Source organism: Pleurodeles waltl, chromosome 12 (genome assembly GCF_031143425.1).
Source record: "Pleurodeles waltl isolate 20211129_DDA chromosome 12, aPleWal1.hap1.20221129, whole genome shotgun sequence".
Classification (NCBI taxonomy): Eukaryota; Metazoa; Chordata; class Amphibia; order Caudata; family Salamandridae; genus Pleurodeles; species Pleurodeles waltl.
In genome coordinates, this window is record NC_090451.1 from 466,824,175 (window position 1) to 466,896,263 (window position 72,089).

Genomic DNA, 72,089 nt, shown 5'->3' on the forward strand with positions numbered 1-72,089 from the left:
CACGCTGATATGGGTAGCACCAGAGGTGCCCTTTGTTAAAACCAGGGTTTGAATGGACTGGGAGGGGCAGTATGTCCTCCTAGAGGGCCAATTAAATGGCTAGCATCAATACATGGTCCTAAAACTGCTCAGGGGACTTTCCCAAATGAGCTGACCCCGTCCTTGGTACAAGATCCTGAGGCTCCTGGTGTTTGGGGGGAGACTTCAATTGTATACAGGATACCATACTGGATCGTTTGATCCCTCCCCTCCGGAACAGCCCCGACCTACAAGCCACCAAACACTTTCAACATTGGTCTCATTCTATGCGCTTACATGATGTCTTGCTGTTGAATCACCTATAGGCCAGGGAATTCTGTTACCACACATCGGGACACCAAGTACACGAGAGACTAGATTATGTTTTCTGTGACTCACTTATCTGGCCTCGTATACATGGTTCTGAATATCTAGGCAGAACCCTATCCTATCATAATCCCCTTAAAGTTACTTTCCGGTGGGGCAAATCTAAACCACCCATCCCATTGTGGAAGCTACAAGTGGAAGATCTAAATGGCGCAGCATATAAAGTAGCGATAGGTGCTAACATCTCTGGATATTTTAAGGAAATCTCAGGCTCTGTAGGCGACCTAAGGGTGGAATGGGATGCAATGAAAGTAGTTATGCGTGGCCATTGTATGGCCACCTCCTGGGGGGGGGTGCAATCTACCCTTACACGCAGTATATTTTTCCTTGAAAATAATATTTGTAAGCTTGAGAAGGAAGCCATACACGACCCCTCCACATGCCCAATGTTGATGGCCCAACAGTGTCAATATCAGGAAGAGCTGCGGCACCTTGGTTAGAAAAATGCTAAATAAACACTCACATCTCCTGAGTAGTGAACCAGTTATTGGGAGCAAGATTGCTGTGAAACCACAGATATCTTTAAGAGGGGCAAAATCCTTAAGGGATATTTTGGCTTCTCAATGATATTAGAAGTAAACACAATGGCCTTCATTACGTGGCTGGCGGTAAGACCACCATATCACAAGTTGTGGGGTTTGGCAGAAGCCAAACCTCCACAATGCCACCTGGCCCACCAAGGCAGTTGAACCAACACAACTGGCGTGAGCAACTGCCGGTTGGATTACAAGCTGCTGGCTGCCAGCGGTAATGCACCTGGGGTCAGGAATACCCATTCCTGACACTGGCACATGCACTCCCATACGTCCACACACATGCAGACACCCCCACCATTCTACACACTTACAAACACCCCGCCTCTTCAGGCATGCATGCATTCAAATAAAAACACCCCTCGGCATAAGCATACATTCTCACAGTCACCCCCACTCACTTGCGTACATGCAGACACACACTCCCACTCACTCACATACATGCAGACACACACTCCCACTTACTAACATATGTGCAGACACCCCACCATTCACACGCACATACATGCACACAAACAATCACGTTCAATCGCATACATGCAAACATTCACCACCCCTCTGCATATTTCCACTCATACTACACCCCCCTCCGCATACTCCCACTCACACACCCACCCACATACAAAGACACCCTCCAACCCAATTGGACAATCAACTTACCTTTTCTAGCGAGCTTGTTGTCCGGGAGGTGATGGGTCCTGGCGGTTTTGCATCGCCAGCACCACCACACCAGCAAGATTTATCCAAGCCATATTACAGTTCATAATATGGCGGTCGGAGTCTTTCTGGCACGGCGGTGCTGATGATGCAACCCCCTCTTCAGAGTCGTACATCCGCCTATAAATGGGTGGAAGTCCTCCAGTGACTCCTAATATGCTAGTCAGCAGACCGCCAGCACTGGCGGTCTATTGGCTGCAGCAGCTTCGGTGGTCTTACAAAAAGACCGCTGAAGTCATAATGGGGCCCAATGTCTGGTTCAAACCTCAAATTGGCTTCTAACTGTAATAAATATAAGGCCTTTAGAAATGGAAGTAACTTGACCTCAATGATAAGTTCTCAGGGATCTGAGTTAAAGGTTAACAAACATTTGACGTGTAAAACTGAGTATTCTGTTTAAATGCTGAAATGTGAATGTAATCGTATGTACATTGATAGTACTATATTAAAAGTGCTTAAACACATTTTTGCAGCATTTAAGGGCAATCAAGAATAGAGATAATGTCTATCCAGTAGCGAGGCATTTTTGGAAGGAACATGAGGAAGATGTAAACAAATTTAAATGCTCAGTGTTGGACACTATCCCAAGAATTCCTAGAGGTGATAACAAAATAAACCTTTAAGGAAGTTGGAGGTAAGGGATATCCTTAGATTAGACACATTAGAAATGAAAGGGTTGATTGTAGACAATGAAGTACATATATTCAAATAATACTGATTTCCTGCTTTTTAACTGTTTGTTTCCATGCTAGTTTGTGATATTTGATTTTATCCTTGTTGATTATTATTTATTTTTTTCAGTTTATTTCAGGACTAATACCATGGTTAGTGAGAACTCGATAAAAAAAGAAAAAAATGAATGTAAAAAATGGACAGAAAGATGAAAGGGAGTAGATAAGTAGACAACATTTATAAAGACAATGATTCCAACCCACTTGGGCAAGATTGTGGAAGTAGAAACATTTACCTTCTTCTTATTAAGTCTCTTATTATGAGTTAAATAATGGATTGGCATGATTAGTATTGCTAAGTATGAATATTTATTTGAATTGATTTATATGGTAAATATGTTTTTCTCTTTTGGAAAAGACATGCTTAAGATGGCTGCCACAAAAATCATGAATGTCCTGATTTGGTTGGACCTTTTTCAATTTTGATTGATGCTTTTTTGTTTATATTGCTGAGGAAGTGGAATTGTTCAGACTGTAACCATGACAAAGGTCCCATTGGGATTGAAACATTGGTTTCACCCAACCTAATAAAGAGTTTTGAATGAGCATTGGAACTGGGAGTGCCACTACTCTTGAGACTGAAGGGAGTTGTGGAGATTATAGGCGTGTGTTCAGGCTGCATGCTGTCACTGCTGACGGAACTGACATATATATATACATATACATATATATATATAGTTAACCCCTTCGCTGCCAGGCCTTTTCCCCCTCCTGTGCCAGGCCTTTTTTTGCCTATTTGGGGCAGTTCGCGCTTAGGCCCTCATAACTTTTTGTCCACATAAGCTAACCAAGCCAAATTTGCGTCCTTTTTTTCCAACATCCTAGGGATTCTAGAGGTACCCAGCCTTTGTGTGTTCCCTTGAAGGAGGCCAAGAAATTGGCCAAAATACAGTGATAATTTCATATATTTTTTTTAAAATGGAAAAAGTGGCTGCAGAAGAAGGCTTGTGGATTTCCCCCTGAAAATGGCATCAACAAAGGGTTTGTAGTGCTAAACTCAGCAGCTTCCTAGCTTTCAGGAACAGGCAGACTTGAATCAGAAAACCCAATTTTTCAACACAATTTTGGCATTTTACTGGGGCATACCCCATTTTTGCAATTTTTTGTGCTTCTAGCCTCCTTCCAGTCAGTGACAGGAATGGGCATGAAACCAATGCTGGATCCCAGAAACCTAACCATTTCTGAAAAGTAGACAAAATTCTGAATTCAGCAAGGGGTCATTTGTGTAGATCCTACAAGGGTTTCTTACAGAAAATAACAGCTGAAAAAGAAAAATATTGAAATTGAGGTGAAAAAAACATCAATTTTTCTCTACGTTTTACTCTGTAACTTTTCCCTGCAATGTCAGATTATGGAAAGCAATATACCGATACGTCTGCTGGACACCTCTGGTTGCGGGGATATATAGGGCTTGTAGGTTCATCAAGAACCCAAGGAACCCAGAGCCAATAAATGAGCTGCACCCTGCAGTGCGTTTTCATTCTATACCGGGTATACAGCAATTCATTTGCTAAAATATAAAGAGTAAAAAATTGCTATCAAGAAAACCTTTGCATTTCCAAAAAGGGCACAAGATAAGGTGCTGAGGAGCAGTGATTATTTGCACATCTCTGAATTCCGGGGTGACCATACAAGCATGTGAATTATAGGGAATTTCTCAAATAGATGTCTTTTTTACACACTCTCTCATATTTGGAAGGAAAAAATGTAGAGAAAGACAAGGGGCAATAGCACTTGTTTTGCTAATCTATGTTCCCCCAAGTCTCCCGATAAAAATGATACCTCACTTGTGTGGGTAGGCCTAGCGCCAGCGACAGGAAACACCCCAAAGCGCAACGTGGACACATCCTAAATTTTTGAAAAAAACAGAGGTGTTTTTTGCGAAGTGCCTACCTGTAGATTTTGGCCTGTAGCTCAGCTGGCACCTAGTGAAACCTACCAAACCTGTGCATTTCTGAAAACTAGAGACCTAGGGGAATCCAAGGAGTGGTGACTTGCGGGGCTCGGACCAGGTTCTGTTACCCAGAATCCTTTGCAAACCTCAAAATTTGGCTAAAAAAACACATGTTCCTCACATTTCTGTGGCAGAAAGTTCTGGAATCTGAGAGGAGCTACAAATTTCCTTCCACCCAGCGTTCCCCCACGTCTCCCGATAAAAATGATACCTCACTTGTGTGGGTAGGCCTAGCGCCCACGACAGGAAACGCCCCAAAGCGCAACGTGTACACAACCAAATTTTTGAAAAAAACAGAGGTGTTTTTTGCAAAGTGCCTACCTGTAGATTTTGGCCTGTAGCTCAGCCGCCACCTAGGGAAACCTACCAAACCTGTGCATTTCTGAAAACTAGAGACCTAGGGGAATCCAAGATGGGGTGACTTGTGTGGCTGGGACCAGGTTCTGTTACCCAGAATCCTTTGCAAACCTCAAAATTTGGCTAAAAAAACACATGTTCCTCACATTTCTGTGGCAGAAAGTTCTGGAATCTGAGAGGAGCCACACATTTCCTTCCACCCAGCGTTCCCCCACGTCTCCCGATAAAAATGATACCTCACTTGTGTGGGTAGGCCTAGCGCCCGCGACAGGAAACGCCCCCAAAGCGCAACGTGGACACATCACAGAAAACAAACCTGTTTTTAGCAAAGTGCCTACCTGTAGATTTTGGCCTGTAGCTCAGCCGCCACCTAAGGAAACCTACCAAACCTGTTCATTTCTGAAAACTAGAGACCTAGGGGAATCCAAGATGGGGTGACTTGTGTGGCTGGGACCAGGTTCTGTTACCCAGAATCCTTTGCAAACCTCAAAATGTGGCTAAAAAAACACATGTTCCTCACATTTCTGTGGCAGAAAGTTCTGGAATCTGAGAGGAGCCACAAATTTCCTTCCACCCAGCGTTCCCCCACGTCTCCCGATAAAAATGATACCTCACTTGTGTGGGTAGGCCTAGCGCCCACGACAGGAAACGCCCCAAAGCGCAACGTGTACACAACCAAATTTTTGAAGGAAAACAGAGGTGTTTTTTGCAAAGTGCCTACCTGTAGATTTTGGCCTGTAGCTCAGCCGCCACCTAGGGAAACCTACCAAACCTGTGCATTTCTGAAAACTAGAGACCTGGGGGAATCCAAGATGGGGTGACTTGTGTGTCTGGGACCAGGTTCTGTTACCCAGAATCCTTTGCAAACCTCAAAATGTGGCTAAAAAAACACATGTTCCTCACATTTCTGTGGCAGAAAGTTCTGGAATCTGAGAGGAGCCACAAATTTCCTTCCACCCAGCGTTCCCCCACGTCTCCCGATAAAAATGATACCTCACTTGTGTGGGTAGGCCTAGCGCCCGCGACAGGAAACGCCCCAAAGCGCAACGTGGACATATCACAGAAAATAGATCTGTTTTTAGCAAAGTGCCTACCTGTGGATTTTGGCCTGTAGCTCAGCCGCCACCTAGGGAAACCTACCAAACCTGTGCATTTCTGAAAACTAGAGACCTAGGGGAATCCAAGATAGGGTGACTTGTGTGGCTGGGACCAGGTTCTGTTACCCAGAATCCTTTGCAAACCTCAAAATGTGGCTAAAAAAACACATGTTCCTCACATTTCTGTGGCAGAAAGTTCTGGAATCTGAGAGGAGCCACATATTTCCTTCCACCCAGCGTTCCCCTAAGTCTCTCCATAAAAATGGTACCTCACTTGTGTGGGTAGGCCTAGCGCCCACGAAAGGAAATGGCCCAAAACACAACATGACACAACATAGTTTTTCACAGAAAACAGAGGTGTTTTTTGCAAAGTGCCTACATGTGGATTTTGGCCTCTAGCTCAGCCGGCCCCAGGGGGGAGGGGGAATGCCCTAAAATAAATTTGACCCCCCACCCCCCCAAACTCCCCCTGCCCAGGTGCGACCATTGCTTACGGGGTCGCTACCCCTGCGTGACATTGGTGCCAAAAAACAAATTCCCGGTGCCTAGTGGTTTCTGCCCCCTTGGGGGCAGATTGACCTAAAATCGACCAATCTGCCCCCAAAGGGGGCAGAAATGCTCTAAATACAGTTTGCCCCCCAAGGAAGCGACCCTTGTCTGATGGGTCGCTCCCCATCTCTAAAAAAACAAACAAACAAAAAACAAAAAAAAATATTTGCCCTTGCGCCTAGAGGTTTCTGCCCCCAGGGGGGGGCAGAAATGGCCTAAAATAAATTTCCCCCCCAAACCCCCCCCACCCCCCCACCTCGGAGCCACCCTTGCCTACTGGGTCGCTCCCCCTGCGTGACATTGGCGCCAAAAAACGAATCCCCGGTGCCTAGTGGTTGCAGATTGACCTAAAATCGACCAATCTGCCCCCAAGGGGGGCAGAAATGGTCTAAACACAGTTTGCCCCCCAGGGGAGCGACCCTTGTCTGATGGGTCGCTCCCCATCTCTAAAAAAACAAACAAACTAAAAAAAAAACACTAAAAAAAAATTTGCCCTGGCAACAAAAGGTTTCTGCCCCCGGGGGGGCAGAAATGGCCTAAAATAAATTTGCCCCCCGAACACCCCCCCCCCGTTCCCCCCCCCCCGGAGCGACCCTTGCCTACGGGGTCGCTCCCCCTGCGTGACATTGGCGCCAAAAAACCAATCCCCGGTGCCTAGTGGTTTCTGCCCCCTTGAGGCAGATTGACCTAAAATCGACCAATCTGCCCCCAAGGGGGGCAGAAATGGTCTAAACACAGTTTGCCCCCCAGGGGAGCGACCCTTGTCTGATGGGTCGCTCCCATCTCTAAAAAAACAAACAAACTAAAAAAAAAACACTAAAAAAAAATTTGCCCTGGCAACAAGAGGTTTCTGCCCCCAGGGGGGGCAGAAATGGCCTAAAATAAATTTGCCCCCCGAACACCCCCCCGATCCCCCCCCCCCGAGCGACCCTTGCCTACGGGGTTGCTCCCCCTGCGTGACATTGGCGCCAAAAAACAAATCCCCGGTGCCTAGTGGTTTCTGCCCCCTTGGGGCAGATTGACCTAAAATCGACCAATCTGCCCCCAAGGGGGGCAGAAATGGTCTAAACACAATTTGCCCCCCAGGGGAGCGACCCTTGCCTGATGGGTCGCTCCCCATCTCTAAAAAAAAACAAACAAACAAAAAAAAAACACAAAAAAAAAAATTGCTCTGGCAACAAGAGGTTTCTGCCCCCAGGGGGGGCAGAAATGGCCTAAAATAAATTTGCCCCCTGAACCCCCCCCCCGTCTCCCCCCCCCGGAGCGACCATTGCCTACGGGGTCGCTCCCCCTGCTTGACATTGGCGCCAAAAAACAAATCCCGGTGCCTAGTGGTTTCTGCCCCCTTGGGGCAGATTGACCTAAAATCAACCAATCTGCCCCCAAGGGGGGCAGAAATGGTCTAAACACAGTTTTCCCCCCAGGGGAGCGACCCTTGTCTGATGGGTCGCTCCCCATCTCTAAAAAAACAAACAAACGAAAAAAAAAACACAAAAAAAAAATTGCCCTGGCAACAAGAGGTTTCTGCCCCCCCTGGGGGCAGATCGGCCTAATAATAGGCCGATCTGCCCCCAGGGGGGGCAGAAATGGCCTAAAATAAATTTGCCCCCCGAACACCCCCCCGTTCCCCCCCCCCGGAGCGACCCTTGCCTACGGGGTCACTCCCCCTGCGTGACATTGGTGCCAAAAAACAAATCCCCGGTGCCTAGTGGTTTCTGCCCCCTTGGGGCAGATTGACCTAAAATCGACCAATCTGCCCCCAAAGGGGGCAGAAATGGTCTAAACACTATTTGCCCCCCAGGGGAGCGACCCTTGCCTGATGGGTCGCTCCCCATCTCTAAAAAAAACAAACAAAAACAAACAAAAAAAAATTTGCCCTGGCGCCTACAGGTTTCTGCCCCCCGTGGGGGCAGATCGGCCTAATAATAGGCCGATCTGCCCCCAGGGGGGGCAGAAATGGCCTAAAATAAATTTGCCACCGAACACCCACCCCCCCCACCCCCCGGAGCGACCCTTGCCTACGGGGTCGCTCCCCTTGCGTGACATTGGCGCCAAAAAACAAATCCCCGGTGCCTAGTGGTTTCTGCCCCCTTGGGGCAGATTGACCTAAAATCGACCAATCTGCCCCCAAGGGGGGCAGAAATGGTCTAAATACAATTTGCCCCCCAGGGGAGCGACCCTTGCCTGATGGGTTGCTGCCCATCTCTAAAACAAAAAAAAACAAAACAAAAAAAAACACAAAAAAAACATTTGCCCTGGCGCCTAGAGGTTTCTGCCCCCCCTGGGGGTAGATCGGCCTAATACCAATAGGGCGATCTGCCCCCAGGGGGGGCAGAGATGGCCTAAAATAATTTGCCCCCCCCACCCCCCCGGGGAGCGACCCTTGACTACAAGGTCCCTCCCCTTGTGTGACGGCGCAAAAAAAAGATCCCTGGTGCCTAGTGGTTTCTGCCCCCCTTGGGGGCAGATTGACCTAAAATCGGCCGATCTGCCCCCAAAGCGGGCAGAAATGGCCTAAATACATTTTGCCCCTCCAGGGGAGCGACCCTTGTCCAAGGGGGTCGCTCCCCATCTGTAAAACAGAAAAACAAAAAAATCCCTGGTGCCTAGTGGTTTCTGCCCCCCTTGGGGGCAGATCAGCCGAATCAAAATAGGCTGATCTACCCCCCCCAGGGGGGCAGAAATGGCCTAAAATAATCCCCCCCCCCCAGGGAGCGACCCTTGCCTAAGGGGTCGCTCCCCTTGCGTGAAATTCACGCAAAAAAAAAAAACTCCCTGGTGTCTAATGGTTTCTGCCCCCCTTGGGGGCAGATTGGCCTCATCAAAATAGGCCAATCTGCCCCCAAGGGGGGCAGAAATGGCCTAAATATAATTTGCCCCCTAGGGGAGCGACCCTTGCCTAAGGGGTCGCTCCCCACCTAAAAAAAAAAAGAAAACATAACAAAAAGAAAAAAAAAAAAAAAGATCCCTGGTGCCTAGAGGTTTCTGCCCCCCCTGGGGGCAGATCGGCCTAATAATAGGCCGATCTGTCCCCAGGGGGGGCAGAAAAGGCCTTCCCAAAAAAATGCCCCCCCTGGGAGCGACCCTTGCCAAAGGGGTCGCTCCCGTTGCGTGAAATTCGCGCGCGAAAACAAACTCCCTGGTGTCTAATGGTTTCTGCCCCCCTTGGGGGCAGATTGGCCTCATCAAAATAGGCCAATCTGCCCCCAAGGGGGGCAGAAATGGCCTAAATATATATTGCCCCATAGGGGAGCGACCCTTGCCTATGGGATCGCTCCCCACCTAAAAAAAAAAGAAATCATCACAAAAAACAAAAAAAACAAAAGGTCCCTGGTGCCTAGAGGTTTCTGCCCCCCCCGGGGGCAGATCGGCCTAATAATAGGCCAATCTGCCCCCAGGGGGGGCAGAAAAGGCCTTCCTAAAAAAATGCCCCACCGGAAGCGACCCTTGCCCAAGGGGTCGCTCCCTTTTGCCAATTTCACTGAAAAAAAAAAAAAAATCCCTGGTGTCTAGTGGGGTTTCAAAAGCCGAATTGCAAGCAATACGGCTTTTGAAACCTGTGAGAGACTTCAAAGGGAAGGAAATACATTTCCTTCCCTTTGAAGCCTCTCGGGGCCTCCCCCATGGGATTGAAAAAGAAATGCAAAAGCATTTCTTTTTCAATCGCGCTGGAAGCTCTGCTTCCAGTGCGATGGGGGAGACCCTGTGATTAATCAGCGCGCGCTCGCGCGCTGACGTCACAGGGGGGGTTGGGGGGGGGTCGGGGGTGGGAGGGGAAGGGCTTCCCCTTCCATCCCTGACTTGGGGGGGTGGGGGGGAACCCCACAGAGGGAACGAGAGCGCTCCCTCTGGGCTCTGTGCACAGGACGTAATGGTTACGTCCTGGGCACAGCAGCACTGTGCCTCAGGACGTAACCATAACGTCCTGGGCACAGAAGGGGTTAAGAAGCTCTCGGGTGGGCCAGGTCCCAGGGGCATTTTGACATAAAGTAGGGGGGAACATGGCCCCTGGAGTCCTGGGGGCCGCCACCTCCCCACTAATTTGATGAAATATAATGCAGGGGGGCTGCATAGTCCCCACGTAGCCCCAGGGCTTGCCACCACCCTGGTGCTATTTTACACTGGAGGGGAGACACACAGCCCCCTTCGAGGAGCCATAGATGGCCGGCTCCTATTATGTCCCAGAATGCCTAGCTTCTTTCTTTGGCTTGGTTGCATCTTAGACAGCTCCTACCAAGTCAGAGAAAACACCTCTCTTTCTGAAAGTACAAGGAAACAGATGAAACCGTTGCTCCTTCAAGCAGGGAACGTCTATTTAAAGCAGCTTCTTGCTTGTGGGTGCAGTGTTGGCTCCTGCAGGGTGTGGGGAGCTGGCTAAGACTGCGAGGGCCTTGAGGGTCCCCCGCGGTCTTGTCACTCTCTTTCTCTCTCTCTCTTCCATCCCATAATTGGATGGAAGAGAGAGACCATCATTTCAATTGTCTCTCCATACTATGACTTCACAGAGTCAGATTAGAAAGTGTTTGGTAAAAATGTTATAGTTACCTTTGGATGCAGAGCAGAACCAAGTCACTTCTGGCCTAATGGGTTAGATCTTGTGCTGTCACTCAGCAGGCTGAAGGTTCAACTCCTAGTATCGCTTGATAGTGTGTTTGTTTATTCACTTGTGTATCAACTGTTAAATCTTCCAAGTGATGGAACACTTGCGTTTCTTTCCTAGCACATGCATGGGTTGAAGGTCATATGGATGTCTGGAAACAGAAGGGGAAGGAGTCAAATGTGGTGTAATGATTAAGGTCACAGATCCTCACATGAAAGTTGAAGGCTCTGCCCCAGATGTGTCCTTGGTCTTTTCCCTTCTTTAATGTATTTTAAACTTCAAAAGTTGAAGGTTCATACTGAAAGGTGATATCACTCGTTTTAAATGAAAAATACAGTTTTCTTTTTAATTTGTCCTAAACTATCTCATTCTACATATATCATTCATCAAAGCCTAAAAACCTTTGCTCCCTCTCTCTCTCTCTCTCTCTCTCTCAAATTCTCTCTGTCAATCTGTTTCTCTTAATTTCTCTTCCTCTCTCTCAGTCTCTCACTTTCTGTCCCTCTCTCTCTCTCTCTCTCTCTCTCTCTCTCTCTTCCATTCCAAAATAGTACGGGATAGAGAGATAGATAGATTATTTTGCAATAGTCTTGCCTTACAATTACTTAAAAGAGTCAGACTAGCAAGATGTTTGGTGGGAATGTTTTAGTTGCGTTTGATAGAGAGCAGAAAAGAGTCGCTTCTGGCCTAACGGTCAAGGTCTTGTGCTGTTACTCAGTAGGCTGAAGGTTCAAATACTAGTGTTGACTGGCAGTGTGTCTGTTTATTTTCTAGGGATTTCATTGTAAAACATTCCTAGTGATGAAACATTGAAGTCTTTTTTTTCCCCTCAAACTCTGCAGCTTGAATGTCATAGCTAAGTCTGGACACTACATACTAAAGAGTTTCCTCTACCTATTGGTTAAGGTCTCAGATGTGCATGTTAAGGGTTCTAGTCCGTGGTCCTTTTCTGCTTCAGTTTCTTTTCAACTATAAATATTTAACTTATGCACTGAAAGATGATCTCACTCTTTTTAAATGACCGAAACATTTTTCATTTTTTTAGGCTTTAATATATCACATACTTAGAATGAAATATGTGTGTTTGATTTAAAAGAAAAAAATGTATTTGTTATTTAAAAAAAGCTCTAGTATTTTTTTTTTTTTTTTTTAAAGGGAAATGAGTCCAGTTGGTCTCAAACCCCGAAAGCTCAGTGTGAAAGTCTGCGACCTTCACATTGAGGTGTGGGTTTCTGATTTATTTTTTTAAACATTTGGAAGCCAATTATGGGCTATCTGGGACCGTGAGGGAGCCCTCAAGGGTTCCCCCACATCCATATATATTTTTTTTTTTTTTTTTTATTATTTCTACAAAAAAGCCCTGTATGGGCTATCTGGCACTGGGGGGGGTGGGGGGTGAGACCTTAAGGCTTCCCTTGCAGTGCTAATGCTTCAGTAAGCGGGGAGCTGCTTTAGAGAAAGTGTGGCAGAGAATATATGTAAGTATGTGGATGATGTACTGAGAGAGTTCATGGTTAGTCTCCCTTCATATCTGAGAGATGCAAAGGATTTCCTAGGTAAAAATACTTGTGTACCGTTGGAGGTGGATTTCTGTCTCATGACACTTGATATGAGCTCTCTGTAATCGATCATTGATCATAAAACAGAAATCTCTGCCTGTAAAAAATTTTTGAAAGCAACATCTATCAGTTTTTTTGCCACACCACTATGATGGAAGAGATGATGAGATATTGTTTGGCCAACAACATCTTTCTCTTTAATAGACAGATTTGGGGGGCAACGATGGAGACTTGTTCTGCCCACAGCTCTGCAAAGGTGTTCCTTGACTGGTGGGAGGCTCTTCAATGAAGAACTATGAGTAATGATTTAGAACAAATGGTATTATGGCTCAGATACATTGATGACCTGTTCACCATTAGTAAATGGCAGGAAGAAAGAGATAGCAAGTTTCTTAAACAACTGAATACCAATTGCCTTAATTTATCCTTTTCTCAGACCATCAGTAAAAAGAGAATAGAATTTTTGGATGTGATAAAGACTTATCTATATATTGAACCTACAGCTGGTAACAGGCTTCTTAATGCTCAGAGTGGACATCCTGAGAAGCTCAAGTGAAAAATTCCTTACTTTGAACTCCTTAGGGCCAAAAAGAACTGTAGTAGAGAAGAATCCTTTTTGTCTGAACAGAACACTGTAGTGACTCATTTCAAAGAATGAGGATACCCCCTATGGGCTCTCCATAAAGTCATAAAAAGGGTGTCTCAGCTTAAGAGACAAACTATCCTGATTTAAAATAAAACTAGTAAAAGGAGGAACAGGCCAAAAGAGTTATGTTGACTTAAAGTGCTAACTCTAAAGACATTAGGAATATCATATCTTGATAAAACATTGGAGCACCCTTAGGAGTGATTCTGTCATTGGCAAGGATGTAGGAGATAGACCACTGATTACCTTTCGAAGATCTAGGACCCTTAGGGATTCCTTAACACAGAATGATATAACACTCCGGTAAGGGATTAAAGAAAATGGCTTACATGGCCTTTACCCTTGTGGCAAACGTAAAGCCTGCAAGACCAGTAGGCCTGTCAAGGAGTATGAGATCTGTAGAGGAAAAACATGGAAGATAAAACAAATTCTTGCTTGTAGTTCTTAATTTGTAATTTATATCTTAGTATGTCCCTGTTCCTTAAGATATATAGGTAGTGGCTTGTGTATGGTGAAGAAAAAGATTATGTAACATCTTAGAACGATTGAACATGGTGATGCTAAACATCTGGTCACTAAACACTTCCAGGAGAAACAAGCAGGAGATTGGTCACTACTGAGGTTGTACAGAATCCCAAAGGGGGCATTCGTACACTGAGACTCAGACAGAGGGAGTCAGAAATGATTATTTGACGAAAACTGTGTACACCTGAATAACAGTTAAGACTGGAGAATAATCTAGTCTTTGAAGAACTACCTCCGCATGCTGATATATGTCTTTTACACAATTCCATTTTTTGTAGGGGGTGGGGAATATTTAGGCTTTCTTTCTTCATGTGAACTGTTGACTTAGGACATTTTTTAATCCTGTCTTATTTTGTGTACTTATGTTTTACAGGAGGAAAGGAAGGGATACCCCAAGCTACATTGGAATCTTGGGAGGAGTCCCCCTACCATTTCTTCAAAATGTATAGGGTCAACACATTTCATCTGATAAGAGTTTGTTTGGTTACACTGGAGAGTATGGGTTTGGGTGTTTCCCCTTTTTTTAAAATGCACCTTTTGGAGCTGCTGTAGTTCTGTATATTTTTGTCAATGGATGCCCTTGTGACAACAGGCCTTGAACTTGGAACTGTCGAGATTTGTCCACTGACGTATTGAATTTTAAACTTTTTAATATTGTATGATGAGTTTGTATTGGGGATACCACATTACAGTTTGCCTCATTCATTATAGATACTTATAGGTTGTGTGAGATCATGGAATTATACCAATACATTTTTTCATTTTTTCATTTTTTCATTCTCTCATTTTGTATTATGCCTGAAATTTTCTTCAACGAGAGGCATGGGAAGATATTCCGTGTTGAATTAATATTACATCATTAATATCAGTTTGGATTCGCCCACTGGGGCTGAATTGGGAAGTTTTTGCTATCGCTGTTCAAAATCCTTTTGGAAAAACGAATGGGGAAAACGTGTCTTGTGGCCACCCTTTTTTCTCGGCCCCCGCATGATGGGTCACCCTAAAAACTTTTCAGCCAGCAGCTGAAATTAGCATAAAAGTATTTGGGAACATTTTATGAAGATACGTCAATCAGCACTGAAGATATAGGCAAGTCAAGAAACACTTTTTCAATAGAAACTAGGTCCTAACTACAACTACCTAGTGTGACCTCCACTAGGCAATATGTGTGCATATGTATATATATAGATATGTAGATATTTATTTTTATATATATATATATATATATATATATAGGGGTTAAACTTGCCTACATAGTACTTACATCTTTGTTGGGAAGGCACACGTGGCATAGGTATATGTGTGGTAAAAAATAGCATGATAAAGACATGTGTGGTAAAGGCACATACTTGGGAATGGTTGCATTGTAAAGACATGCATGTGTCTGTCATAAATCCACAACTACGCACTGAGGAAATAGCATGTGTCAAAAAAATACATCAAATGACTCACCAGGGGCCTCATTGCAAGTTTGGTAGTCCTCGGACTGACAAACTCGCAGTGATGGTCGGACTGCCACGTCCTAGTGGCCCTACTGCCAGATTACAATCCTGTTCGTTGGACTGCCAGGAGACCACCTCCTCCAATAGGATCAGGGATCCCAACAGGTTGGCTGCTGTCAAAGTCGTGGTCAGCGACGGTGGTGCAGAGTTTGGCACTGCCGTGCTGTTCACAACTTTCCTTTCCAACAGCCTTTCTATGGTGGGATCCTCAGCATGAAAAGGCTGGCTGAACAGCATTGTTGCGGCCAGAGGGGGTGCCTGCACTGTCCACAACCATGTCATAGGCCGTATAGGGGCCCCCGTCAGCACCCTTGGAATGCACACTGCCTGCTATGGGATCACCCGTCAGCACCCTCTGAAGGTGCACTGTCTACTATTGCAGACAGTGCACATTCCAAGGGTGCTGTATGTGACGGCATTTGCCTCAGCTCCATAAGGGATCCGAGGTCTATGCCGCCCCACTGTTTCTACTGGGCTGACAAGTGGAAACATCATAATACGATGGTGGTGAGACTGCCAGCTTGACAGCTGCCTCCACACCGCCATATTGGAGTTGTGGCGGTTCAACTGACTAATTCATAATTTTTCTTTAAAGCTGTGACAGGCACAGATTTATTTCAAGAGTGAGCTTTGTGAATAAACTAAATATTTATCTGAACCCCTTAGGAGTAGTACATTATGAACTCAGATGTGAAATTATCTTTGTGAATACAGTCACAATGTGCAAGACATTCACTTCAACAGCAAAATGTGTACACTGAAATAGTCTGCCCCATTATTTTAAGTCCTGATGGTGAAAGCATTTTACATACCTAGGTTCAATTTAGGAGCATAAAACTTTCACTTTTTTATGGGGATTTCCTATCCTGAATCATTTTATCAGGACTGGCGTAATTTTCCCAGAGGAGTTTTCCAGGCACATAACTAGCATTGCCAATCGAGATTACAATTTGAAAAACAAATACAAGCTAGCAATGACAAAGCTAATAAGTCTGACATTGACTTTGACCTATTGAGTTTGCCAATGCTTTTTTGTCAATCGTTTTTGTATGAAGGCATGCAATGTAAGAAAACAAGCATTGTCTGAAAGTCAAAGAGAGTGTGAGAGAGAGAGTGTGAGTGTGTGTGTGTGCATCAGTTATACACATTTGTGTAATAGCACACATTACACTAGCTTAGCAGTGCAATCAATGGGATACCTTATTGTGCTAATGTGAACATTGTATAAGAACAGAATGCCACCTCACAGTCAAGTAAGCTAATGGTTGAATGCACCTGTAATGTGTCATATGTATATTTTTATTAAAAACAAAAGGTTGTGACCAACACCAGACCTAAAAAGAGCTGTTGTGCTTTAAAACAGTATCCTCAAATCAATCTGCAGAATTGTGGGGTTTATTAGTAGAATACTGATTACTAGGGTTCGAGTGCTCAAATGTTTATGGAGTGGATCCTGATCACAGAGGCAAGGAACTAGGTTTATCTATAGGTGTAGCTGACCTCATCAGTATTTTACACCTGTTTGAAGAGGGAGGACCAGTTGTGTCTTCTTTTATAGGAAATTGTCACACCTCAATTCTCTATATATATACTCCTCACTTCCTATCTTCTCACATTTTCTCCCTTATGGTGTCCTATAAGAAACAGACTGAGGAGACTACAATGCTATTCACGTGTTAGGACACTTTCCAGTGAAAAGAGCAGAAAGGCCAAACAGGACGCCTACCACTACGAAGCCTTCCAATGACAGCACTACCCACTAGGAAGCCTTCCAATGACAGCCTCAGTCTATTGTTGCACGCGAGGGGCCTAGGGTCTTTTCTTGTTTCTCTCTTGATAAAGCATTTGGATAGCTTTTCAAACTGCTTGGCTAAAGTGAGTGGTGAAGATACACTAGCTCACTTAGGATACCTATGTGAGTGCATATAGGATAGTTTAACTAAACCAGCCAGGATTTTTCAAGAGTGTCCTAGATGGTTAGATTGACATTGCTCTCTAGCAAATCTCCTGCTAAGGGAGGATTTGACTGCTAAACCTAGAGTCCCACCAGCGGTTAGGGAAGCATGAAGGAGCTACAAATGCATCTGAAAGTGAAGGAGGGATGAATTGCCTAATAAAGACTGTGAAAAGGCTTTAGGACGGTGCAACCAAAAAGAATAGCAAAATGTTTTAGGATACTGTGAAAACATTCAGGGAAAGGCTGATTCCATCTAACACTTTGTGTTGCAATATACCCGACAACGAATGGGTGACTTATTTAAATCCATCTATCGGCCAATGAAAGAAGAGAATTTTATAAAGTCACTATTGAACAAATTGGAAGGATCCCAGAGAGTGACTGTCACCTTAAGGGAAGTGGAGCAGGCAATAAGGCAAAGCCCTGGAGGTAAAAACCCCTGGGCAAGATGGCATGCAATGGATCTCATTAAATACAATATTGGCCTGTGAGGGCCTTTGCTCACCAATGCGTAAAACAACTCACATTGTAGCAATATTCCTCACTCTTGGACACTTTTAATTCTTGTTCCCGTATTTAGGAAAGGGGACTGCACCACGACTAAGTCTTATAGGCCCATATCTTGTTTGACAGCTCAGTCAATATCATGGGCAGAGTGTTTATTTTTTTCTCCTGCTTGAATCTGTGGGAGCGCCAACATAAGATTCTGAGCCCGTGTCAATATGAATTTCTGAGAACATTATAATAAAGTTCGAACATTTGTAAAGGTCAGGCTACAAAAATATCCTACCTTAAGTTAAAAGGTGCTGTTTTAAACAACCCAGAAGCACTCAGTACATCAACCTCAAAAAGACAATGGCTCAGATCAACTATGATTTTGCATCCATGTTGCGTCACTTTTGTGGCCCAGACTTGATGCAAAATCCATTTTGGCATTCTCTAAGCCGCACAAAGTCAGTTTGCATTCCTTTGCCTGGTTTAGTAGATTCAAATTATTGCAAAACAGCACATAGTGCTACCTTGTGTTACATTGCGTTGAGTAAGTGTTGCATGGGTGGAGCATGGAATGTTCCAGTGCATCCACACATGTATTTTGTCACAAATTCAGATCTGGAAAACCTAGGTTTTCTCCAAAATGGTACACATACCCAACAGAGGCCAATGTTTATTTCTCCTTGTTGTATATTATACATATAAGTATATATTGTTGTATGTTATACATTCTTTATCACACATGAAAGAGGAAATTGCCTTCCAGGATTGTTTTTGCACAGGAAGGAAAGCCTTCTAGCACAAAAACAATCATGTTTGTAAAGCTGACATCCTTGTAGCATGTCAAATTGTGCCTGGATTGGTGCTAGGCAGCACACAGTGCACCAGCGTTCAAAGAGAGCAGAAGTGCCCCATATCTTAATAGATATTGCACACTTCTGCTCTTTCCCATTTACACATTGCACTGCAGTAAGTTGTCTTGCTGCATTGCATGAAATATTAGTAAATCTAACCCAATATACTGAATCATGCTCCTACAGCAAGTGTATCAATCAACTAAGCTGTCTCAGAAGCATGAGGGGATGGTAAGCTATACCATTAGAAGGCTATTCATTACAGCTTTTCATTGTAACCATTACTTAGGGCAGCCATGAACAAACCAGAACATTCAAAGAACACCCATTCAGAGCCATCAAGATGCCTGGCTCTGGGACTAAAATGGTACTCCAAAATATAGGCACCTCAAAATGTACCTCAATCTATTCTCCCACAATATACTGGATCGGAGATGATGCTTAACCTACATTCCATGAGGCAATGTGTTCTTTGGTTAAGGCACCTCCCTAAATATAAAATCAGCAGAGTAATAAAATCCATTTGGTAATTGTTTTGACAAATTTAATGGACCCCGCACAATACCTGAGATCTAGATGAATGAAAAAGTTTTATTACAAAAGTTCAAAATAAATGATCCAGAGTGGATGCCATTAAGGCTGTCAGATGCAAATTTATACAGAGTATACAAAAATTCACTAAATATTCTAAATCTCAATGGGCAGAAAAATTAATAAATATTCAGGAAGCATTTATAGTAGAATAACTTCTGGTTCACCCCAAAAATCTAGGGTTTTTATACACAATTTCTGCACGTAAAATTAGAGTTTCTGCACATTCATCATGGTACGAGCAAATGTATAATTTGTTCTGCAAATCTGAACACAAGATAATAAACATAATTGCATTAACACCTAAGCAGTACTTACTAAGAAATTAATTTGCGCCAATAATCATGAATGAGAGCTAGATATAAAGATAATATTACATTTAATAAATAATTTTTGTCTAAAATCGGACCAATAGATGATCACAGTATTTGGAATTTTTATCATAGTTACTTTTCATCATTGCTAAACTTTGCCAAGAGCAAATAAAGTCATGTTACCTCTCAGGTGATCCACATCTTCTGTTGGTAGGGCAAGATGACCACATGCAAGATAAGGCAAAATATCTTAGTGGAGCTATAGATGCAAAAAAAAGAGAAGCGGTTTGATACGTCACTGAGGTCACTGGAAAATGAAATTTTTTAGCCCTTTTTAACATTTTATGGCCTTGTTTGTATTTGGTTCTATCCTTGGACAATTTGAGAGTTCTTAGAAGTTGCCTTTTGTTAGAAGTTGCTCTTTGTTCTATACAGAACATTCCAAAGTTCCTGCTGTGTACACCAGCATCCTGCTTATATTTAAACAGTGTAAAATAATTCCACATAATAGACTATGGCCCTCATTGCAAACCTGGCAGTAAATGCCGCTTACCACCATGCCGACGGCTGCCAAGATACTGTGTCCGCGATGGTAATCCGCCACAGGCATTATGACCCACACAGAGAATGTCGCCACAATACAGACACACACACAGGTCCACCACACCAAAAGTCAGTGATAAACTGGCGATAGCAAAACCCACACAATTACGTCAACAGGAATACGCCCACAGTATCACGACCCACGAATCAACAAGGCGGTCTTTCAACCACGGTAAACCATTGGCGGTACACACTGCTGCGCTCAAAATACACACACACTAACAAAACTACACCACATTGGATAATTCAAAATACACACACCTGACACACATACACACACCACACCCTCACACTCATACCACTATAAAACACACACCCACATTACCCACAACTCCTTACAATGAAAAAAAGAGACCAAGCACAGAGAGACAAGCAAAGAGCACCCACTCAATCAGAGGCACAGAACACCATCACCCATACACCATCCACGCACATCACAGTATACACCCCAAAACGTCACTCCACACATCACCTCGCACATCCACACACATATCACTCACACCACATCCATGGCACCCCAAAGACACCCCAAGTTTTCTGAGGAGGATCAAAGGATCGTGGTGGAGGAAATCATCCAGGTAGAGCCACAGCTATTCGGATCACAGGTGCAGCAGACCTCCATTGCAAGGAAGATGGAGCTATGGCTGAGAATCGTCGACAGGGTCAACGCCGTGGAACAACACCCAAGAATCAGGGATGACATCAGGAAGAGTTGGAACGACCTACAGGGGAAGGTACCCTCTGTGGTTTCAAGATACCAGATTGCTGTACAGAGGACTGGCGGTGGACCCCCACCTCCTCCCCCACAACTAACAACATGGGAGGAGCAAGTCTTTGCGATCATGCATCCTAAGGGCCTTGCAGGAGTAGCAGGAGGACTGGATTTTGGTAAGTCATATCTTTACTACCATATCCCCCACCCTACCTGCATGCTATCACATACCCCCACCCTTTCCCTCACTCCCATCACTCCACCAACTCACATATATCCCACTATCACAACCCACCCATCCCAATACCAAGCCCTGCATGCAACACCAATGCATGGACACCCATCACAGGCCTGCATGGACACCCATCACCACAGCATGCCCACTGGAGAGACTCACCCAACCCAAATAATCATCACTCACACAAGGCCAAGGCGACAGGGAAAGCACAATTATACAGGGAAACACACCCATTGCACAAGATGGCACACAGAGATATAATAACAATGCATATGCATCCCAACAGGACACCTACCCAACGTCACTGGAGAGGAGGTGCCAGCTACATCCAGCTCCCCCCAGAAGAGGCCCACAGTGATGACAGCAGCTCTGCACACCTGGATCACGTTGACCAACCTGGCTCATCAGGGACCTCTGGACAGTCGGTTGCCCTGCCACAGTCCCAAACCACCACAGCACCCACCCAGCGGGCCCATACCTCTGTTCCCATGACACGTCAATCAGCAGTGTGTCCACCACTACAGGGACCCCAGGCAACCCCACAAACCCAGGACGATCAGGGACCTGGGGTCAGTGGCAGTGTGCACACGGTTCAGGGGACAGAGGCACAGGACAACAGGGAAGCTGGAAGGACTGCTGTGCGTCAGGGAGAGGACAGGCCCAGGGAACCGACTCTCCACGAGGCACTCTCAAACATCATGGGAGCATACCACCATTCCCAGGAGACCATGGGCACCGTACTGGCCAAGTTACAGGAGACCCAACGGCTGCAGGAGGGACAGTACCTGGGGATCAGGGAGGACCTCACAAACATCTACACCATCCTGGTCACCATTGCAGGGGTGCTGGCTGACATGGGCAAGACCACGGGGGAGGCAGTGGCACAACAAAGGGCCCCTGACACTAGCCAAACCGAGGAACAGCCTTCCACCTCTGCTGGCGCTAGTGGACAGGAGGCCTCGCCACAGGACCAACAGGCCACCAGCACCCCACCCCCTGCAGAAGGAGAACCACCCGGCAAACGGTCCCTGCGATCCAGGCAGAAGACAGAGAACTTTGCCAAGACCCCGCCAGGAAATAAGACTCTCCTGATTCTCACCCTTCTGTCCCACTCAGTCACCCTGTCCACCTTGAACTGCCATTAATCCCCTTCCTATGCCCCATTGGACAATGCACCTGTGACACCAAGAGACTGGACTCTACCCTGGACCTTCCTCCACCATCACCCTAGCCCCTTGTACTTACCCCCATACTATTTAGCACAAAAAATAAACACCCTTGAAATATAAACCATACTGGAGTCAGTGTAATGATTGGAAAGATGTATTCTTTCAACATTCTCAAAGCATGGCAACGTCTATGTTCAGTGAAATATACCACAGGATGACAGTTGGTGGGCAGCAGTACATATAGCAGGAGCCAGGATGGGGTACACAGATCTGAAAATAGGCAATCCAAAGGGAACAGTCAGTGTCCATAGACAGAGGGTAAGAGGCTGCCATGTACAATGTCCAAATGTTTACTGAAATGTGAAGTTGCGTTACAGTCTCTTACCTGTGTGTCACTGGAAGTACTTCTGTATAATGTTTGTTCTGTTGTCCACATCTTCTTCATCTGCCTCCTCTTCCTCATTGTCCACAGGCTCTACCGCTGCCACAAGACCATCTCCAGGCTCATCCTCCTGCAGAAAAGGCACCTGGCGTCTCAGGGCCAGGTTGTGCAACATACAGCATGCCACGATGATCTGGCACACCTTCTTGGGTGAGTAGTACAGAGATCCATCTGTCAAAAGGAGGCACTGGAACCTGGCCTTCAGGAGGCTGAAGGTCCTCTAAATAATTCTCCTTGTACACCCATGTGCCTCATTGTAACGTTCCTCTGCCCTTGTCCTGGGATTCTTGACTGGGGTCAGTAGCCATGAGATGTTGGGGTAACCAGAGTCACCTGTAAATATCGAGGGACAACTGTTGGACAAACACTAACCCTTAGGGACAACCCCATACTCAGACCCCCAACTAATACTGTGTGGGGACCTTGGGCTCACCTAATAGCCAGACCCGGTGCCTCTGGAGTTGCCCCATCACATAAGGGATGCTGCTATTCCTCAAGATGTAGGCGTCATGCACTGAGCCAGGATATTTGGCATTCACATGGGAGATGTACTGGTCTGCCAAACACACCATGTGCACATTCATCAAATGATAGCTTTTTCTATTCCTGTAGATCTGTTCATTTCTGCGGGGGGGGACAAATGCCACATGTGTACCATCAATGGCATCAATGATGTTGGGGATATGTCCCAGGGCATAAAAGTCAGCTTTCACTGTGGCTAACTCATCCACCTGGGGGAATACGATGTAGCTGCGCATGTGTTTCAGCAGGGCAGACAACACTCTGGTCAACACCTGCCAGGATGTCAAGATCCCAGGCCAGCACCTCAGCCACCAACTTGGCATCCACTGTCGTCCCTGCAAGTCCGAGGTGATCAAAGGGGGCACCCATCTGGCCTGGCAGTGTGCCACCTGCCAAGGTGAAGAAGGTGCCAGCATGCAGCACGGACAAGACGCACGATACTCCCAGCAAGGCCTCATCCCAAAAAAAAGAGGGCAGTGCTAAGGTCCCAGCAGCATCTACCAAGGTGGGGAAGGGAAAAAAAAACAAAGGCAAGGCACTTCAGGGCTCAGAGCCTCCAGGTGAGGGACTGGTGACCACCATTAGTCCTGACAGCCCAGCAACCTGTACCGCATAAAGCACCGCCGCAACCACTGCCACCTGCACCACCATCTGCACCGCCACCTGCACCGCCACCTGCGCCTCCATCTGCACCGCCGCTGCCACAACAACAGTCAGCAGCATCATCCCCAGTGGGCAGCCGTCCGAGGCTGCTGGAGACAGCCTGGTGTCTCCCTCCACTACTACCAGCACCTGCACCACGGCCAGCACCGGCAGCATCTCCGCCGCAGACACCGCCACAGGCACCGGTACCTGCACCGCCATATGCACCACCACATGCCCAGCCGGAACCACTACATCGGACATCGGCAGTATCCCCAGTGGGCAGCCGTCCGAGGCTGCAGGAGACGGCCTGGACCCTGCACCCACCTCTTGAAGCACCACCAAGAGCACTGGCACTACAACCAGTTTGCAGCCTAAGTCTCTGCAGGATGGAATCTGGCTCTGCCTTCATGGAGTATCATGCTACCTGTTCCCTGCGCATCTCGTGCCTCAGACACCCAGGTGAGGGAATGTGAACTGCCACACCCCAGGTGCAGCATCACTGGGCACACGGCCCCCTCCAGAACCAGTGGAGAGATGCATCCACTCCCCCTATCCTTGGCAGGATGAAGCAGACTGGGCACAAGGTCCCCTCCAGAACCAGTGGAGAGATACATCCACTGTCACTTTCCTTGGCAGGATGAAGCAGACTGGGCACAAGGCCCCCTCCAAAACCAGTGGAGAAATGCATCCACTCCGCCTATCCTTGGCAGGATAAAGCAGACTGGGCACAAGGCCCCCTGCAGAACCAGTGGAACATGTCACCCACTTGAGAGACTGTGGCTTTGCGCTCCACAGGAACAAGCAGTGGGCAGATCACCCACTTGAGAGACTGTGGCCTTGCACTCCCCAGGACCAAGCAGTGGGTAAACCACCCACTTGAAAGACTGTGGCTTTGCACTCCCCAGGATCAATCAGTGGGCAAACCACCCACTTGAGAGACTTGAGAGACTGTGGCTTTGCACTCCCCAGGACCTAGCAGTGGGCAAACCATCCACTTGAGAGACTTGAGAGACTGTGGCTTTGCACTCCCCAGGACATCGCTGTGGGCATGTTGCCCCCTCCAGGAACAGTGGCGCAGTACCATCTTCCGGCTGAGGTGCCCCCCTCCCCTTCCCCCTGAGGTGCCTGTGTTGTTTCGACCTGATGCCCCTGCAGTGCTCTCTCCATTTTGAGGCAGGAGTCAAGTGTAGGCTTCGCCCATGATTTTTTGGGCCACTGGTCCACAGACATTTGCAATGGACAGTGTACGGCCCTCTGAACATAATGTAAATATTTGTATATACTTTTGTTTAAAATTATTAACTTTCTATGCATTTTCTAAATATCACAGATTTGACTCATATCCTTTTGTCCTTGTGTTCTTCTAGGGTGTTACGGGGTGTAAATGCTATGTTACTGCATGTGTTTCTGTGTATGTGTTGTGGGTGAGGATGGGGACGGGGGTGTTGCATGTGTGTGTCACTCTCTTTTTCCTCCCCCCCTCTCCTGTGCGCTAGGTGCAGTACTCACCATGGTCGTCACCGCTGCCTTCTTTGAAATTCCTGGTGTATTAGCAGATACACCAGCATGGGGAAGACCAGCAGTTCGGGCTCCATGGCGTCCTGGTTCTTCGTTGAGTGTCGAAAGGTGAGTGGTTCCCCTTCAGTGTAATGTTTTCGCCGTGCTTTTGATGACATTGGTACCACCCCGGAAAAGCTGGCAGATTGGTGCCTTGTAATATGGTGGGCGGTACATTGTCTTCCGCCTGTCTGTTGATGGTAACCGCTGCGGTGTTTGTTGCTATCGCCGTGGCAGTCGGTGTGTTAAAGTGGCTCTCTGTGTTGGCGGTTTCCGCCGTGGTCGTGATACCATTTTTTTACCGCCAGCCTGTTGGCGGTATTACTGCCGCTTTATCACCGACCGCCAGGGTTGTAATGAGGGCCAATATATGTACTGAATGTTGATGATAGAGGAGTAATTTTTCAGAGAAACATGTTTTTCTTACCTGATTCACTGAATGGAAGAGAGGTTATATTCCACTAGGCAGCCCCAAATTAGACTAATTTTCTCTAAGGATACCTGGTATTATAACTGCTGCATAAGCTCACATGTGGTGAAGGGCATACTAGAGCAACCCCAAAGCTTTTTAATGACACTTTTTGGTATTGCTCACACGAAATACACGGCCTTGATTACCTAATACTATCCCTGTATATCACAATTAATCCATAATCCTCAAATCCCCCATCCCACTGCAACCTTCCTAAGCATTTTCTATATCTGAGCTCATTTCTTTTATTAACCCCTCTCAAGGTGGATGAATAGTGATTTGATTTGTTGTAATAAAGGTTGATTCTCATGGTTGTGTATTCAATATTATAAAATGTCAACATACAGAACATGCAATATAAAATGGTTAAATCACACGCATGTGTTTGAAAGGCTGTCTGTGTTTCCTCACTTTTTTGTGCAGTATACCATGCCATGCCATGCCCTAACCCTTTTTTCTGTATTTTGGACATTTTAGCAACAGAATTGCTGAGTTCAGCTGCAAGCAAAGGAATAAAGAAAAATAGGTCTTTCCCTACTAGAAAATCCAAAGATCCAAAACAGAGATCAATATTGGATTTGTTCACTAAAAAAGGGAGCACCAAAGACCCTCCTACGGGTTCTAATGGAAGGAAGAGAACAAAAGAGTTGTCTGATGCTGCTTTGTCTAGCAGTGAGGGCATATGCTCACATTCTCATGACATCCCTGGAACATGATCTGCTGCCATTGCAGCTGTTTCTCCCTGTACTGATGATAGTTCTGCCATTGTTGACATTACTGATATTTCTTCACATGCAGAGTTTTGAGTGTTTATTTGACACTGAGGTTGAAGATTCATGTTATGTTGGCAATTTAGACAACAGTACTTCCCTGGGTGACCTTGCTGACTGTTCATCATCCTGTGATGACAATACAGTCAGCTCTTTTTTGGGGAGTGCCATAATAGAGGCACCTCAAATCAAAGAAACTAGTCAGACACAACCATCAACATCCCACCCAGCAAGAGATTTTTTTCGGCAGAGGACTTGTCACTGAATCATTATAGTGACCCACCGCAACCAAAACATCAAACATTCCCCTTAACTGCATGCTGTAGAATTAATGGAGATTACAAACCTGATCCTTGGGTAGAGTATTGGGCCCTTAAAGGTGCTGTTTATTGTTTTGCGTGCAGGCATTTTATGCTTCTGCTATGAGAGGAGGAAGACATGTACTTGACAATGTTGCATTCATTTATGTTGGCTTCAGTAAGTGGTAAAAGCTTGCTCTTAGATGTCTCCAGCCATGCTGCAGCCATTGTTGAAGCAGTACAGAAAGCTGGGCTTGACTGGAAAAAATGTCTTGTACAATGCTACGACGGAGCATCTATTATGAGTGGCTATTTTAATGGTGTCCATGCAAAAATATGCATCACAAGCAGTTTACACACAAGGCCATGCCCATCCACTAAACACTGTGTTAGTGCAAACAGTAATTGACATACAAGAAGTAAAACATTTATTTTCAGCATTGCAAGCAGGTTATGTTTTTCTTTCACAAAGTTTACCAAGGCATGAGCTCTTTGTGAAAGCTCAGAAAGAGAGTAATCTGTATATAATGGAGCTTCAAAGACTCTCAGATATGAGGTGGTTTTACTGGTACTCCTGTGTTAGAAAAGTACAGATGTGATTTTAGTCTATTATGATTGTTCAACTTGTAATAAAATCACAATAACATGGCAGAGAGGCTAGTTCAGAAGTCAAAGGAATTCTTAAGAATGTTGCAAACTTTGTTTTTTTACTTGCATTGTAGCGTATGGAACTAATTTTCTGAAAGATTCAGAATCTATTTGAAGTACTACAGAGAAAAGACCTTGAATAGCCAAGAGCATCTGCCCCAATTAAGTCAACCAGAAGTAATTTAGTGAAACTCTGTCAAGTTGTGCTGCCAAACAATATCGGCCTTTTCCTGATGGCTAGGCAAGCAACATCTATTTCCCAGCCATTCTCAGTCTCTTCTTCTCACACAGACATGAAGTACCATGCTGCCAAGCACAAACATATGCTGCCATGCTGCCAAGCATATCTACCTCCACAAAATGGCCACGCAATCAACTGCTGCTCACTGGTCAGTCTGTTTTCACCTTGAACCATTTGCTGTCCAAAAACATCAGCCAGTGATCACAGATGAAAATATCCTCTGCAGGGTCACGAAGGCAACATATATCATACAGTATCAGTCTTCTCCTGATGGCCAGGCAAACAACAGTTACTCCTGAATCAGTCTGTATTCCCACTATGCCATTTAAAGATACCTGCCAGTGCCTATGCAGGGGCAAGAAGAGAGCAGTCACCATGCTTCTAAGCACTATTGACAAATCACCAACTTTCTGTTTATTTTGTTCTTTCTGTCACAGTGGATATGCAGCCTCATCACATCAGCTTGTCATGTGTAGAAATTTGTAAACAGTATTACAAAACACCATTAGCCACCTTCATTTCCTGCAGCCAACCACTTGCTGCCACCTTTTGGTTCTCTCAACAAGACTGGCAATGATCAGTACAGCAACTATGCTTTGTACCAGCCAGTATCGTATATGTGTACCGTATCTGTGGTACTGTCAGTCTATTCTGGATTTCATATTAGCTGAGCATCAACTTACCCTCAAGTCAGTCTTTACATAGAAGGATGCTCCAATCATTGCTAGAACCAACTGCTGCTCATACCAGCAGATATATTTCTACATGGGTACATGTGAACTCTTTGCCTGTTTCTATCTGCCCAGTCAGTGCCTTCTTTTTTCAAGCAAGCTGTGCATCTTCATCTCATCTTATCAGGGATGCAGTATCAACATGACAGCCAGCATCTTTGTCCATGTCAGTAAAATCTGCCTAAATTTTCAGAACATTCTTCAAATTGCTAATGCAGAGATTGATCAACACAAGTGCTGTACCTGTGGTGTGCATGTTTTCTGTAGAAGAATTAATGATAGTAAACCTGGAAAGGTTCAATGGCTCCACAGGTTTAGAAGTATGTATGCCTTGTCACGGAAAGGAAGGTTGCTGGGAGAACTAGACCTGCATTAAATAGCACTGATGTCTGTGCACCAATGCTTGGATTTAAATACACAGCACTCTTAGGGCCAGATGTATCAAAATGCGATTTTGTGAATCGGAAATTGCGAGTCGCACTGACTCGCAATTTCCGATTCACAAAATCTAATGCAGAATGGTGTCTCAGACACCTTCTGAGAATCAATCAAGGGGGTCGCAAAGACCCACCTCATTAATATTAATGAGGTGGGTCTCAATTTGCGACCCCCTTGAGATTCCCTGCACTCACAGGGATGGTGGCCTGCTGGAGACAGCAGACCTCCATGTCTGTGACTGCTTTTTCAATAAAGCAGTTTTTTTTTTTTGTATTGCAGCCCGTTTTCCTTAAAGGAAAACAAGTTGCAATACAAAATAAAAATGAAACCATTTGGTTTCGTTTTTTAGAGTAGGCAGTGGTCCATTGGACCACTGCCTGCTCTGGAAAAACATTTATAGCGACATTCACAAAGGGGAAGGGGTCCCATGGGGACCCCTTCCCTTTTGCGAATGAGTTAGCACCCACTTCAAGTGGATGTTAACTGCAAATTGCTTTGCGACCGCTTTCGCGGTCACAAAGCAATTCTGCATCGCGGTGCGAGTCGCAAATAGGAAGGAAACACCCCTTCCTATTTGCGAGTCGCATTCCCATTTTGTGAGTCGGTACCGACTTGCAAAATGGGAATGTGCATCGCGATGGCTGTTTTGTATGGCACAAACTGCAATTTTTGCAGTTTCCGCCATACAAAACGGTTACTACATCTGGCCCTTAGTTCCTAAAACAAATGATCAAGGGCCATATGTACGAAAGCTTTTTCCCATAGACACAGAATGAGTAAAATCCTTTGGTACATCTGGACCCAAGTGAACTTGTTTTGAACATTATAGGCCGATCAACCTTCCCATTTTATAAGTTATCTGATACTGATATTGGCTGATTTCTACGTGACTAGTATTCTCCATTGTTGTGCACTAATTCATAGGTTCTTAGTAAATGCTATATTATCTCAATTGTATATATGACGTTACTACCTGAAACATTGTATGTAGCTGCATTTTAAATAGCAATTGAAGTACTTCTCTTTGTAGGGTACTCCTTTAACATTTGTAGAGATTTTCTAGCCTCTCTGTGTGAATAAGTAACCAAAAGGTAGCTGTATCACTTCCTATGATAGCATCATGGCAAAGTTAATGGCACCTCCTTTGATTTCTTGGAGCCCAAAGGGCAGGTGATATCACTTGTTGCTTCCTGTTACATCCCCGGCTGGGTCAAAGGGCGGGTGATGTCACTTCCTGTGACGTCATCAGGTCAAAGTTAATGTGATGTCACTTCCTGTGATATCAGGCGAAGGTCACATGGCATGCGACACCACTTCTGCAATCTCTGGTATTTGGATGAATCAATGTCCAGGGCTCCATACCTACCCCTGCTTGCCTAAGGTACTTTTCTAATTTCTTGTTGTGGTACAAGGGTGTGAGCTCTCTCTCTCCTTAGTTTGCATCTTTTCTCTAAATCCCACCTAGATTGCCACCTTCATTCTGAGCTATACACCGTTCTTTATGGTTGGGACCTGCCCTCAAATTGTTTTCTGTTGTTTCCTTTGCTACATGAACAAACCCTGTGGCTCCCCTCTCGTCATTGGATCATGAGGACTGGGACCCCCTGCTCTCACCCTGCTAGTTGCCTCACTGTCCATAACCTCTATGAATCTCCCCATCACTCGACTGCATTCACTGGAACCCATGGGAGTGCGTGTTCTCAGAGGTGCATTGGTTTGATGGGCTGGCTGCTACACATGATTATCGAACCTAGGGGAGCGCTAGCCCTGCTGGCCGATTAGTCTGTGATGCTTAGACCTAACAGTTCATTGTTCAGTAGCGGCCCCTTCAGCTTTGTTGACCTGGTGAATTGGTGTAACCTAATGCAGAGATAGTAGACGTTGGGGAGAGCACCTCAATTCCTGCATATGGCGGGGGCAGTGCAGATGCCTTGCTTGCTGACTGTGGGGTAGTGCTATCGGTCTAGGCATCCTCAAAGAAGGCCCATAATCCTAGTAATGCTTCTCTCCTGTCCTTCTTTTGCCCTGTGTAATTTGGTCGTATGTGTTTGTCATCTGTTTGATTAACGCATGTGCATTAGTGTGTGTGTGCAATTCATGGCAAAACGTGTTAAGCTTTTCAGCCTGGGTGGGGATCCTGGTTTGCATGTGCTTCAGTGACACTTCCATAATAACTTTGGGTAGTTCTTTAGGGGACCGATACACTTCTAACTTTCTTCTAAGGATTTTAGGTGTCGAGACGGGCCACTCACCTGAAAAGCAGGATGTCTGCGGGGGCGATGGTATGCCCCCCAACCTCCTGGAACACCTCTCTGCACTTCCTGGTGGACACAGAAACCCTGGCAGGTGTCCCAAAAGGAAAGGGGGAGTAGAAGAGAAAGAGACAAAACACTGCCACGTCTTGCCGGTCCATCCAGGCACCCTGTATCTTCGGGGGACAGGTCATTGTTGACAGAGTGATAGTAGAGTTAGTGCACTCAACTTCCTTGAAACTGAATCTCTCTTTCTGACATGGGCACAGGAGCGGTAGAAGAACACCGGGACTCTCCCACACATTTCTTGGATAATAATAAATGTTGGCACAATTAGTAACACTGCATTACCAAAAACCCAAACTGAGTACCATAACAATAAGTACTGCAACACTAGGGCTCGCTTCACAGAGATTCACTGTTGCACACTACAGTTGGAACTGTGGGTGCTCTTATCATGCACAAGAAAGACAAACAAGGGCATTAATTATGTCACGTATAACGTTCCTGCATGCATAGGGTTAAACTAAAGGGAACAAAACAATCCAAGAAATACAAATGTCCACTCTGGGTTTAAACAATTAGGGTGGCACAGTTTGGTTTCACTGTATGTGTGAAAAACCCTTCAAAAGAAAATTCCTCAAACCTGAAACACAGGCATGAATGACACAATTTAAATCCAAGAGTTATGTTATTAGAAAAAGAAAAGTCACGTAAATGCTCTCTTTAAAATTACACTGTCACTTTTTGTAGTACTTGAGCTCAAGCAGATTTCCTGAAGCACATTTAGGCAAGTAACTACAATAATATTGTAGAATGTTCAGAAATGCATTTGCCTCTTCAATATAAGCACTCTGCCAAAATTTGAGGTCTGAAATACACCTGCTGTTCTAGAAAAGCGTGGCGCTTAAAGAACAAACTCCCTAGAGAATACTAGTCACTTAGCTGCAGTCCTTTCCGGAGTGCTGGAGGAATGCCTAGTATCAGCTGGAACAGGAACAAAGAAAATAATTGCCTCAAAAGTCCTGAATACAATGATGACAGCAGGGGATAAACTGCCAAATCAGATGCTGAGATCAGGAAGCAAAGCAAAGCCAAGCCAAGCAGGGAGGCATGCTTCACTCTGCTATTTATAGCCAAACAGGAAAGTAGTTAAGTTTCCACATGTGGATGAGTCACCACACCCAATTAGAAGCACATGTATACACCACACCCAATTAGAAGCACATGACTACACCTGCTCACATTGGCAAACAAGCATGGAAAACAAGGATCGATAAAACCAATTGTGTAACACAGCACATTATGTTTACTTAGAAACATGAAGGTTTAGCCAAGAACAGAGATATGATTTAACCCTAATCCCTGGGGATGCTGACAGATAACGCAGGAGGCACCGTGGGGATTTCTGACAGTCCTCCCCACCAAGGACCCTCTCAAAGGGTGGGGCTTGGAAGGTTGTAGGAGATGGAATTTTTTAGTAAGACGTGGAGCATGAACTGTGGACGCGGGTTCCCAGGAATTGTCCTCAGGACCATAGCCTTTCCAAGCCAATAAATAGTGTAGAACATCACGGACATGCCTGGAGTCAAGAATTTTGGCCACTTCAAATTCCTATTGCCCATGTACTTTTACCAGGGGAGGTGGTGGGGCATCGTAGGTATCAGGGGAATAGGGACGGAGTGACGACACATGAAACACGGGGTGTACCTTGAAATCATCTGGCAATGTCAGTTCTACTACCACAGGATTGATGATTTTGAGAATACGAAAGGGGCCTAAAAAACAGGGGGGTTAATTTTCTGGATCCTGCAAGATGGATATTTTTTTATGAGAGCCACACCTGATATCCTATCTGATAAGAGGGAGCAGGTCTCCTTCTTTTGTCTGCTTGTTTTTTTTACTTGAGCTTGGTAGAGTTTTAAATGGTGTTGTACTTGTTTTTTTAATCTCCTGTAACTCTTTATGGTGTTTCTGTACTGATGGGACTCTTGTGGATGTTTAGGACCCAGTTATAGGTAGCATTCTTGGGTGCAGACCAAACAAACAGTAAAATGGAGATACTCCTGCAACCATGTGGACACTGTTGTTATATACAAATACAACAAGAGTTAAAGCCTTATCCCACTCAGTAGACCATGTGTCAACGTAACATCTCAGGATTTGCTCCAGCGATTGGTTGGAATGTTCCGTCTGCCAATCAGTTTGTGGATAACATGCAGAGGACAAGCGGACGTCCATACCGACAGAGGAACAGAAGCTACGCCACAACTGTGATATAAATTGGGGGCCATGATCGGAAACAATTGTGGTGGGCAACCCATGAAGCCACACAATGTGTTGGACAAACAAGTCAGAGAGCTTGGAAGCCCTAGGGAAGGCATTTTAATGGAACAAAATGAGCCATTTTAGTTAGGTAATCTACAACCACCCATATGACAGTGTGTCCATTGGAAGATGGGAGATCAGAAATAAAATCCATACTTATGGTATGCCATGGGGCCACCAGAATTGGCATGGGAAGTAACAATCCTGTGGCTGGAGTATGTGGGGTTTTAGCCCGAACACAGGTGGAACAAGTCTTGACTTAGCTTCTGACATCCTGCACAAGTGTGGGCCAACAAAACCATCTTTGACAGAGATCTAACATCTTTTTCTCACCCGGGTGACCTGCAAGGACAGAATCAGGTCCCCAATATAACACTGTATCCCGTAATTCTTTGGTAAGGGCGTACAACTGATCAACATGGTATAGTACCCTCTTTTCCATACACATCAGTTGAACAGGGAACCTTGTGTTGGGCAACCTGTATTTTCTCAAGAAACTCTTGGGAAGTGTGCACAGCCACAATTGTTTCTGGGGGTAGAATGCTTCTGACCTGTTCTAGAGCAACATCATAGGAGAAACCCATCCTAGATGACGTATCTGCCTTTTGTTGTGTAGTACCGGGCCTATAGGTGATTACGAAGTCAAACTCGTTAAAGAATAGAAGCCAGCGTAATTGAAGAGGTGTCAGGGCCTTGGTCGCTTGAAAAAGCTGTAAATTACGGTGATATGTGTAAATAGTTATGGTGTGTCTAGCTCCTAGTAGGTGGTGACGCCATTCCTGGAAGGCAAGCTTGATGTCCAGAAGTTCCTGCTCAGCCACCGTGTAATTTTGCTCTGCGGGTAGCAATTTCTTTGAGAAGTGAGCTACTGGATGGAGAAGCCCAGACTCAGGATATCGTTGGGACAAGACACCACCCACTGCCATTTGGGAAGTGTCTACTTCCACAAAAAATGGCTGAGCCGGGTCGGGATGATGGAGAATGGGTGCCTCAGTGAATGTGTTTTTAAGATGTTGGAAGGCTTTCTCAGTTTCTGCATCCCAGAGGAACTTAACCCCCTTGCGTAGGAGATGAGTTACCACAGTAGAAAAGTGGGGTATAAATCTCCGATAAAAATTTGCGAAGACACAAAAACTGTTGCACTTCCTTGATGGATCTTGCGGCTACCCAAATTCAGGATGGCCTGTGCCTTGGACCTATCCATGGAAATTCCATCGGGAGTGATCACATATCCCAGGAATTCTACAGTTGTAGCGTGAAAAACACATTTTTCCAGCTTGGCGAAGACATGATGCTCACAAAGCCATTGTAAAACCACTCTTGCATGCCCTCTATGTTCCTCAGTGGAAGACGAATAGATCAAAATGTTGTCTATGTATACCACTACACAGATATCCAGAAACTCCTGCAGCACTTCATTGATGAAAAATTGAAACGCTGCAGGAGCGTTACACAACTCAAAGGGCATCACTGTGTACTCGAAGAGTCCGAATTTAGTTCAGAATGCCGTTTTCCACTCATCCCCCTTCATCACTCGACTCAACTGGTAGGCGCCCTGCAGGTCGAGTTTAGCATAAATAGTCAACTGACGTAACTGATCTAAAAGTACTGGGATCAACTGAAGTGCATATCGATTTTTTAAGGTCACTTTGTTCACTGCTTGATAATCTATACAGGCGCACAGCTCCCGATTCTTCTTGGGCAAGAAGAACAAAGATGACAATACTGGTGATGTTGAATGATGAATGGAACCCTTAGCCAAGAGATCATCCAGGTAGTCTTGCAGGTATTGATTCTCAGGGTCAGAAAGAGCATACACCCTACTACATGGTAGCATTGCCCCTGGAATCAAGTCTATACAACAATCGTATGACCTATGTGGCCGCAATTGGGTGGCCTTCTGTTCACTAGAGACATCATAGAAGTCTTTATACAGTGCAGCAATGGCCAGTGTGTCGTCCGGCTTGATAGCCGTAATTTGTGTGGACCCACAATGGAAGGGTGTCACTAGTAATGGTTTGTCTTGGTAACAGGAGTGCCAGCAATGTTTAGAGTCTAATGTCACTGTCCCTGCTGCCCAGTCAATTTTGGGTTTGTGTAACTGAAGCCAGGGTGTCCCCAAAATGGCTCCAAATACTGGGGTATCTATGAGGTCAAACTGAATATGTTCTGTGTGGTTGTTTGCACAAAGCATGGACAAGGGCGTTGTTTGAAAAATGATAAGCCCGGAGGACAATTCTGAGCCATCCACGGCTCTGACTGGTTCAGGGACGTCTTTTCTGACAGTCGTAATATTTAGGGCTTTAGCCAAACCCAAGTCTAAAAAGTTTCTGGTAGCCCCAGAGTCAAGCAATATGGGAATGACATTACGAACCTGAGGGGACAACACTAACGTCACAATAAGAGTTAGATGTTGAGGTACTGGACTGGTAGTATTAGCCAGAAGATGTGAGACCATATCGAAAGAAGCGCTCGATAAAATGGTCTCAGAAGTTATCGAGCCAGTTAGTTTTCCACCTGGTCAGGAAGAGAGAATTCAGGCCCTGTTACTGCTCCGATGGCTTTCTTTGGAGCAGTAGGCTTGTTAGGACATTCCCGAGCAAAATGCCCTGCCTTACCTCAGTATAAACACAGTTTCAATTTTTTCCTATGTTCTTTCTCTTTCTTAGATAGTGGGCCCCGCACACTGCCAATTTGCATGGGCTCAGGTGTATCATGAGTGGGAATGATGGACTACTTTTTCAAAATTTTGAGCACCACTAAGCGTGTGTCACCCTGGAATTTTTCTCCATTATGTTCACTCAAGCGGTGATCCAAGCAAACCACCAGGCCAATGAACTCAGAATACTCCGTAGGAGGTTCCACTATTTTGGCTAGAACATCCTTGAGATCGTACCGAAGGCCACGATAGAAGAGGGAGGTCCTCTTCTCTTCGGACACTCAGTCTCTGCCACCATCCAATTGAAAGAGGTGATAAAGGACAATAGATCTTTGTTTCCCTGGCGCAAATTCAGCAACTCATTGTCACTGGCTTGCACAAAGAGGTGTTTGGCAAACAGTTTCTGCAAGGCTTCCTTGAACTGGTTGAAATCATACAGTATAGGGTCATTGCTCTCCACCAGCGGAATAGACAAATTAACTGCATTGCCTCCCAAATAAGAGATAATAAATGCTACCTTTGCATCATCTTTGGGGAATGCAGCTGCCCGACACAAAAACTGTAGCTGGCACTGGTTAAGAAAAATGTTGAACTTGGCACTATCTCCAAAAAACCTTTCTGGAGGAGCTAAGGGCACAGGGGTTGGTGTTGTGACCATTACCTGCATGGGTTGTGTGGTGGAAGTCGGTGGGCCTGAATCGGGTCAAGGAACATGATTACACAGGTCAAACCGAGGGGCCTGTAGTACTGAAGATCTTTGTTTTAGTTTGACTCCTCCCCAGGGGGTGTCTTGTAGTTTATTCAGCTGTAGTTCAATGTACGACTCCAGGTTCTCTTGCTTAAAGGAAATAACTTCCTTCTGTAATCCTGCTGGGGGCCTAGTTAATTCTGATAAAGATGGAGCATCCTGATCAGCTGGTAAAGCCTGTGCTAAACCTTTGAAAGTACCCATTGAGGAACCCATCGTCCAGGCAGCCCTGTATGTTGTGTCTTGGCTTTGTGTTGAGATGGGGCCACTCACCTGAAAAGCAGGATGTCTGCAGGGGCGATGGTATGCCCCGACCTCCTGGAATACCTCTCAGCACTTCCTGGTGGACACAGAAACCCCGGCAGGTGTCCCAAAAGGAAAGGGAGAGTGGAAGAGAAAGAGACAAAACACTGCCACGTCTTGCCGGTCCAGCCAGGCACCCTGTATCTTCGGGGGGCAGGTCGTTGTTGACAGAGTGATAGAAGAATTAGTGCACTAAACTTCCTTGAAACTGAATTTCTCTTTCTGATATGGGCACGGGAGCGGTAGAAGAACACCAGGATGCTCCAGCCCTTTTCTTGGATAATAATAACTGTTGGCACAATTACTAACACTGCATTACCAAAAACCCAAACTGAGTACCATAACAATAAGTACTGCAACACTAGGGCTAGCTTCACAGAGATTCATTGTTGGACACTACAATTACAACTGTGGTTGCTCTTATCATGCACAAGAAAGACAAACAAGGGCATTGATTAGATCACGTATAACTTTCCTGCATTCAAGGGGTTAAATTAAATGGAACAAAAATAATCCAAGAAATACAAATGTCCACTCTGGGTTTAAACAGTTAGGGTGGCACAATTTGGTTTGGTTTCACTGTGTGTGTGAAAAACCCTTCAAAAGAAAATTCCTCAAACCTGAAACACAGGCATGAATGACACAATTTAAATCCAAGAGTTATGTTATTAGAAAAAGAAAAGTCACGTAAATGCTCTCTTTAAAATTACACTGTCACTTTTTGTAGTACTTGAGCTCAAGCAGATTTCCTGAAGCACCTTTAGGCAAGTAACTACAATAATAATGTAGAATGTTCAGAAATGCATTTGCCTCTTCAATATAAGCACTCTGCCAAAATTTGAGGTCTGAAATACACCTGCTGTTCTAGGAAAGCGCGGCGCTTAAAGAACAAACTCCCTAGAGAATACTAGTCACTTAGCTGCAGTCCTTTCCGGAGTGCTGGAGGAATGCCTAGTGTCAGCTGGAACAGGAACGAAGAAAATAATTGCCTCAAAAGTCCTGAATACAATGATGACAGCAGGGGCTGGACTGCCAAATCAGATGCTGAGATCTGGAAGCAAAACAAAGCCAAGCAGGGAGGCATGCTTCACTCTGCTATTTATAGCCAATCAGGAAAGCAGTTGAGTTTCCACATGTGGATGAGTCACCACACCCAGTTAGAAGCACATGTCTACACCACACCCAATTAGAAGCACATGTCTACCCCTGTCACATTAGCAAACAAGCATTGGAAAAAAAGCATTGATAAAAACCAATTGTGAAACACAGCACATTATGTTTACCTAGAAACATGAAGGTTTAACCAAGAACAGAGATATGATTTAACCCTAATCCCTGGGGATGCTGACAGATAACGCAGGAGGCACCTTGGGGATTCCTGACATTAGGGAGCCTTATGTTATACACGTCTAACTTATCTGGTTTTGGGGAATCGTAAATTTAATCTGGTAGTGGGGGAATATATACATAGGGATTACTAGTGCCACTCTAGTAGTGGGGAAATAAATGCACAGTGATTTCTAGATCTAATGAGCTCAGTGTTATTTACAGATGCATCAAAATAAACATTTAACAAACACAGATAACAATGTATATGAAGATCACAACTTAGAAGAAAAGCCAGTTGTTAATGCAAACTTCATGAAATTTGACATCAAATTACTTTAGTGTCAATTAGAAATTTGTGAGAGTTATCAACGTCTTTATATAGCACATTGAGTCATTGACAAATCACAATACTCAAGACAAAACACAGTTGCATTAATTTATCAGTGCCACACAATCAAAATGACACAGTTTCAACTGGCACATAAAAAGTTATGAGTTTGTTGAAAATATCTTAGACACATGCTAATGCATGCTATCTTGTGACCAGGGGAAACTCTGAGCAGTACATGGGACTAAGGGCCAGATTTAAGAAAAGTGGTGCTGCACCCAGTAGAGCGCCACTTTTCTTGCACCCCTTAGCTCCACCCTAATGCCACCATGTGTGCGCCTTATCTTAGATAAGGCTCACCATGGCGGTAGTTAGGGAACTAGTATTAACATTTGTTATGCTAGTTCAGAGCTTTGCAGGATTAGTGTTAAACATGCTTATGCTAATCCTGCAAAGCCTATTGAGGCCCATCGTAAACAATGATGTCCCTCCTTTTAACGCCTGCTCTGAGCGGGCGTTAAAAGTGCCCAAAAAACCAACTCAAAGTAATCTCTCAAATTTCTTTGTACCATTTTTTCAGACCCCCCAACGCGGAAATGCCCCCTTTGCATACATTATGCCTGGTGCAGGCATATTGTAGCGCAAAGGGTTACAAAGTGGAGCAATGCACACATTGCACCACTTTGTAAATTTGGCATGATGATTGTGGCCTCATTGGGCCACATTAGTGCAAATAAATGCCAGTAATGTGGTGCAAGGAGGCGCTGGGGGCTCCTATATCTACCTCTAAGTAAGCCTGATAATCTTGTCTATATTAAAGATAACAACAATTTATGCAGTGAAAAAAGGGATAGGACAGGCTACAACTAATCTCCTGAACCCAATCTTTTTCTTTCCTAATGTCTGAATCACATCCTCTATCAAACCCAGAGGTCATGTGTACCATCTGTGTCACACCCAGTGGTCCATGAAAACACACTTCTCACTTCTTTCAGATACCAACAGTGTTAAAAAACCTACATCACTGAGAAATTCTTTTGGATAAAAATTAAGATTGAGGTGTGAGCCCTATATCACACATAGAGCTTATGGGTACCATCTGTGTCATGCCCAGTGGTCCAAGTGACATACAACTCCCCAAATTCAGATGCCAGCCATATATCACACCTAGGGCATATGGTCACCATCTGTGTCACAGCCAGCGGTCCAAACAGTGAACCCTCAACCCTGTATCACACCCAGGTAACAAGCATACCATCTGTGGCATACCTAACTGTCCAAGGGAACGACCCCTCTCAAAATTATCCTGACATCCATATATCACACCCAGGTCCTCTGTGTCATGTCCAGTGGCCCAAAAAACAAAAAAACAAACAAACAAACAACATTCACCTTTCCTAGCGCACTGACTATTGGAAAAAGTGACTTCCGCAGGTTAAATTTCTTTCTAGTTTGCCATTAGCCAAATGGCAGGACTAAGGTTCTGATGTATTCTATTACCCTTCTGACGACAGCTTCACGATGGACCTCTGCCCGATGGATTCAACAGAACTTCCAGTCAATTGCAGCCTCTGCTCACCTTCCTTTTTGCGCAAATTTGAATCCGTCCGGGTGGGGTCCCCATTTCCTTCGGTTGCAGTTGGGTCTGAGGAGCCAATTAGTGTCTATCTGGCTCACCAAAATGTTGCTGTTTGGAAAAACGAGAACAGTTTGTTTAATTTAATATTATGGCCAGGAGAACTGTTACCGAACTGGGGCCTGAGGACTGTCTCAAAGTACAATGCTTCTGAGAGGTGTTTTATGCAATTCTCTTGGTAACATAAAACAATTACAAAATTCCTCTTTTGGGTGAAGAATGTGAACAGTTGTCTTGGAGTAATAAATAATGTCCTGATAACAAATGCAGGTGGGCCTCGACCTTGCATGGACACAATGTGGGCCAGCAAGTACATGTCCAGATGTTCGGCCAAAGGGGAATGTGGTAGTTGCATGTTGCTGTGCATGCTGTGTTCTTGTTGGCTAAGTGTGGCATTTCACTTTATGGAGTGTTGGGGAATGTGTGCACCTGTCTGGCCATGTGTGCTTTACTGTGGCCAAATTCCTCAGACCATTGTGGTGTTGCTGCGCCTATCTGTGAGACTGACCTAAGATTCCTGTTCACACGTTTGTTGGCTGGCTAAATGTCACCCTATATGTGACCTGTCAATCTGTAACCTTAGACCAAGGTTTCAGAGCCTGGCTGAGTAGCATTTTCATGCTGGAGTTGATGGACAGTTCATGACGGGTGAATTTAATAGTGGTAGTGTGACTTTGTTTTTTATATATGAACGTATCATTGTGTGCATTGGCATCAATTATTCCAAAATTAACAGGAGTATAAAAGTCGCAGGAGTAGTATCATTTTAGCAATTGCGGCCCGGCCCATAGGCAAGACGGGCAGGTGCATCCAGAAGCCCAAGGACTGGCTGAGCGACATGAAGGCCCTTGCATGATTCCTCCCATGATTCCTCTCTAGTAGGTCTTTGTCGGTGTGATATATGTTGACAAGAAGATAACTGAACATCTCAAATTGGCAGGGCAACAAGCCATCCACCATTTGCTGAGGTGCGACGGGTGCAGTGGCACCCGTCGCGATTTTCAGTATCTGCCAAGCAGACACTGAAAATCTTGCTGGGGCCCTGTTAGGGGGCCCCTGCACTGCCCATGCCAGTGGCATGGGCAGTGGAGGGGCCCCCAGGGGCCCCACGACACCCGTTCCCGCCAGCCTCTTCCTGGCGGTGTAAACCGCCAGGAACATGCTGGCGGGAAGGGGGTCGGAATCCCCATCGCCATGGAGGATTCCTTTGGCCAGAGGAAAACCGGCGGGAAACCGCCGGTTTCCCTTTTCTGACCGCGGCTTTACCGCCGCGGTCAGAATTGGCCAGGAAGCACCGCCAGCCTGTTGACGGTGCTTCCGTGGTCCTCCACCCTGGCGGTCGATGACCGCCAGGGTTGGAATGACCCCCTATAACTTGTGACCTGTGAAAGAAAGCGACACACCTAAAACCGTGTTGGAAGAATATAACCCTCATTAATGTTTGTGTGCCGCCTGTTACTAACAAAATCACAAATTCCTACAAGTCATTTCCAGATTTTATCCCTACTCAATGTCAAAGATTGTCACAAAAATGAACAAAGGGGCATCATGTTTCGAAAGTTTTCTGAGCTTTATTGTTCAACCAGTGCTTATACGTATTTGCTTGTGGGAAGAAAATATTCTTGTTTTGTGTATTTTATTTATGTTACATGTTTAGTATGTGCAACAACGTCAAGAGTAATTACTTAACATGATATAGAACAGAGGGTAGTCCCAGACAATAGTGGCGCATTCTTGCCAGCCCTACAGAGTGGAGAGAAAGTTCAAGGAAGTGAGTTGAGTGACAAGTGATTATCTGGGGGTTTTAGTGAGTGTGTGAGCGTTTTTTGCTTAGTGGTCGGCACATCACTCATAACTGTTCCTTTCCCATATAGAACCTGACTCCTCAACAATGCAGTGACACCGACCACCTGCACCCTGAAGAGTAGGGGCCCGGCTAGACCAGGCATCAGTGGCAGTATCTCTCTCTCTCTCTCTCTGTCATCCAAATCCCCCTCCCTTTGGGGACACCTGCCGGGACTCCCGTGCTAAGATCGACAGTGCTGAGAGGTGTCCTGGAAGGATGGGGGAACCGTCATCACCTCTGCAGATGACCTGCTTTTCAGGTGAGTGGTCAAGCTCTCACAACCGGGACCTTATTGTGGTCATCTGGTATATTGCTGCCTGAATTTCCTTGAACTGAAGAGGGAACTCAAGCTCCCACAATTGCAAGGGATTCAGGTGAGGAAGGGCGTCACCTGTGATATAAGTCCAGAGGCGCTCTGAGGGGTCCAGTGGGGGAGTAAAGCATTTTGTAGTATTGGGCAAATAACTAACATATAGTTGTTTGTGATGTCACAACATCACCAGTGGGTGCATAAATCACCCTGATAATGGTCTGCAGGACTGTCAAGTGCAGGAGCCAGATCATGGTATGACCTGTTTTTTCTCCTCCTTGTGCTTCAGAGCCAGCGATGCCTTATAGGCGATATTATTGCGGTGGGGCATCTCTTCCCTGCACTGATCCCTCGGTCTCGAAGTTGTGGGAGATCCGGGGACCGTCACTTCTTCCACCTCAGTGGTACACAACTTCACCTCTATGGCCAATACACTGCTGAGCAGGGATGCTCATTCACCCCAAGAGGTCTTAATGTAGTGGTCCCACATGACCACCTTCATAACATCCCATTCTACCTCTCTAGACCAAATTGTACCTTCATTTTCCTCAAAGTAATGGAGCAGATGAGTGCTGATAGTGTCCCTGTAAGTCGCATCTAGTAGGGCCTCCATCTGCAGTCGCCAGGTCGGTTCTGGTGCCCTGTCTTCTTCCCCTCGGAAGGCCACTTTAAGAGGGCTATTGTCTAACATCATCTGAGCCAAATACTTTGAGACTAGTATGTACAGCCAGAAGTCTGTGTTACAGAAAACATAGGAGCATATTTACAAGGGACTGGAACAACTTCTCTGATGCACCAGTTTTCTTGCATTGCCTGGTGCCCCCCTCTAAGGAAAAAATGGTAGAACTGCATTCACAATACAGTGCACCATGGTGCACACTAGCATAATAGCGTCAGAATTTGATATGCTATTGTGGCGCTTTGCTGGACTAGCACCAAAAAATGTTGCGCTAGTCCATCAAAGTACAGGGAGGCCCATAGGCCAATGCTCTAGTGTCACTTTAACACCTGCCCTGAGCAGGAGTTGAAAAATTAGACTAGAATGGCACAGTGAAATCTTGTAAGTTTCACTGCACCATTTTTTTGGGCCTCCCTGTGGGGAACACCCCCCCTTACATACATTATACCTAGTGGAGGTATAATGGTTGCAGTGCTCCACTTTGTAAATATGGTGCAGGGTGGGGAACTTTTTATCGCAAAACAAAATGACACTAAGGTGGCACTAGGGGCTTGTAAATATGCAACGTGGCCTAATCTGATACCCTGGTGTGTAATAAGAATATTCAGCGCCCCGCAGTGATCATGCCACCAGACGTCATATAATTGTGTCATGGATGTCCAATGTTGGAACTGTTTGGTAGGCTGTAAACCATGTGTCCCTGGTAGGAGGGGCACCAAACGTTCTGTGTCAATGCAATGCACACAATTAAATTCCTTACCTCATATACTAGAAGCCTGTGGGTTTAGGAATGAGGTCAGTGACAATGTTCATAGAAAGTCACCCTAAAGTGTGTTAGGCGTGTATGAGATGATTGAGAGTGAACACCCACAGTACCCTCGAGGAGCACATAGCGGTCATCTGGGTCCACCACTGTCCTGCTCTGAATGGGACCCCTGGAGTAAGCCAAATCCTAGCCACTCTAGCAAATGCAGAATACCTGGTGCCAAACACCTGTCCACTCCAGTTCCCCCTCCACCTGGTCTAGTTCAGCCATGATTAGGTGTGACTCCTGTAGGCAGGCTATGTTTATGTGTCTATGCCAAAAGTATACATATATTCTGTGGCAGCGTATGAAGATTCCTTGCCTCTTATGTTCTAGGTTAGTATATTATATGTGACAGCCACAGTGTAAAAAAGCATTCCCTAGCTGGGGCACTGCCATATGATCACCTACCTTACATTTCACACCACCACTGAATCCACACCTGCCACCCAGTACAAACCCAATCAATAACATGTCAAGAACACCCTCACCCTTGTCTTGGAAGCTAACAGTCATCCTACCACAATATCCCCTCTTTCACAGTTGTTAGCTAAACCATAATGTTAATACTGAACAGTCCTGGTGGAACTCTTTGTGGACCAGCCCAGGAGGTAAGTAGTCTATGGCGCTATGTTATCATACCAATCCCGGGCCCAAATAAAATGATAATTCTCAATTCCCTTTCCGCAGTTGATTGTGTCCACCAGGAACCCTTTGTGGGACCTCCTCCCCACATGCGCCCACCGCACATCAGTGTGGATCATTGCAATCACCAGTAATGAAAGAGTCCTTGCTCTGGCATTTCCCTTCAGAGCGACCTCATCGAGGCAACAGTAGGGCCACCATCTGTAGATGCTGATTTGGGGTCACCTAACACGGATTCCAGATCTTTGCCTGATGCCAGCACTTGAAACCTGTTGATGCAATGCAAGGAGATCTCCACAACCATCTGTGCGCACTACTTTGCAGCTTATTCCTCGGATGGATGGCATCTGGACTTATGCAGGTGACGTTGGCATTTAGGCCTCCCAACAGCCCACTCCCACAGGTCATCCCCCTCCTATACTGGCTTGTCCTGGACCCCTGTGGTGTGCAGCCATGCACAGGCTTCCTCTGGTGAGGAGGAGAAGTGAGTCAGGCCTACATCCTCCACTCAGATCTGAGCCAGAAAGAGCAGGCTATATTTCAGGCCCAAGGTCCGCGGCTGCCCCTTGACAGCTTCAAACGTTTTGCAATGCTGTGGAACCTACTCTGTATAGCCTGGGTACTCTCTAATGGCATTCCCATTGGACATCCAGGGGTCCTTCACACAAAACAATTGCTGGATCACTGGGCACAATGGCACATCCAGGACAAGGGGGCAGTTGAGTATACGATGCGCCCGTACAATGGAGAATAACTTTAGGATCCCATTGGCCGGCACCTTTTGGGAGACCCAGTCCTCAAGGAAGAGGTCCAAGTTGGGTCCCTCCATCCTTTGCAGCGAGGCCCAGGAAACAGATATTGTTGCACAACAAGTGTGTCTCTGCATCCTTTACTCTTGCCTTGAGCGCTCATACCTCAGTTTAAACTGGTCCTGCATGGTCACCAGGGACGGCCACATGGACGTCAGGGAGGAGTCTGCATCATCCACCTTTTCTGCAAGCTTGCCGTGGTCTGTTTGCAATAGTCCAGTCTCCATCTGAATCGCTCCAAGCTGGATCTTTATCGCTGGTTTAGAGCCCTGGTTGGGCTGAAGCACTCTGTCAATCATCGGTGTGTGCTTTTAAAGGGTACTTTCAAGTTGGCAAATCATATCCACTGGTGTAAGGGACTCTATCAGCAAGGCCATGATTGTTTTTTGAGGGAGGCCGAGGTTAAGTGCTTTTTGGTCTAACCATGCAACAATTTTTGTTGTCCACGGTGACTAGGGTTTCAAGGAAGAATGGTTCAAGCATCCAGCCTCAGTATCAGGAGTGTTGAAAGGTAGGCAAGATGGTGGAGAGGGCATCCCTGTGTCATGCAACTCACCGACCAGCAAGCTTTTGAGCGCTGTTAAGGCAGTGTGTAGCACCAGTGGGACAACATGCTTCAAGGGACAAAGGCAAAAAAGGGCTGTGGTATAAAGACTGCTTCAATTTCTGTCAGTCCCGCTATGATCAAGGGAAAAGAAGCTCAACTGATAGTGACACTGAACCACCCAACAATGTTAGGTATGGAGGGGGAATCCTACATAGACAAATATATTAGAAACTATCAGGAACAGAGATACATAAGTTTTAATAAAAATATCCCAAATCAATAATTGAATCCAAGTCAGATGAGGTGTCAAGCGGTTACATGTTCTTTTAATCCAGATGAGGCAGAAGCAGCCAGTGCGTGTTTCGTCTACAACAACTTTCTCAAGTATGCCGGATTAAACATCAAGGACGCAGGGTTAAACATCAATGAATCAACGAGGATAATTATTAAAATGTGTATACAGAACACAATAAGGAATCAAACCAAAACATATTGTCACGAGGTGTACAAACTCAAAAGAACATCCCATGCGAGTGAGAACTCCGACAATCTGTGCAAGCGAATAGAAACCTAAGTGGAAAGGAGAAACTCGCCAATGTGAATTCAAGTTGAAAATATAAAGATACAAATGCAATCCCAAGGTTCACACATGTGCATTGTAAAAGCTAAAGATAAATGTGTCAAATCTGGAAGAACGGAGACCAAAGGGAACCAAGGCAGCACCAACAATGTTACACAGGGGACTGAAAGATTGGAAAAAAAAAGTAAAAATGAAAAAATATGCAAAAAACACCTGTATAAAATTTGATAAAAATATAGGGAGAACAGAGATGCGGAGTGTCAGCATTTGAGATACTGAAAATCTGCCAGAGAAAACAAGTTATGCGGTGAGATAAGAATTCAGATTCGGAAATTGTAACTAGGCGGTGAATTTCCAGGTGAAGAAATATAAGCTATGATTCGAAAATAAGATTCATAAGTACCTGATTGGGGAGAAAAAAGCCCCCCCTAAAAATCAAAGCACTAACTAGAGCAATCATATCCAAAAAAAATCACAGAAGAGGCCAAAATAAGCCTACAGAAACCTGCACATAAAGAGAGAAAGCGAGTATTGCTAAAAATACCCACATAGAACCACTAATAAGGTCAGGTGAAAGTTAACATAAAGAATTACCTGTAATACTAGAGAAGAAGTGCTCAAAAGCCAGGATGCTGTAGTGCGAGTGTTGAGTAGCAATAAACTCAGAGTAGCAAGCAAAGTATCACTGAGACACGATAGGGGCTGTGATACACCCACCAAACTTGTATAAATAACGGAGAACATTTGAGACAGAGACCAATGAAAGAGTCAAGTTCAGGCAAATCGAAGGGAGCTTAATGTGTGTGTGAGCCGCAGTAGTGCACCTGAGACAACCCGAACAAGATTTTATATGGGGTCGTGCTTCATAGACATAGAAAGCAGACTGAAGTTGGTCTGTGAAGTAATCACTTAGGGAAGGAGGCATCAGGAAAATATGCGCCATATTGGAAGAGGGTTTTATGGCTTGAATTACGTAAACAAACAAGATGAATTACACTTCCTCCTGAGGGAGTGTTAAAAGATGGAAATGTAAAAAAGAGGGGTCAAGAATAATGTGTAAGTGAACATAAGAGCAAATCTAAACAAGAAAACGTGGTAGTCATAGCGTGCATATGTTAAACAGCCTCACATACTGTGTCAAGATATAAGCACACCAGGAAACAAACATGTCATTCAGTAATACAGGTGCCAATCATTCCGTGGCCTTCAAGAGAACACTAAAAATAGACTCACTACAGTGTTAAAGTGATATGAAGAGCCCAGTATTAGAACAGACAACAATTATTAGGCAGAAGGTAGGAAACAATAGGCATACATTTTAAGAACAAATAAGATTATTAAGTAGGCATCACTGTACCTATACATCTAAATCATATATGACAATCAAACAGTGAAATTGCACACGGAAGGACATGTATATTGAAAATGTAACAAGTCAATAATCGCCCAGTATTAGAATGGACAAATATTAATAGGCAGAAGGTAGGCAACAATTGACATACATTTTACAACAAACAAGATTAATAAGTAGGCATCACTGTACCTACACACAAAAGGACATGTATATTAAAAATACAAGTCAATAATAGTACTGAATGTGAAAATTATGGTTAGAACCAATGAGACAGTCCAAACATTCTCAATCAAAAGACAGTGGTACACGTTAACAAAAATGCAATGACATATGAAGTTACTGGTACAACACTGTTGTAATTAAGAACAATGTGAAGAAGAGGTGAAAGGGAGACTCCTCAAGTTTAGTATGTAATGAATCACACACGATACAAAAGATGTAACATAAAATAAGAGAACAATAAAAGACACAAAAGGTAACAAAAAATAACTATGTAACTCTGCCATTTTAAAATGAAGATGGTGGTCTAAAGGTGCAAAAGCAACAGGCAGTATGGAGTAGAGTTCCAAAAAATATATTTAAGAGTCCTCAAGAAATACATGTAGTTCCCGGTCTAGATTGGGGCCACAGTCCATGGCTCTAAGTTTCGTGATCCAACTTGTTTCCAATTTTCTAAGCTCCAAGACTCTGTCACCTCCTTCTGGATGTTCATGCACTCCTCCAATAGTATGAAGCCCTAGATGTGAAAATTCACCAATTCTATTATGAGGTCCAAAGGGGTAACTCTCATTGCCCGTTCGAATGGCACAAATATGTTCCTGCATCCTCTCTTTAAGAGGTCTATTTGTGCTCCCCATGCAAATGAGCTGGTAGACACAAATAATGCAGCAAGCCACAAATTTGGTGTTGCAAGTGAAAAAAGACTTGATTGTATATGTATTGGAGGTATTGTAACAAAAAGATTTCAATCTATCCAAGGCAAATGGACACATGTGCAGCAGTCCTCACACCACACCCACCCTTTTTGTTTTACTCTTAATTATTGTGGTAGCTAGCCCTCCCTCCCTCTTTACTTGTAAAATAACATATCTACATATGATGATGAAAGGGACAAACTTGTAGATCTCTTTAGCAATAAGATCACTGCTCAACCTAGGGTTTTTTGTAAAAGAAGTGGAATGCTACCGCAAGGGTACCAGGGCAAATCACCTCAATTCATTAGCTTCTACAAAAAACAGAAAGGGAAAGAGATGCAGGAAGCACAATAGAAATAGGGGGCATGACCACCAGATCAGGAGCCAGGCTTCAGAAGAAACAGTGACACATCAGGGAAACATATTTACCAACAAATCCACTTTCATTGCCAACGAATCAATTACAGTGGAGGACATCTCCATAATAAATTTGTCACGTTACCAACTCACTTCTGCTCAAGTCAAATTACTCACTAAGGGACTTGATTTTTGCCCTGTAGCTAAACCTGATTTCTCACACAGGCACATTGGTCTTTTCAAACTCACATACAAACTTAGACTCAAAATATTTTCAACACACAATCTCCCAAACCCACTCTCGAACATTCATTCATAATGGGTCCTTGCAACAAAACCATTAAGGACATTGAAGATATTCAGGCCTATATTTATACTTTTTTAGCGCCGGATTTGTGCCACTTTTTGACGCAAAAACGGTGCAAACTTGCAAAATACAATTGTATTTTGTAAGTTTGCGCTGATTTTGCGTCAAAAAGCGACACAAATGCGGAGCTAAAAAAGTATAACTATGGGCCTCATACTTTACTATCTCTTTAATCAGCTGACTCATTAAGCCCTTCCCTGATGGACATCTTGGAATACCTAGGCATTTCTCCTGACTTTAATCTTGAAAGAGGGCTCAAACCTAAGTCCACTTTTCTTCCACCTACCCAAGGCGACAATCCTACTGAGACCTTCAATAAATTAGTAAACAATGATCTTTACTCATGGGAGGACTCTTTCTGATCACATGACAACTATCAAGCAGACAATTTAACCCATGAATAGAGAACAGCCTTCAAACAACTGCTGTCACCCTCAGATATTGTAATCAGAGAGGCAGACAAGGGGGGCAATATTGTCGTCATGAATAAAGGGTATTACATCAGTGAGATTCACAGACAGCTTTCTGACATAATTGCCTATGAAAAACTGTACGTCAAACCTCTGAATAACATAACTAACCTCTTGGAGGTCCAGCTTAAGGGTTAGAGAGACATTTTCCTTATTACAGACTATAAATATATATGTAACCCCTATCCTAAGGCACCCTGTATTTATATCTTGCCCAAAATACATAAACAGGGGGCCTTCCCACTGGGAAGACCAATCATATTTGGCATTGGCTTCCGTATGGAACACCTTTCTGAGTACATTGACTCCTTTCTTACACCTTTTGTCTGCAACTTGCCATCCTTTATTCGAGACACTAAGGACATCCTCAGTCAGCTTATGGACTTCACATAGACTTTAAATGGACTGAGGACTGCCATTTTGTGACACTGGACATTGTATCACTCTACACCTCCATACCTAAATTGGAAGGCCTGATAGCAATAGAGCATGTCTTGCCCTCAAGAGATCTGGAACACACTGACATGCTTCTTGATATGATCTCTCTGTTACTTGACAACAATGTTTTTGCACAATGGTGCATGATTTAGACAATGTCAAGGAGGGGCCGTGGGGGGCAAATGTTCTCCCTTGTACGCTAATCTTTACATGGGTTGGATTGAAAAGACATTTATTCATCCCAAATGTCCACCCTATTTAAGCCGACATGTGGTCTTTTAGAGACGTAACATTGATGACATCCTTGTTATTTCGACAGGAAATGTGACCTTGCTATCTGAATTTGTACATTTTCTCAACAGTAACCCACACAACATTTCCTTCACATACCAACATTATCAGGACCACTTAGCCTATCTAGACCTGACCCTCTATAGAAGTGGTTCCCAACCTGTGGTCCGGGGACCACTGGGAGTCCACAAAGCCTCCTCAGGGAGTCCACGGCTGCTTAGAAAATGTAATAATTTTAACAGATTATGGTGGTCATTACAACCCTGGCGGACGGTGTTAAAGATGCGGTAATACCGCAAACAGTCAGACGGACAAAAAAAGGGAATTCTGACCCTGGTGGAAACCGCCAACAAAGACAGCCACTTTAACACTTCGCCCGCCACAGCGGTACAGACAAGCAGCGCGGCGGTCACCGCCAACAGACAGGCAGGAGACAATGTACCGCCCACAGTATCACAACAGGCCAATCCGCCACCTTTTCTGGGGCGGATTCACCGTGGATAAAAACACGGCGGAAACAGCTTTTGCTATGGGAAAACGCTCACCTTAACATATCCCACGAGGAACGACGACTCCATGGACCCCGAACTCCATATACTACCTGCCCTTGTCTTTCTGCTCCTTCACGACCAACAGCGACGTAGGCGCAGAAGATACCAGTGAGTACAGCACCTACGACACGGGAGAGGGGGCAGGCAAAAGTTAGGGGGACACCCACCAAACACCCCCACCCACACCCTCGCATATTACAACATACACACCAATGCAGTCACAAACATCACAGTAACAACCCACAATTCCCCCGGAAGAATGCAAAGACAATGGGAATTCTGGTCAAACTTTATAATGTGCCAATATACATGTCATACAAAAATAAACAAATATATGTATACTAAAATCACTCTTATTTACATATATACAATCCGAGAAGTAGTGCAGATATGTACACAACAATGTCCGTGCACAAACAGTCCAAAAATGCATGGGCGAGGCCCACAATAGATACCTGACCAAAATCGGAGAGAACACCGCCGGGGCTTCAGATAGAAACACTACAGGCACCTCAGGGGGAAGGGAAGGAGGGGCACCTCAGCCACATAAACGCAAAGCCAGATCCACGACAGGGCTCCATGCCCATTGATGTATCCTTTGGAGTGCAAAGCCACAGTCTCTCAAGTCCATAGAGTGCGTGGTTTGCCCACTGTTCAATCTTGGGGAGTGCAAAGCCACAGTCTCTCAAGTCCATACAGTGGGAGATTTGCCCACTGTTCAATCCTGGGGAGTGCAAAGCCACAGTCTCTCAAGTTGATGCAGGTCCATACTGATACTGGGGGGTGACTGGTGCCCAGACTGGATGAGTCTCCCCGTGAATGGTAGTGTCCTGTCACTGTCCCAGCTGCACATGGCATAAGGATGCCTGATGTGGTGGGCCATTCATTCCTACCCGGTGCATTGCCCTCTTCAGCGGTGCTTTGACATGGCAGTCTTTGCCCTCTTCAGCGGTGCTATGACATGGCGTTTCAGGACTGTTCAGCGGTGCTTTGACATGGCGGTCTGTGCCCTCTTCAGCGGTGCTTTGAAATGGCGGTCTTTGCCCGCTTCAGTGGTGCTTTGACATGGCGTTTCAGGACTGTTCAGCGGTGCTTTGACATGGCGGTCTGTGCCCTCTTCAGCGGTGCTTTGAAATGGCGGTCTTTGCCCTCTTCAGCGGTGCTATGACATGGCGGTCTTTGCCCTCTTCAGCGGTGCTATGACATGGCGTTTCAGGAGTGTTCAGCAGTGCTTTGACATGGCGGTCTTTGCCCTCTTCAGCGGTGCTATGACATGGTGGTCTTTGTCCTCTTCAGCGGTGCTATGACATGGCGTTTCAGGGCTGTTCAGCGGTGCTTTGACATGGCGGTCTTTGCCCTCTTCAGCGGTGCTTTGACATGGCGGTCTTTGCCCTCTTCAGCGGTGCTATGACATGGCGGTCTTTGCCCTCTTCAGCGGTGCTATGACATGGCGGTCTTTGCCCTCTTCAGCGGTGCTATGACATGGCGGTTCTGATACGGACATTGGTGTGTGGCATGACGATTTCCACACTGGACAGTGGTGTGTGGCATGATGATTTCCACACTGGACATTGGTGTGTGGCATGACGATTTCCACACTGGACATTGGTGTGTGGCATGACGATTTCCACACTGGACATTGGTGTGTGGCATGACGTTCCATCATTGCCCAGCGGGGCTGTGGCATCCTGGCCCCACCTGGGCTGTGACTCCGGCGGTGGTCTCAGGACCATTGTCGATACTTGAGCCCTCCTGGGCTGTGACTCTGGCGGTGGTCTCTGGACCAGTGACGATACTTGAGCCCTCCTGGGCTGTGACTCTGGCGGCGGTCTCTGGACCAGTGAGGATACTTGGGCCCATATTTATACTTTTTGACGGTAAACTGCGCTAACGCAGTTTAGCGTCAAAAAGTTTTGCGCCGTCTAACGCCATTCTGAAGCGCCATGCGGGCGCCGTATTTATGGAATGGCGTTAGACGGCGCAATCAGACCGGCGCTGCCTGGTTTGCGTGGGAAAAAACCACGTAGACCAGACAGCGCCGGCGTAGGGGGAAAATGGCGCATGGGCGTCTTAAAATGGGGCAAGTCAGGTTACGTCGAAAAAATCGTCTTAACCCGACTTGCGCCATTTTTTAACGACGCCCATCCCCCATCAACATGACTCCTATCATTGTAAAGATAGGAGTCATGCCCCCTTTCCCAATGGCCATGCCCAGGGGACTTCTGTCCCCTGGGCATGGTCATTGGGCATAGTGGCATGTAGGGGGGCACAAATCAGGCCCCCCTATGCCAAAAAAAATTATTAAAAAAAAAAAAAAAAATACTTACCTGAACTTACCTGAATGTCCCTGGGGTGGGTCCCTCCAGCCTTGGGTGTCCTCCTGGGGTGGGCAAGGGTGGCAGGGGGGGTCCCTGGGGGCAGGGGAGGGCACTCTGGGCTCATTTTGAGCCCACTTGTCCCTTAACGCCATGCCTGACCCAGGCGTTAAAAAGCGGCGCAAATGCGCCGCTTTTAGCCACGCCAACTCCCGGGCGTCTCTTTTGCCCGGGAGTATAAATCCCACGTAAAGGCCTGGGAGTCATTTTTTAGACGGGAACGCCTCCCTTGCATATCATTAACGCAAGGAAGGGGTTCACGCTAAAAAATGACGCACATTCCGGGAACTTTGGCGCTATTCGCCTCTAACGCCATAGTATAAATATGGCGTTAGTTGGCGTTAGTTTTGCGTCGAAATTGCGTCAAAAAAAACGACGCAATTTCGGCGCAAACGGAGTATAAATATGGCCCTTGAGCCCTCCTGGGCTGTGACTCTGGCGGTGGTCTCTGGACCAGTGACGATACTTGAGCCCTTCTGGGCTGTGACTCTGGCGGTGGTCTCTGGACCAGTGACGACGGTGCTGGCGGTTGTGTCTGGACCGCGGAAATGATGGCGCACTTCTCCACCGTGACACTCACAACAGGCTGGGCAGACTTCCTCTGGACCCTCCCCACCTTTTTTGGAGTTACAGCTGACTCACCAATCGCCTTCGATCCCATTTCACTTGTTGTCCCACCAGGAGTCTTGCCACGGTCCCGTCGTCCACTCTCCAATTTCGGAGCCTTTACAGTGGGTGGGCTGCATGTGCCTTGGCTCCGGGTCCTACTGCCTGCCCTGGTGGACGGTGCACTCCAAAAACCTTGAACAGGCACCACTGGTCCTGGAGGCTTTTTGGCTGAGGTGCTACGACGGGACTGATGAATTGGAGGGGGGGGGCAAAAGGGTCAATTTGACAGAGGTACAGTTTCAACACAGGGATGGGTAGTTGGAGGGGGTCTGGGAGTGGAGGAAGAGGAGGTGGTTGTAGGAGGTGTCACTTTAGCTGTTTTGGGTGCAGGTGCAGGTACTGGAGGCGGTAGTGAGGTGGATGGATGTTGGGTGAGTGATTGCCGGCGTTTGGGTACTTTGGGAGGGGGCGTCACAGACACACTGGGAGAGGACACAGGGGACGTGTAAATGGCAGTGGAGGTGGTGAGTGCAGGTGAGCGGCGTGTGGTGCTGGGTGTCCTGGTGCGAGTCCTAGTGCCTGTAGATGTGGTGCATGCAGGTGTGTGTGTAGATGAGAATGAGAGGGAGGACGGAGAAGAGGAAGAGGGGGACACAGTGGAGACAGTGGATGTTGCAGTGTCTGTATGGGTGTGATGCTTGTGTGAGTGCTTGTGGTGTGTGTGGTGCCTATGTTTGCTTGAGCTACTTGGGTGTGTTGACTTGTCTGCATGCTGGTCTGTAGGTGTGCTTGGGATGGGCTGGGATACAGGGCATTGGGTCTGGGTGGAGGAAGTTGGAGGGGGGAGGCTGGACACAGGGACAATTGCTGCCATCAGTGCTGAGGGCCGAGATTGCAGGGTTCGCTGAAGGGCAGCCTGACCAGAATGAATGCCCTCCAGGAATGCATTACCGTGTTGCAACTCTCTTTCTACACCCTGGATGGCATTCACAATGGTAGACTGCCCAACAGTGAGTGACCTGAGGAGGTCAATGGCCTCCTCACTGAGGGCAGCAGGGGTGACTGGGGCAGGGCCTGAGGTGCCAGAGGCGAAGGTGATGCCCACCCTCCTGGGTGAGCGGGCACGGGGCGAACGGAGAGGGGCTGCTGGGAGGGCGGTGCTGGTGGGGGGGGTGGCGGCTGTACCTGTAGAAGTGTGGCGCACAGATGGTGCAGCCACCACAGGGGACCTCACATTGGCGGACGAGTCTGTGTCGCTGGTTGGTGATCCGGTGGCCGACGTGAAGCTCCCCTCGCCCTCCGTCCCACTGGTGTATTCAGAGTCTGTGGTGTGGCCCTCCATGGCCATGTGGGATGCAGCTCCCTCGTGTTCCTTTGCCACTGTACCTCCGCCTGTTGATGCTGATGTACAAACGGACAGGGAGAGCAGGAAAAAGGGGGGAGACAGAAGAAAGAGAGTTTTAGTACATGGCATACCGCTTCAGTTGGCGGACAAGACAGACGCAGCAGCCCCATGCACAACGCCACGCTCCTGCCCTCTGCACATGCAATTTCATGGATATGGGCTACATGGCAATGGTGGAAATCTGCGCACATGGATGCCACAGGGGCAACTATGCCTCAACTTGCCAGTTTTCTGAGGTGGGGTAGAGTGCCACATGGCCTACATTACGGAGGGGTCTTGCCTAACTAACTCGCCCTGGCCTATGGACACCCACAACCCACCTCCCCCACCCACACACCGTCACTGCACGCAAAGTCCGCAGAATGAGTTTGTACTCACCCCCTTGTGTCTGCTGTGATGACCTTAAGCGCCCATCCAACTCCGGGTAGGCCACCGCCAGGATCTGGAACATCAGGGGGGTCAAGTTACGAAGGGCATCCCTCCCACGTTGGGAGGCCATCCCCAGCTGAGCCTCCACCGTCTTCTTGTTGCAGCGGCGAATGTCCTCCCATCTCTTCCGGCAGTGGGTGCCCCGTCTCTGGTGGACCCCCAGGGTCCGGACGTCCTTGGCGATGGCATGCCAAATGTCCCTCTTCTGGTGGGCGCTGACCTACATGACATGCACAAGGGAAGAGGAACAGTCATTACCAATTGCACCATCAATGTGTGTGGCCCCCTCCATACTCTGACCATGTGGCCCATTTATTCCCATGTTTTACTGTAGTATGACTTCTACCCCCTCCCCTCTTCCACCCAGCCCTCTCCACCCAGGCCTAGCCCCTACAACGTGCTCCCTGTGTACTAACCTGTTGGTCTGGAGGACCGTAGAGTAGCGTGTACTGGGGGAGGACCCCATCCACAAGTTTCTCCAACTCCTCCGATGTAAAGGCAGGGGCCTTTTCCCCAGACGCTGCAGCCATCGTCGCTTCCAGACCGAGGTCACAGCAGCACTAGCAGTGTAGGTCCTCTCCTGTCGAAGGTCAGGTATCTAGTGATTGAAGAGATAGAAAAAGGCAGTGACGACCGCGGCGGTGACGTCCACGGCGGGGCGCATCATCACCACCGGCGCACCTGTTCATTGGCTCCTGGGACCCATAGGGTCCATTGTTAACCAATGCAGCATTGCGCCGCGCTCTACGACCGCCTACCGCCACGGTGTGCAACGCCAGAGCTGTTACCCCACAATCCCATTGTCCCAGTTTAGAGGTCAGGCAGCCGCCATTTCAGGGGCCCACATGGATTCATTTTCAAATGCGTCACACATACTGAGGCCTACACTCAACACACATACAGGAAGGGTTTATTGTCTGGGGTAGTCTTGTGTGTGACTTTGGGTACATACCTGGAAGAATAGTGACTGTTTCTTCGCTGTTGTCCTTCGTAGGCACCGTCAGCTGGGACATATGAGAAGATGGCGGAATCTGCCAGTGTACCGACCGCTGGTGGACCTGTTGACAATGGAGGAGCGACATTTAATCGTGACCTACAGGTTTGACCGTGCCACAATCCAGGAACTGTGTACCCAGTTGGAGCCAGAGCTGATGTCACCAATCCGCCATCCGACTGGAATCTCCCCTGACGTGCAGGTGCTGTCAGTGCTCCATTTCCTTGCAAGTGGGTCATTTCAAACAACAGTGGCCATGGCATCAGGGATGTCCCAGCCTATGTTTTCCAGCATCTTGTCCAGAGTGTTGTCTGCCCTGCTGAAACACGTGAGGAGATACATCATTTTCCCTGAGGTGGAGGATTTGCATACAGTGAAAGGTGACTTCTATGCCCTTGGACATATCCCCAACGTCATAGGTGCCATTGATGGGACCCATGTAGCTCTGGTCCCCCCCGCCGGAGTGAACAGGTGTACAGGAACAGGAAGAGTTATCATTCTATGAATGTCCAGATGGTGTGTTTGGCAGACCAGTACATCTCGCAGGCAAATGCTATATTCCCTGGCTCAGTGCATGACGCCTACATCCTGTGCAATAGCAGCATCCCTGATATGATGGGGGAACTCCAGAGGCACCGTGTATGGCTATTGGGGGACTCTGGTTACCCCAACCTTTCGTGGCTATTGACCCCAGTGAGGAATCCCAGGACCAGGGCAGAGGAACGGTACAATGAGGCCCATGGGCGGACTAGGAGGGTTATCGAGCGCACCTTCGGCCTGCTAAAGGCCAGGTTCAGGTGCCTCCATATGACAGGTGGATCCCTATTCTACTCACCGAAGAAGGTGTGCGACATCATCATCGCCTGCTCCATGCTCCATAACTTGGCTTTGCGACGCCAGGTGCCTTTTCTGCAGGAGGATGATCCAGATGACGGTGTTGTAGCAGCTGTGGAGCCTGTGGAGCCTGTGGACAGTGATGAGGATGAAGCTGAGGAAGACGAAAACGACAACCGGGAGTCAGTCATACAGCAATATTTCCAGTGAGACACGCGTGAGCACGTTTTCTATTTCACCTTTACATTCACTTTCACACATCTACCTATATCCTGAACCTCAATTTCACTCACTGTTTGTTAACTGAGTTGTCCCCTTCCATTTCAGTTCCACAAATGTGGTAACCTATGTGTCAACTGTTTGCATCCTTGAAGGGCTTGTGATGTGTGGCATAGGTATGTTAGCCTTCCAATGGGTAACCCATTATGCAAATGTAATTGATTATACAGATTTACAAATCATTGACTGACTCCGTTTTTTTTAGTGTTTGAAGGATGTTTATTTAAGTGTACAAAAATGAAGGGGGGTTGTAAAATGGTGATGGGTGATGGTGGAGGAATGTCCATGGCAGAGTCCAGTCTATTAGTCTCACAGGCACATTGCACATCTGGGCATTGGAAGTGGAGCTGGGCCAGTTCCGATTTGGGCAGGGTAACAAAGTGGGACAGTGGGAGGACTATCAGGGTGGTCTTATTTCCTGGCGGGGGTCTTGCCATCTTGCTCTGTCCTGTTCCTGCATCTCAGTGCCCGCTTGCATGTGGTTGTCCGTCTGCAGGGGGTGGTGTGCTGGTGTGGTGGTCCTGTGGCGGGACGTCCTGTCCACTAGCGCCGGCGGAGGTCGTGGGCAGTTTGTCATCCTGCCTAGTGTTAGGGGCCCCTTGAAGTTCCACGGTGTCCGTCAAGGTCTTTTGAATGTCCGTCAGCACCCCTACGATGGTCCCCAGGTCGGAGCCGATGGTCCTGAGCTCCTCCCTGAACCCCAAATATTGTTCCTCCTGCAGACGCAGGGTCTCCTGCAACTTGTCCAGGACCGTGGCCATCGTCTCCTGGGAGTGGTGGTATGCTCCCATGATGGAGGAGAGGGCCTCCCAGTTCCCCTATGTTCCTGTGCCTCCGTCCCCTGGACCGTGTGCTCACTACCACTGCCCCCAGGTCCCTGTTGTTGTTGGGATGGTGGGTTACCCTGGGTGCCCTGTAGTGGTAGACACACAGCTGATTGACCTGTTCTGGGAAGGGAGGTTTGGGCCCGCTGGGTGGGTGCTGTACTGGTGCTACCAGAGGGTGGCAGCTCGGTGTTGGGCTGTGGCTGTGCAAGGGGAACCGACTGTCCCGAGGCCCACGATGGTCCGGGCTGGTCATCAAGATCCAGTGGGGCAGAGCTGCTATCATCACTGTGGGCCTCTTCTGGGGGTGGAGTGGTGTTGTCTGGACCCTCTGGTGTGGTGATGTTCCTTCGGGTTCCTGCGGGGGTATAAGTACATGATTATAGCATGTGTGTGTTTCATGGTGTGCAATGGTTGGGTGTGCGTGAACCCCAGTGCAGGCATTCCTGTGGGGGGGGCTTGTGTGCTGATAGTTGGGGGGTGTTCTGGGTCTGTGCAGTTGGCATGCTTTGGTGATGGTTGTTGATGCTTAGTTATGTCATGCAGGGCTTGGGTTTGGGATGGGTGGTTGGTGTAATGGGTAGATAGGTGAGGATTTGGGGTGATAGGGGAGGGTATGATGGTGGGGGTGTCTGATATCATGCAGGTAGGGTGGGGGTTATGATAGTTAAGATTTGACTTACCAGTGTCCGTCCCTCCAACGACACCTCCGAGGCCCTCAGGATGCAAGATGGACAAGACTTGCTCCTCCCATGTTGTTAGTTGAGGGGGAGGAGGTGGTGGTCCGCCGCCAGTCCACTGTACCGCGATGTGGTGCCTGGATACCGTTGAACGCACCTTCCCCCGTAGGTCGTCCCACCTCTTCCTGATGTCCTCCCTATTTCTTGGGTGCTGTCCCACAGCGTTGACCCTGTCGACTATTCTTTGCCATAGCTCCATCTTCCTGGCTATTGATGTGTGCTGTACCTGTGAGCCAAATAGCTGTGGCTCTACCCGGATGATTTCCTCCACCATGACCCTGAGCTCCTCCTCGGAGAAGCGGGCGTGTCTTTGGCGTGACATGGGGTGGTGTGTGTGATGTGTGGGGTGGTGTATGTGTTGATGAGTGTGGTGAGTGTAGTGGTATGTGATGTTTTGTGCATGGATATTGTGTGGGTGATGGTGTGGTGTGCCTCTGTGTGGTGGGGTTGTCTATTGCTGTGCTCTCTCTGTCCCCTTCAACTCAAAATTGTGGTCGTAGGGGTTTGTGGGTGATGTGGGTGTGTGTTTTATATTGTGTTGGGTGTGTGGGAGTGGTGTGTGTATGTGTATCAGGTGTGTGTATTTGGAATTGTCCAATGTGGCGGTGTTTTGTATATGTGTGTGTATTTTGAGCGCGGCGGTGTGTACCGCCAATGGAATACCGCGGTTGAAAGACCGCCACGTGGATTCGTGGGTCATAATAGCATGGGCGTGTTTCTGTTGGCATGGAGGTGGAGGATTTGTTTCCGCATGTTTATCGCTGACTTTTGGTGTGGCGGTATTGTGTGGGTGTCTGAATTTCGGCGGATTCCGTGATGTGTGTCATAATAGCTGTGGCGGTCTACCGCGGCCGCGGCGGTGTATTGGCGGTCTTCTGCACGGCGGTAAGCACCTTATACCGCCAATGTTGTAATGACCCCCTATGTCTCCAGCTTTCAGTAATGACTCAGTGGGGGGTATTGATAAAGAGGGGGGCCACAGAAGTCAAAAGGTTGGGAACGACTGCTCTATAGGAAGGAAGACAAAATCCTCTCAATATACAGAAAACCTATGCATGTAATTCAATCTTACATGCCACCAGTTCACACCCTTAATCACAGATACATGTGATCCCCTATTGGGAAATGGCAAGACTCAGGCATAACTGCAGTGAGGACACTGACTTTCTGTCCAAACTGCATATTCTTGAAGCAAGGTCCCCTTCTAAGGGCTACTCCACCTTGGTTATTAGGGATGTTGAGCAAAGAATACTTAAGGTTAAACGCCAGGCTCATCTTACACACAAAATCATGGCCAGTAAAAATATTCAGAAATTAGCTCTTATTACTCCATATCACTACCAGAGTCAATGTTTTTTTTAAATCCTGTCTCAACACTGGTACATACTCAATCCGGACTCCATTTTACGTGACCACATTCCCAAGAGGCCACAGATTACCTCCAATAGGGGTAAAACCTTGCGCAACACACTGTGTCCCAGTTTCCTTGCCACAGACACCAATGTATTTCGACAAATTTACTTGAATACACTACCCAGGCTTTTCTCAAATGTGGACACTGGAGGATCTTCATTTAAAATGTACATTGTTTTTTTTGTTGCATTTTGTGTATTTTATTGTTCTCTTATTTTTTGTTACATGTTTTGTATCTTATGTAATTCGTTACATACTAGACTTGGGGATTCTCCCTTTCCCCTCTTCTTCACATTGTTCTCCATAGGATTGTACTACTAACTTCATATGTAATTGAACTTTTGTTAATGTATCTCACTGTCATTTGATTGAGAAGGTGTTAGACTATCTCATTGATTCTAACCATGATTTCCACATTATTTGTACTATTATTGTCTTGTTATATTTTTGATATACATGTCCTTCTTTTTGCAATTTTGCTGTTTCATTGTCATATATGATTTAAATGTGTAGGTACAGTGATGTCTACTTAATAATCTTGTTTTTGTAAAATGTATTTCTATTGTTTCCTACCTTCTGCCTATTAATATTTTTCTGTTCTAATACTGGATGATTATTGACTTGTTATATTTTCAATATCCATGTACTTCCCTGTGCAATTTCACTTTCCCTCAGGAGGAATTGTTATACAGCTTGTTTGTTTATGTAATTCAAGCCATTAAGACCCGTTTCCAATATAGCGCCCATTTTCCCTGTGCCCCCTTCCCTAAGGGATTACTTTGCGGACCAACGTCAGTCCACTTTCTATGTCTATGACACGCGACCCCATATGAACTCTTATTCGGGTTGCCTCAGGTGCACTGCTACTTTGTTCACCTACTGAGGCACACATACAGGGAAAGCTTCCTCCAATTTTCCCAAACTTGACTCTATCGTTGGTCTCCGCCTCAAATTTTCTCCCTTGTTTCTACAGGTGTTTGGGGACGTATCATGGCCCCTTTCGTGTCCCCTGTGACACTTTGCTTGCTACTCCAATTTTATTACGACTCAAAGCTCACACTATGGCCTCTTGGCTTTTGAGCACTTCTGCTCTATTATTACAAGTATTTGTTTATGTTAACTTTCACCTAGCCTTGTTAGTGGCTTCTATGTGGCTTTTTTCTTCAATACTAGCTTTACCTCTTTACATACAGGTTTCTGTGGGCCTATTTTGGCCTCTTCTGTGATTTCTGGGATACAATCACTCTAGCTAGCACAACTACTTTTTGGGAGGCTTTTTTCTCCCCAACCAGGTACTCATGAACCTTATTTTCCAATCATAGCTTATATTTCTTCACCCTGAAATTCATCGCTTATTTACAATTTCAGAATCTGAACACTTATTTCACCATGTAACTCGTTTTCTCTGGCAGTTTTTCAGTGTCTAGAATGCTGACTCTCCACTTCGTTGTTCTCCCTGTATCTTCATCAAATTTTATACAGGTGATTTTCGCATATTTGTTCATGTTTACTTCTCATTTTTTTTTACAATCTTTCAGTCCCCTCATGTCTAACATTGTTGGTACTGCCTTGGTTCCTTTTTGTCTCTGCTCTTCCACATTTGACACGTTTATCTTTAGCTTTTACAATGCACACATTTGTGAACCTTGGGATTGCATTTGTATCTTAGGGACAGATGTAGGTATATATGATTTTGCGACTCAGAAATTGCGAGTCGGAGTGACTCGCAATTTGCGATCGCAAAATCATATGCAGAATGGTGTCCATGACACCATCTGTGAATCGCAAGGGGGTCGCAAAGACCCACCTCATTAATATTAATGAGGTGGGTCGCAATTTGCAACCCCCTTGCGATTCCCTGCACTCACAGGGATGGTGGCCTGCTGGAGACAGCAGACCTCCATGTCTGTGACTGTTTTTTTAATGAAGCAGCTTTTTTTTTGTATTGCAGCCTGTTTTCTTTAAAGGAAAACGAGTTGCAATACAAAACAAAAAATGAAACCATCCCTCCCAGTGCTCCGTTGATGGCTCTCTTTGTGGGGGGTAAGGGTGCAGCAGCAGCATGCAGGTACGAGGATGGACTGCAGTGTCCTTAGTTCACCATCCTCCCCCTCCGCAATCAGCATGGCTTCTCATGCTCATCAGGACGGTATGGCATTGGCATCCTGGGAGCATGTCATGTTTGCTGCTCTGTGTCACTCAGTCCACCAGCCGGGCAATTCCCAGGTATGTGCACAGGCTTGGTCTCTGACAGGGCCCCTGCCCTTAGAGTCCACTGGTAGTCTTTATAGAGGCCAAGTCCTCTCCCTACACTTAAGCGGAAAGTCACAGGACTGCAATGTGTGCCCTCCCATGCCCGACAGCATGCTCCTGAAGTCAATGGCCTCCCAGGATTCTTTTATCTGCAAGTCAGCCACCCAGCAACATCAGGTCATCAGCAGCCTGTCGTGCCACCGCACATGCAGAGTCGGCTCGGCTCCCCAACCTGCAGACTGCCTTTCATGGCAGATGTTGAAATGGTAGGAGGTGGCCCGCTCACTGCTCAGTCCGCTGCTGTAGCTTCAGGACTTTAGCGCAATGGATCTCAGTACAACCGCGCATCCCTGAACAAGGCAGACACTCTAGGCCCCCTCCATCAGGGCCTCTTTCCAGCACCATTGACAAGCGCACCAATCTCACATGGGTGGTAGGAGCACTCTGCACCACATGACTCTCTTCAGGGGCCCTTAGCGGCCGAGGAGCATCGCCGGATGCCAGCACCATTCTGGGTGCAATCCTTGTGGTCGGGCAGGGGTTGCTAATTGTACACTCCTTGGTGGAAATACATTGGTGCCTCTCCAGTGGGCAGGGGTCTTACCCCTTCATTTATGGATTCAAGTGGTACAGGTGAGCAGAATATATATGCTGATGGGGCCATATTAGATTGGAGCCTCACAAGAAGTCAAGTGTGTCTAATGCCATCTTGTCCACGCACTCCCCACCCCAAATGTAACACCACGGTGCTAGCAGGCTATCAAACACGGATATCTTGAATACTGCTAAATGGAGGAATGCCCGTTTCACTAATAGTGCAATGTGGGACCAGAGAAGGTTGCTCCCTCTCCCACATCCCTTTTGCATAAACAATGAATTGCTAGCTGTTCATCTTAGAGAGGGTTAAGGGATAACAGGGCTCCCTTCTTGGAAAGAAGAACATAAGGTAATGCTATTCATGAATGAAGCATTACTCACTCTCACTAACTCAGAAGTTTCACTTCCATGATTATGGTATTAATTATAACATTTTGAAAATGTATCAAAATCTGAAATTCTTAACAAGGGCATACACATAAATTATACCCTTCAGGGGGTTAAAATCACACCATCCACATTAGGCCATTATGTAAGCAATTTGATACATCTTTTAGGGTAACTACAAAGAGACTTCAGAAGGTGGGGACACTTCCATCTCCTGGCTTGGACAAATTGACTAAAATTAATGTACCAATCAGTCTCCTACATGTGCTTCAGTCCTTACCAATACCAATTCCAAACATCTTCTTTGCAACTTTAAAAGTACTGTCTTGAGATACATATGGGAGGATGGAAGACCAAGAGTGGCAAATAAGGTACTTTATCTTCTGAAGAAAAGGGGAGTACTTACCCTATAAAATATCCATACTTATTATGTGGCATCCTAACTCCAGAACTTGGCTGACTAGACTAGCTAGCTAAGAGTCTAAAAAACTTTGGTTTCATATGGATAGGATGTCAGCAGGCCCATATCTGTGAGATTTAATTTTGTGATTCAAAGCTGAAAGGCTCCCCAATAACTACCTGACAACCCCCAACAAATGCCAAATTACAGGTATGGGATGAAGCTAACATTAAACTGTCCTTAACTACATACAATACTCCCATACACCCATTCATTTAAACCCATCCTTCACACAGGCCCTCATTCATGGGCCCTTTGAAAATCGGTGAAAAGGGCGCTGTCTTATGATGAGTGACATAAGCAACAATGGAACTATCAAAGATTTTACTGAATATAAGTGTGGCTTTCACTTGGAACAAACATAGAGATTAAGATGTCAAAACCTAGACACAGTGCACAGCATACAACTATTAAGAAGGTGATTTACAGAGACACAACACCCATGGATAAATTTCTTGGAACTTCAATGGACACAAAAAGGATCATTTTAAACTTATACCAGATGTTACTAGATGTGACACTATCATGCATACACCCATATGCAAATAGATGATCTAGACTAATGAGAGAGATAGCCACAAATCAACGATGGTCATGCTCAATGAGATACTTGAGGTAATCATCACACAGTGTGCTGGGAATAGAAGCATACTTCAAATTGATGTATAACTGGTATATGAACCCAGTAAAACCCAGTAAAACTCAATCTGTTCTATCCCTTCACCAGCCCATTGTGTTGAAGAGGGTAAAGGTGCTTAGGTCCTGATTTAGATCTTGGAGGTAACTGTCCCGCCATCGACTTTTGGACAGAAACCCATCCACCCACTGTATTTAGATGTTGGTGGTCCCATAGATGAAAGACCATGTTGTAAACGTTATCATCTCCAACAAACACTGCTCCTGTCAATGGTGGGAGAGGGAAAGGTGGCTGCCAAGTCCAACCATAGATGCCTTTCCTGCTGTGAAGATTTGGATATGCCTTACCGCCAAGAAAAAAGTGGTTGATTGGGAAGTAATTTTTTCGCCATTCCACCCCACCTTCAACTGGACATGACTGGACAACACCTGCTGTCATTGCAGCCACCGACCCACAGAGAAAACACAACCCCCCCATTGCCTGACCTGATGCTACATTGTCAGGGCACGTTGGGTGGGAACTGCACGGGATGTCAGGGCTACTGCAGGGATATACATGCTATAGTGATTTTTTTGAATTACTGCAACATGCATGTGGGGTACACAATGGTGTCACACATGGCTGGGGATACACTGGCACAACAAACATATTGTATGCATACACAACTGTCATTGTGGTGTCATCATTCATTGCAAAAAATAAATGCTGGCACCACAATGAAAGTACACACACCAGACAATGGTGTCCATGTGTTTGCATTGCAAGGGTATCTGTACGGGTAGGTATGTGATATGGGTATGTGTGTTGATTGCCTGTTTGAGGTGGAGGGAGCTGGAGTGGGTGGTATGGCTGTGTCTGTAGGTCACTTGCATTTGAGACCAATGTTGTTGTTCATGTTGTATTGCCATGTTACACATTCAGGTGAGTGTTATTGTCGTGTGGCAGACAGTGTCATGCTGTGTGTAGTTATGCTTGTGTGTGTGTGTGTCTGTGTAGCTGAGTGTGCAGTTGTGTTGGTTGTTGTGGTTGTGTGGTGTGTGGGTGTAGTGTCAATGGTGTGTTTATGTTGTGGCATGAATGTATGGCAATGTGTATTTTCAGCATGTATGGGTCATGTTGTGTTGGAATGGCAATGGGTTATTGTGTGTATGTTTTGTTTAATGTGTAGTGCAGTGGTACACATATGGCAAAGGGACAGTGTGTGTGTGTGTCAAATACCTCTATTCCATAGCCTCTGCCATTGTTATCTGCCACCATCACCCTCCGTCAGCAATCTGTCACCAGTCAATCCACTTGCAGAACTGTAACATCTAAATATGGTGGGCGGAACACAGTTCGCTTGATGGTCCTCTTTGGGTCCGCTATCAACGCGGCTTGGCAGTAGCACCGCCAAGATCTAAATCAGGCCCATGGATAGTCTACTTCATGTATGATGATCCTGCAAAAGATTCAGTTGTTCTGGGATGAGGTACAGACTGGAGTGTGAAAGCATTGGGTCCTATCTCGGGAAGCATTCATACATTCTGTTTGAGGCATGTATTTGAGACCTACAATATAAAATTAAAGGGAAATGCTCCTTATTTAGAGCTGCATGGGGGGAAGCAAACATTACCATTACTGCAGCTTAGAAAAATATAGACCCTCCAAACATTAATCAGTGATATGTCTGACTGTTGACACATTTGACCAAGGAGAAACTATCCTGGAGCTTGACTGACAATGGTGAAAATTGTGAGGCAGTCTGGGAGCTTGTTAAACTCCTTCTTGGAGGGAACTCCAACATGGGCATTAAAGCCTAGGCTTAAATCAATTGCACTATTTCAACATTTAACTATTTCAAGAGCAGTTAAGTAAGACTTACATACATTATAAGAGGAATAAGAGAGCTGGTATGAAAATTGTCATTTTGCAGATTACCCTGGACCCTGTGTCTTGCTAACAGCTTTATCTAGAAAATTGAGAGGATATGTTATTTTTGTGAGATTCTTGTGAGGCAGGGATGGTGAGATAGGAAAGATGCAAATCTAGATCCTGGTATAAATTCTATCATTTTATGCAAGTATTTTAAAGGGTTAACGGGGTGATTAATAACTTATCTTGTAAACTGTTGAATGTTTACCTACTCCTTCACATTGTACTTTTCTTTTTTAAAACAAATATAAATTTCTTGGTATAGAAATGAAAAATGGTGCAAGCGTATCCTGAGAACATTGTAATATGTCAAGCCATTAAAACACAAAAAAAAGGGGCAGCTCAGAAAGCAGAACACTAAAGATCATCTGGGGGAGGTAGAGATGTTATTCAGTGATGGGACACAACAGGACAAAAATATTTTTGTCACAGCAAAACAATCACAAACAAATATGGCTGCTTTGTGTTGAGAAATACTTTACCAAACCAATGTGTTTGCTCAAAGTTGCAGCATCGTGGAGAAGTGCAAGAAGTGGTGAGATGATTAGATGCAAAGGACTAAGCACAAGGTACAACTGAATCAGAGGGCTGCTATGGTAACAGGTGGAGGCCCAGACACACATCAGAAAATGACAACCAAGGAGAAGTAGGTTGTGTTAATTAGTTACCCTGTATTGGTATGTGAAATTGGTGACATACAAATCTTGAGGACACCTCCACATCTCAAGGCACATTAAGTGGCAAACAACAATCTTATAAATAAACACTCGTGTTTCATTCCATGGATGTTGAAACAAACCACTGACAACCACACACACACACACACACACACACACACTGCTAGTGTTTGTCTTTGAGTCTCTACTTTTATCTGTATGTGGTCTGCTACTTGCCTTTTATTTTTCTTTCTAAATGTAATGATATAAGGTGCCCATGAAAGATTGTTTATTTGATGTGCATTGTAACTGTTGTGGTTATATGAGCCAGTGTTAGGAATGGGGCCTTTGGTTGGCAGTCCGGTTACCCCTGTCCAAGCAATGACCCTCACTCTAGTCTGGGTAAAGGAGAATCACACTCAGATAACCCCCGCTTACCCTCTTGGTAGCTTGGCACGAGCAGGTAGGCTTAACTTCAAAGACCAGGTGTAAAGTATTTGTACCAACACACACAGTAATACAGTAAAAACACCACACACAAGTTTAGAAAAACAGCCAATATGTATCTCAACAAAACAAGATGAAACCCACAAAAATCCAACATACACAAGTCAAGTAATGAATTTTTAAAGATTAAACTAAAAAATAACGCTTAGGAATACAAAATGCTTCGATGAGGTGATAACACAGCGTCATGACTGAGTCATTCCCAGAAATCCGACAGCAATTGCGTCGGGTGCAGAACCGCACAGATCCCCAGGTACAGTACCTTAGTGAACTGTGAGAGCAAGTCGGTGCGTGAAGTCGGAGATTGCGGCGTTGCTGGATCCGAGGTGGCGTCGGTTCCGGTGCTGCAGGGCGAAGGAGCAGAGAGGTCATGAAGAAGCTTCTAGTCCTTGCTGCGGAGCGATGGAGGTGAGGCGGCTTCAGTGCGAAGCGTTGCATCCACGCTTATCGGGTGGCGGTGGTCACGACGTGGTGTAGTGACTTCCACGGAGTCGCAGACTTCGGCAGGGCTGCAGCGGTGTCACGCCTGCGAGGGTCATCGCACTCCAGCGAGGACCACGGAGTCGGTTGCAGGCGGCGTCATAGGATTCGGCAGCGGCTTCGGTCTGGAGTCGTCCGAAGTGGGTTTTCACCAGCTTCTCCTTTCAAGGGCCCAGGGACTGGGTAGGGCACCACTTGCTAAGGCAGGAGTCTCTAGCAGAGAGTCTAGATGCTGGTAAGTGAAGTCTTTTATGGCTCTGAGATTTCAAAACAGGGGGCAAGCTCAGTCCAAGCCCTTGGAAATTCTTCTCAAGCAGGAATGCACAACAAAGTCCAGTCTTTGTCCCCTTTCACAGGCAGAAGCAGCAACTGCAGGATGACTCCACAAAGCACAGTCACAGGCAGGGCAGCACTTCTCCTCAGCTCTTCAGCTCTTCTCCCTGGCAGAGGTTCCTCTTGATTCCAGAAGTGATCTAATTGTCAGGGGTTTTTGATCCTCTTCTTATACTCATGTCTGCCTTTGAAGCAGGCCTACTTCAAAGGAAAGTCTCTCTTGTGTGTAAGATCCTGCCTTACCCAGGCCAGGCCCCAGACAAATACCAGGGGGTCGGAGACGGCATTGTGTACGGGCAGGCACAGCCCTTTCAGATGTAAGTGACCACTCCTCCCCTCCCTCCTAGCACAGATGGCTCATCAGGATATGCAGGCTACCCCACAGCTCCCTTTGTGTCACTGTCTAGAGAGAGGTGCAAACAGCCCAAATGACAAAGTGATTCAGACAGGGAATGCACAAAAGGTAGAGTCGCAGAATGGTTTAAGCAAGAAAATGCCTACTTTCTAAAGGTGGCATTCTCAAACACACAATCTAAAAACCAACTTCACTAAAAGATGTATTTTTAAATTGTGAGTTCAGAGACCCCAAACTCCACATGTCTATCTGCTCACAAAGGGAATCTGTGCTTTAATAATATTTAAAGACAGCCCCCATGTTAACCTGTGAGATAGATAGGCCTTGCAACAGTGAAAAACAAATTTGGCAGTATTTTAGTGATAGGACATGTAAAACACATAAGTACATGACCCACCTTTTACATACACTGCACCCTGCCCACTGGCCTACCTAGGGCTTACCTTAGGGGACCCTTATATTTATAAAGAGGGAAGGTTTAGGCCTGGCAAGAGGGTACACTTGGCAAGTAGAAATGGCAGTAAAGTCTGCACACACAGACACTGGAGTGGCAGGTCTGAACCTTATTTATAGGGCTACTAATGTGGGTGACACAACCAGTGCCTCAGGCCCACTAGTAGCATTTGATTTATATGCCCTGGGCACCTCTAGAGCACTGTACTAGGGACTTACTAGTAAATCAAATATGCCAATCATGGAAAGCCAATTTACACATACATTTTACATAGGAGCACTTTCACTTTAGCACTGGATAGTAGTGGTAAAGTGCCCAGAGTGACAGCACACATCAACAACCTGGGAAACAGAAGCAAAATGTTAGGGGAGACCACGCCAAGAATGCCAAATCTAACTGCCAGGTTCTGAAAATCAGTGATAAGGTCCTTGACTTTTAATTTTACAAATGAGATGGCATTACATTAGCTAAATTGTTTTTAAAATGCATTCAATGCTAGGTTTTCTAACATTTTGCATCATGGTTTTACCACTTTAATGGTGCATCCATAATGCAAAATGCTAGTTGATATTTACAAAGCCATGCAAGGGGCGATTTGCACCACCTGGAGTGGTTTTGTAAAAAAAAATGTAATACAATGCATAGGCTTGCATTGCATTGTGTTACACCTCATTCTGGGAGGCGTTCCATGGGTGGAACATCGGGTTCCCCTGTATTCATCCATGGATTTAATGCAATCCCAGATTTACAAAGGTTGTAAATTGTGTCAAATTGCTATGCCTCGCAGAGGAGGCATAATAAGAAGAAAAATCTTGTCCTTGTTATTTCCTCTTTTTATGAGTGCTGCAATCTGCAGATCACATAGGAAGAGGAAAATGCCTTGAGAAGTCTTTTTTTGTGCAGGAAAGGGACCCTTCCTGCACAAAAACAGTTCTTGTAATGCAGGCACCCTTACACCATGGTGCAAGGGTGCCTGCATTGGTTTTAGGCTGTCTAAAGAATGCCAGGACTATGAGAGAGCAAAAGTGTGCCACATCTTATTAGATAGAGCACATTTGTGCTCTCTCCTTTTCACTCAATGCAGTACAGCAGGTTGCCTTGGTAAACTTATGGCCACCAATGTTTCTATGAAACCATAAAATACAATGCCATTCATTGACTGATAATTTAGAATTATTTGTGAGATGCAAAATTGTCTCCTTTTTTGGTCCCGCTCCACAAAAAATTTCTCAGACAACATTTGCCTTTTGGCCTTAAATATTTTAGAGGACTATTGCCATTGGCAACATCCAAGAGTTATTATATTTTTGTGTCACTATGGAAGTTTGGTAAATGTACCCTATGTCACAGTGCTATTGTAAATTTACCTTGTCATCAGTGACTCCATCATCAAATAGATTTCGCTACTTAAATATTGAATTCTGGTATCTGTTGTTTGTCCTGTATTAAATTATACACCCAACACACCAGACCAATGCATTAAGAAATGAGTGAACAAAACTGCCCATGAGCATGTCATTCTGTCAAGAATGATTTAGACTTGTCTAATACTAATATGCTTCAGTGTTGTGATAGGAAGGATAAGCCTGCACATAGAATCTTCATCTCAATCCAGATCATCAGTGCTAAACATTTAAACTATCGATTTTTCAGATGTATTTGTTTAATATTGTAAGAAATTACAATCTTTTGCATGATGTTCCCCCAGACTTCTGCGATATCTGCTTTATTGGCTTAGAGC